General features: G+C 39.4%; 2 protein-coding genes, 2 long non-coding RNA genes, 1 other non-coding gene and 1 pseudogene across 9 annotated transcripts in view; 2 read left to right on the top strand and 4 right to left on the bottom strand.

Moving 5' to 3' along the window:
* Window positions 1–11829: 11829 nt before the first annotated feature.
* Window positions 11830–12253, bottom strand: LOC112199175 (probable aldo-keto reductase 2). Its single transcript, XM_024340227.1, has 2 exons — window positions 12080–12253; window positions 11830–12000 (listed from the first exon to the last, which is right to left on the bottom strand). Exons 1-2 carry the CDS (start codon window positions 12251–12253, stop codon window positions 11830–11832), a joined length of 345 nt encoding a protein of 114 aa, XP_024195995.1.
* A 1385-nt stretch (window positions 12254–13638) lies between these two features.
* Window positions 13639–14204, bottom strand: LOC112199174 (annotated as a pseudogene).
* Window positions 14205–17328: 3124 nt separating this feature from the next.
* On the bottom strand, window positions 17329–17436 carry LOC112201197. The gene has a single exon (XR_002936653.1). It is a non-coding gene; the product is annotated as a small nucleolar RNA R71 (small nucleolar RNA).
* Window positions 17437–26202: 8766 nt separating this feature from the next.
* LOC121052931 lies at window positions 26203–26768 on the top strand. The gene is made up of 2 exons (XR_005810293.1): window positions 26203–26405; window positions 26561–26768. It is a non-coding gene; the product is annotated as an uncharacterized LOC121052931 (long non-coding RNA).
* Window positions 26769–51363: 24595 nt separating this feature from the next.
* On the top strand, window positions 51364–56692 carry LOC112198206. 4 transcript variants are annotated; one of them, XR_005810292.1, is made up of 5 exons: window positions 51364–51924; window positions 52365–52422; window positions 53408–53675; window positions 55015–55350; window positions 56477–56692. It is a non-coding gene; the product is annotated as an uncharacterized LOC112198206 (long non-coding RNA). The 4 variants fall into 4 exon arrangements; XR_005810291.1 differs by having other exon boundaries at window positions 56455–56692; XR_005810289.1 differs by having other exon boundaries at window positions 55015–56692.
* A 918-nt stretch (window positions 56693–57610) lies between these two features.
* LOC112198200 (probable aldo-keto reductase 2) overlaps window positions 57611–60948 on the bottom strand; it is a 5274-nt gene continuing 1936 nt past the window's right edge. For both annotated transcript variants that reach the window (XM_040519051.1, XM_024339286.2), the window contains 3 exons: window positions 59034–59206; window positions 58856–58958; window positions 57611–58134 (listed from right to left, as the gene is read on the bottom strand). In XM_040519051.1, the coding sequence (XP_040374985.1) occupies window positions 57796–58134; window positions 58856–58958; window positions 59034–59206 (615 nt within the window). In that variant the 3' untranslated portion in view covers window positions 57611–57795. The remainder of the gene's footprint in view (window positions 58135–58855; window positions 58959–59033; window positions 59207–60948) is intronic.

Here is a 60948-nt window from a genome sequence, read left to right as displayed (position 1 = left end):
ATATATATAATTGGCAATTGCATAACTCTCAGTATGTGAGAGAGATTCTCTACATCAAACAGAAATAAATTAAAACTTGTTTATGGTCATGAAAGTTGAAAACTTTGGTACTAAACTATGTGAACTCTTGTTTATGTTACTTCCCCATTTCATTGAGAGCTTAGCCTAGGATTGTGGGTATAGTCCCTAATGCAATCTGGTTTGTATAGAAGAATTTTTTTTTCCTTAATCAGTACAGCGTAAGGTTCTGGGTAGGGTAAAGAAAGCGAAACCTCTATGGGGTTGATTGTAACTCGCTGTTTGTGGTGCGGTTATTTGGTTAGAATAAAATAGCAGGACTCTTGAAGATTACAAATGGGCAGTAGTGGAGGTGCTTTGAGAAAGAATCAGATTCTGCTTCACTATTTGGACTTTGGTTTCTATAGATTTGAGGATTTTCTTTTCCTGCTATATGTTATGAACTGCAAGCTACTATCAATTTATGTTTAAATGGGTGGTTCCTAGCTTCTATTAAGAGTGGAAACTAGCTGTGTTGATCTTTAGTAGTTTCTTCCACTGCATAAAATGCAGTTTGATTTTGTGTGTGTGTGTGTGTGTGATTTTTTTTTTTTTTGAATAAATTTGATTTTGTGTTTAGGTTTATGTAGACTAGTAATGGAGTTTCAAATTGCAATTTAGAGTACATTTTTAGTTCCCTGTGGAGTAGTGTAATACTGCAATATATATAATTAGTGAAAGTCTTTATTCAAATGATGTGGAACGTGATATGTGCAAGTTAAGGAACACCCTTACTGATGTTTTTTAAAAGGACCATCCTTGGCTAATTAAAATGTTTGTAATAGTATGGCAAAAACTCGGTTGATGAACCATGTGAACTCTTGTTTATGTTACTTCCCCATTTCATTGAGAGCTTAGCCTAGATTTATGTGGAACTTGGTTTCTGGGTTCATTAGTTCCATGAATTATTGCCTAACTAGCTTTTTGTAATAGAATTTGGGTAGAGGCATTTTGTGTGTGCGCACAATTGTCAAAGACTCAAAGGTGTGTGTGACTGTTTACCCTTTGTTACTTGTTCCAGATTACTCCAAGGGATCATTGTGGTCTTTCATTGTAATACTTGGGCTGGTAAAGTCCATGGTTTGCATGTTGTCAGGTTCGAATATGGTGACAGCTTCAGATATCTTTTAATTGGTCAATTGTTCAATTGATTCTATAAAAACTCTTAATTGATTGTCATATTCAACTTTCATGTTCGTTGCGGTGAAAATTTCTTCTACGTGTTAGGATTTAAATAACAAATGACTTGAATTTTTCATATATTTTATTCTAATGCGTGTGTATGATTGATAATAGTAGCAAAAGCAATAAAGAGAATGGTTAAACTTGAATTTTAAGCCACCAAGATGGTGAGTTATGCTAGGAGCTTGCGTTGTGAGGATGTTGAGTTAAGCCACTGTCATGTTCTTACTTCATTGTCTCCCAGCAATAAAGAAAATATAATGGTTGATGGCTTACTTTCTTACTTGTGTGCAAGCTGATAAATCACTTCTTCAGTTACTGAATGTCTCAATTTTGTTATTTGTTTGTGGTTTATTATTATTCATATTGTACCTGCCATTGGAAGATATAGTTTATAATTTAGTTATGGGCCAGAAACTAGATAATGTATATGAGCAGCAAGGTGAGACTTATTTTCTGGCAAAATAAGGGAACGTGGAAAATGTTTTGCTGCTGAAAATTGTAAATTGAGATTGGACAGTCACCATTTTCAACTCTGCCATTAACTTGAGCAAAGGTTTATTTTTGTAAATTTGCATTTGTTCTACATACTTTCTGTTAATTTTTAACATGTCTAAATCATTGTACTGATTATGTAAAGGATAAAGTTGATTCTGGCTACTAGTTTTTGATCATTGAGATAACTTGATGAACATGTGTGTTTCATTGTACTATGTTCTACATTGTCCAGGACTATATAGACTTTCATGAGACAACTAAGCATGCTATTCAGAGGTTTAAATCTTGTGCTTTTGTTCTGTTCTTGTGAACAATTATGAAATAAGGAAGTTAATCATGCTATTATCTTTTTTGGGTACCTGTGCAGTTGCTCACATTGAAGTAATATGGTTATTGTGGCTTTCTTTATTTCTTGGTTTGAAATCTACCATAATGAAATATATAAAGAATTGGTAAAAACATATGTGTATTTTCTTATTACTTGAGTTCATGTGTAGAACCAAAAGAATTGGTAGATTCAGTGACAGGGAAACAGGGTCTCCGCTGAATTTCTATAGAAACAAAGGGCTATTTCCTACCACACCAGTGTTCTCCTCTGAGAATCAAGTAAGAATTGTTTCTGATCATTGATACTTTGTAAAAGCTGAGGCATAATTACTAATTTTCTTGTCAATTTGAAAGCACATTCAGGCTTAATTACATATTTTATCTTACATGCAGGTTTGGTGGCAGATTAAATATAGCATTGAAGAAAATAACAAGATTTACTTTTCTTGGTTACTGTTTGATACTATAGACGATGAGGTAGGTAAACTGCAAATAGTTTTGGATATTAGTTTATGCCTTCTTTCATTGCTTGGATTATATATAATTGAAACGGTGAATAACTGAATCAATGTATTGTGTAGGTTGGAGCTGCATTTTCCATGGTTTACATATTTGGAGCTCCATTTGTTGGGTGTGGTCAGTGCTACACACACCTCAAAAAGTTGAATGTGAAATCAATTGTGAAGACTCCTTTGGTTAGAATGCTTTTGTTCTTTTAATGTTGGTTTGGATGATTGGGAAATGCTTCTTTTTTACAATTGAAGTTTATAGTATGAGTTCGATTAATCATTGATGTTTGCAATCAGTTTTGTTTCTAATTGATCACTGTTCATTAGGTAAAACTGAGCATTAATAATGCACAAAATTCAGGAAATGGAAATGATCATACGACCAATTTTAATAAATGGCAATCCAATGTTGTCTCAATACACACGATTTGGGTATGTAGTATATAATGCATTTTTATATATCACACAATGGTTTTACAAAAACTATGTCTTCTCATTTACAATCACACAACTGTAAAAACTGAACTACATTGTCCAAAGCTAAGTCACACAACTACCATACTCTACAACTAAAGTGTGAGTAGAAATCAGAAGACAGTGAAATTCGAAAAAATGTTGTTTGACTAAGCTTTCCAACAACAGTTTGGAAACAAGTTCTATTGTATGAAGCATACACCTGCCATGAGCAGCATGGCTGCATGGCAGCTGTGCTTGGAATTTGCCGAGGGAAGGCACAACGCTAATAACAAAAAAATGTTGAGTGCTTGTAAGTCTTACAACAGTGCAGAACTGTTGAGTCAGTTTTTATCACACAACACGCCGATACACAACGGACATTGTCCATATCCCACAACGAAAAATGTCTATCATCTGTTTCATTTTTTGGCTAGTGCAAGCACTTGAACCAAAAACTGAAGATTTCGTCAATCGAGACAAAACTTTCTTCCAAACCTCCCAAGGTCTCCGAAATACTTCTGGGGTAAAAATTTTAAATTATACGACTATCCAACGATCAGATCCTCATGAATCGCAAACCAAGAAAACCGAAACTACGTTAAACCTATCATACATCAAATGATCAGAACATGACCCTATAATATATCAGCATGCTCGAATCGACGAGTAGAAGCCAACAAAAAAAACAGAAGCATAACAAGGGGATCAAACTTAACCTTAATATATCAGCATAAAACATAAACAACATGACCCCATAATATATCAGCATGCTCGAATCGACGTGCCGCAACCTTAACCTTCAAACCTGCACAATCCAACAGCCCAGAATGTAGTGCATAACAAGGGGATCAAACTTAACCTTAATATATCAGCATAAAACAGAAACAACATGACCCCATAATATATTAACATGCTCGAATCGACGTGCTGCCACCTTAACCTTCAAACCTACACAATCCAACAGCCCAGAATGTAGTGCATAACAAGGGGATCAAACTTAACCTTAATATATCAGCATAAAACAGAAACAACATGACCCCATAATATATCAACATGCTCAAATCGACGTGCCGCCACCTTAACCTTCAAACCTGCACAATCCAACAGCCCAGAATGTAGTGCATAACAAGAGGATCAAACTTTATACCTGAAGCTAAGGTCGATTCGGCCTTGATTGGCTGGGATCAAGCTCGAAAGCAGATCAACACATAATCGTTGTTGAACTTCAAATCCAAATTTCGGTCAAACCACGGGGAATCGTGTTGCAAGGCAGGTATAGATATGATAAGAAGGAGGAGAGCTTCAAAACCATGAATGGTATGAGCCCTATCCTTTTCGGTCCTTGCTGCCCTGTGCACGGTGGTTTCTGGGGTGCGTGAGGGGTCGGGGTCAGTAGAGGAGAGAGAGGGAAAGAGAATGGTGGTGGTGGCGGCGTCACCAGAGGTCGTCAGACGACGTTAGAATCTCCGAGTTTGTCAACCGGGTCCGAGCCGGCAGCTGAGAGAGAGAGAGAGAGAGAGAGAGAGAGAGAGAGAGAGAGATAGAAGGATTTTCGGGGTTTCTGAATTTGGAAACCTAGGGTTTTCTGATTTTTTCCTATTTATACTAAATTTTCAAAAAAGAAATAACTTTCGCTGACCATAACTTTTGTCATACAAACTCCGATTTATGCGTGTTGTATGTCCATGAAGTCGTATCGATGCGCTCTCCAAATTTTGTGAAGGAAGTTTTCAGAGGATCCCAACGAATAAAAAGTCAACCTTTTGACCCTCGAAAATAATACGTTTCGAGCAATTATTCGTCCGAAACACTTTCGCTCTACCCCTCGAACTACGTAATCGTACTAGTGAAAAACTTAATAATTTCTGCAAAAATATCATAAATTAATCACTAATTTTTGGGTATTACAACCACGTTGTCCCATCTGGACACCCCATCCGCATAGCAGCCGACGTTGGCAACCCGGTCAACACCCCATCTCCTGTCACCGATTTGACCGCCCCCGTCGAAGCCACCAAACAGACAGCCGCCGAGATAATGTGCCACACCAGCAGAGAAGATCCGTGACCGCTACTTCCGTCGAGGCCATCAGTCCTCAAGACCAAAACCAGGCCTTAATCAGCATTGAAGAAAGAAGCTTCTAGCAGACCACCACAAACCCATCTTCCGACGCCTCTTTTCCAACAGATCGCCACTAGCTTAGGATCGAGGACGATCCTCCCAAAACCAAGGCCAGAGCCCAGCTGCAGCCCTTGAAAACTAGAAGAGAACGACGAGGAAAAAACCCCATCCCTTCAGCTTCCCTTTAACCAGAGCGGGAGAAATCCCCACCTTTTCAGGTCAAAATGCCGGTCCCGCTGTCAAACCCTAGCGAGACCCAACTTCTCAGAGGGAGTGTTAAAATAATATAATAAAAAAATTGGAAAATGCTTGAGATACCAAATATTTATACAAAAATTGAGTACCAAATGATGTGGCATACAACACTTCATCAATATCATTCCATAAATTTCGATGACATGGATTTATTTATTTTCAATTTAAAAACATAATGTTTTTGAGAAAATATTTTATATATTATCAAAACCCTAATGTTTTACAAAAATCAAAGCAATTACAAATATAATTACACTGCTTCTCGTGAACAGCAGCCAATGTTATTAGTTAATTGGCTTCATCTTGCTTAAATGGGGAAAATGATGAAGAATAAAATGGATAGAAAGACCAATATTGATTCTTATCCAATTCTTTATTTAAAGTCTATTATCCATCAGCATTCTCAATTTATGGACAAGCTAGTTGATCTCATCCCTGCTCAGTTCTATTTATCCAATGACGATTGGAATAAGCCGTGGTTTCAAGGCCTCATTAACCTTCAAAAGCTTTAGGTAAGAAAGAAATAAAGAAAGACATTAAGAAAACTCGCAGAGATCGATTCAAAACTCAAACATCAAAGACCCAGTTATAATCTTTCATGTGGGAATTGCTTTTTTTTTCTTTCTTTCTAATATATATTTTGATCTAGGTATCAAGGTTGTAGAGAGCTAGATTGATATAACAACTGCATCTATTCATTTTCTAAATTAATTTGGTATTTTGTTAGATTGTGACTTTTATTTAATATCAGTTTTCTTAATTCTTAAAAAAACATGAAATTTATTTTTGGGAAAAATTCACCAACGGTGTCTGGACACTTTGGTGACTTTCAGAATGATACCTGAACTCTGAATGTTATCAATGTGATACCTAGACTTTACTTTTCGTATTATCGTCGTACCTCTGGCGAACTTCCGTCACGTCTCCGTCAACTGTGAGCACGTGTGACTCACGTGAGCCTAAAAATGAGGGCAAAAAAGACATTCTGCTCTCAGATTGTTTTAGGAAAAAATTCACCAACGGTGTCTGGACACTTAGGGGACTTTCAGAATGATACCTGAACTTACAAAGCTATCAATGTGATACCTGTACTCATTTCTTCATATCAACGTCGTACCTACGACCAATTTCCATCACGGAGCTGTTAAATTTTGCACGTGAGTAACTTAATGAAGACAAAAAAACCGATTTACCCTCAAAAGTTTTTTTTTTTCTTTTATTTCTTTCTTTCTTTCTTTCTTTATTCTTCTTTCTTTCTTTCTTCTTCTTTTTTTTTGGTTTCTTCTTCCCCTGATTTGAATCATCAAGATTCAAATCATCTTGCTCGTCCGATTCCCACCGCCGATTGCCGATCAAACACCGCCGCTGTGTCTCAATCCACCTTCATTCACCGCAGATGTTTATGGTTCGCCCCACTTCAAATCCTACAGCAAATTGAAATTGCACTGAGGCTTCGCCGCTCACTCAGAGTTCATCCCCGCCGCCGCCGCGGACGACTTAGCCACCACCACTCTTGTTCTCTCCTCCGACCCCCTTTTATACACCATTGATCAGAAACTCAGACCCTGCCAGCCCTCCACTCTCAAATCACAGCTTCAATCCCACCCTGCCATCCTCTCCGTCGTACCTGACATGCAACACCACCTCCACACCATCCTCACCTGCAACTTCATCGGTCTAGCAGACAACTTCGGCCTCTAGCCAAACTTCGATCAGAAGCAATTGTAGGCAGCCAAAGATTAACAACTTGGGCCTCCACACCATCCTCACCTGCAGAAAATTCGAGCTGTTCTGATTCACCAGCTCCGCCACTCCGCTGCTACCCACCATTGTGCCTCGCCGATTAGCAGACAAAGAACTCGGAGCCTCCACCATTGAGAAATAGAGGCTCGCGTTCTGTGTGTCCTGTGCGGCGGATATCGGCACCGTCGGAGAAGATGTTTTCTGAACAGAAATTGAGTTCGGGTACCACGGCGGCAGCTCGTCAAGCTTGTCGATTGCGGCCTTGGCTTTCTTGATGACCCAATCGAAGGCCTTGCTGGCCCGGTCGTATCCGAGCCGGTCTTGCACGTCATAGAATTGAATGGCGGTGTGGGCGGCGAGCCAGACGCGATGGTCCCTGGGGCCTTTGGCGGTGTAGACCTTGCTGTGGCGATCCTTCCGGTCGATGGCCCTTAGAATGTCGCCTCGAGCCTCCACAATTTCGCTAGCGGTGGAGGAAGAAGCAGTCCTTATACCTAAACCCAATCGAGAAGCAGCGGAGGACGACGTCATTGCGTGTTGGTGGAGGTTGTTGTGGCTCTCCCCCATTTTTCTTCCTGGATATTCCATGGTGGGTTCTCCGAAAGCAGTGGTGTTGGCAAGGAGAGAAGGAGAAAATAAAGAAACCGAAAAAGAAGAAGAAGAAGAATAAATAAAGAAAGAAAGAAATGAAAAGGAAAGAAAAAACTTTTGAGGGTAAATCAATCCTTTTGTCTTTATTAAGTGACTCACGTGCATCGCAAGTGCAAAATTTAACGGCTCCGTGACGGAAATTGGTCGTAGGTACGATGTTGATATGAAAAAATGAGTCCAGGTATCACATTGATAATATTGAAAGTTCAGGTATCATTCTGAATGTCCTCTAAGTGTCCAGACACCGTTGGTGAATTTTTCTCGAGGGTAAATTGGTCTTTTTGTCTTCATTAAGTGACTCACGTGCATTGCACGTGCAAAATTTAACGGCTCCGTGATGGAAATTGGTAGTAGGTACGACGTTGATATGAAAAAATGAGTCCAGGTATCACATTGATAACTTTGTAAGTTCAGATATCATTCTGAAAGTCCCTTAAGTGTCCAGACATCGTTGGTGAATTTTTCCCTTTATTTTATATCCAACAAGAAATCCATGTCAACAGAAATTCCAAAGAAATTGATGATATGGCATGTGCCAGGTCATTTGGTAAGTAATTTTGGTACAAACTTTTGGGATCCCTAGCACTACTAAAAAAAATATATTAATCAGGATACAATTGTAAACTAATAAAAAAATAATGAAAAATTTCAACATTTTTCGTAAAATATGGAAATGTTCCCTCAAACACAGGAGTGAGAAACACTATAAAATCATTGTACGTTTTCAATTTTTTTTTTGATCAAATACAATAACTAGTCTATTATGAGTCAAACTCTCGACCTCCTACTAATAAAATGGAGACTTATGACACTAGACCAAATGGTACTAGACATTTTTTATTTTATTTTGTATAAATGCAAAAGTCCATTGAGTGTATCAAAATTTCAAAAGGTTTCGTTCAATTTTTTTTAAAATTTTTGTTATTAGAAAAATAATTGCAACCTTTTCTTGACTTTAAGGATCCAGAACTACACGAGCCGATGGTAGTAAAATCCACTTTCTTTTTCCTTTGAATGTATTGTTTTTTCGTTGGCCAATTGATATATATTAGGCACGTCCTGGGACCAAATGCCCTAATCAATTTCATTGCCTCTATTGCCTTCACACTTCTTTTCTTAAGGCTTTTCCTTCATCTATGTTGATCAGAGCCTAATGGTTGCTTGAATTGCAATCATCTAATGGAACAGTTTGATTCTATTCAACTCAAGCACATACATAAAGAAGCCAATATGGTGGCTGATATCTTCGCTACGGAAAGTACTTAGCACTCTAATGGTACTTGTCTTCAACTCCCATTAGAAAAGCTATAAATGATCCTTGTGTTTTGGGGTAATGCTTAATATTAATTTGTGGTTTGAAAATGTTTAATATTACCTTTGTAATTTGCCAAGTTGATCAAAATTGGTCCAAAAGTTAATTTTGACAAAAACTTTTTCATGTGAGCAATAAAAAAATATGGAAGATAATTAAATTAAAAATTTTATGAAAAATAATCTAAAAAAAAAATAAAAAATTGTTCACCATGACAAATTACAAACCATAAGAAATTGAAGAATTGAAGAAGAAATGACTTGATGCAGAGAGATCAAATTGGAAAAGAAAACAAACCCTGACTTCAATGGGGACACGGGTGTCAATCCGATGCTAATAATAGAGATCTGTATTTACATGAGCATTTGCCAAACATAATTAGCTATAATGAGCCATGCTCATGCTACCGGCGGTTGTACCAACTCCCACCAACGGAGTGACCTACTGACTTGGATACACATTTACGCAAGCGTACGTATCATTGTCAAGATAGGGAAACATTATGCCCAAAGTTTATCGTACCCCGGGGATTAGTGGCTAACCCACAATCCTTGGGTAATCGGAAATAAAGACACTTCGCAAACAAAGAAAAGAAAAAGAAAATAAATAAAAATGTTAATCTAAGGCACCAAGCCCTAGAAATGCTCGGTTTTGGTTCTCACCAAAGCCTAATCACAACTAAGAGCCTAGTGATGATTATCTACAATGAGTCGAAATTCAATATTTTGAGGGATGATTTTAGATTAACAAAATGTAAAGCAATTAATAAAAGTGTAACCAAATAAATGGGAATGTCGGGTGTTAGGGAGGTTCCTTCACCCAAATCTCATGTGTCGGAAGCTAATCTAATGTAGATGCATATTTCTTACTTTGGCGGTAGTCGTATCCAAGGCGGTTCAAGGCTCAAGGACCGAAATTCCCTTTCATGGTATTCCTACTCCGGTTCAAGGGCCGTAGGGACTCACTTGGCATGAATTAGAGCCAGTTCAAGGGTCACTAATTCACATCAAGAGGCGTAGAGATCGAGGAATTAGACTACTAAGCGACCCGCCCACGCAATCACGCAACGGGTGTAAATCGCCATGCTTATAACCCCTCGAATACGAAATTGAAGGTTTCTAGCTTAGGAATTAGAGGGGGTCAAGCCTCTAACTCCGTCCTAGACATGCTCAAAATACACACCCTAGAGTTGACTAGGCTCCTAGACATGCATTTTAACCCAACAAAAATAGATATAAACATCCATCATATGAAAATTGCATCATTATATTAAATTAAACATCTTTTACACAAAATTTGGGTTAGGGACACAACCCTAAAACCCAACAAGAAAATTACTCACAACTCATAATTATAGACATCAAAACTACAAAATTCAAATAGAAAAGAGTAGAGAAGTGTAGGAGAAAATAAGAAAAATCATAAATAGCTAAAAAGCTAGCATGACTAGTCTTGAATTACAACTCCCACAAAATACCCAAATATTGAATCTTGTAGAGGTTGAGCCATTTGATAGATTCTTGAAGCTTTGGGTGAGTAAATCCTTGAAATCCCTAAAATAAAACTAAAGAAAAGAGAAAAAATGGAAAAATGGAGGAAGGATGGGGAAGAGAGAGAGCAGCCCAAAAGGGCTGCCTCTGTTTTTGGTGTGGCTACGGCTACTGTTATCTGCTTCACAAAGATGAGATATGAGGATATATATATATGTGGTGGCTATCTGGGTCTTCGTAAAGGACAGAGAGTAGTGTGAGTAAATGGATGGATGGATGATTGCCAGAGGGAGAAGAAACGGAATCGTGGCTGTTCAAAAAGAAGTAGAGGAATTAAATGGCACGTGGTGGTCTGTGAGGTAGAATGGATTAGGCTCAATCATGATTAATCAAACCATTGATTAATTTATGGTTTAATTAATCATCATGCTGTTGATTCTCTTTGCTTCCTTACGTGCCCACCATTGTTAATTAAACATTTTGTTTAATTAACACTTCTTTGCTTCTTTTATTTTATTATTTTTTTCTTTTCTCCTTCTTCTTCTCTCTTCTCAATGCATTTCCGCATATATTATCGGAGGTAATTGGATTCCGCTCCTTTGATAGCGTTGACTACGGTTGACCCCCATTGACTATTTCGTCTCTTTCTCGAAAACTCCAACTAGCTCCAATTTTACATCATTTCCTCACGTTTCCGCAATTCCGCTTATTTCCTACACAATAAATAAAAATGGATTAATTACATATTAATTGACACGGGGATTAACTTATTTATAGTGCTTTAGATATAATTACACGCATATAAATGCGTATAATCACCTACAGATACACAGCCAAGCAGGCTACCGCCTGAGCCTCGGCTCACCCCCAGACTACCTTTGACGCGCCGCCACGCACCGCGCCAAGATAGCATCAGAAGCTCCAGAAGCTGGGAACTGAAGCATATTAGTTCAACATCGAAAACATGGAAGAGGTCAGCCTCTCCCCCACCTATAAAAGGTTCTCTCCTCTCTCCTAATTAATTACGCATTTACTACTTACCTACTGTCATTCTGTCAATATAAATACATTGACTAACTTAGGCATCGGAAAGAGAAGACCACCCAGCACGGTCTCCCTTTGACGCCTTTTGTATTTTGCTTGACAGGCAGCGGAAATATTGATTACATCACAAGTAGCGGTTCACCCATCGTACCAACGTTAACCAAGGTTTAGCCACCGCTAAATCTTAGACATTAACAAGATCAATAGAATCTACACCAAGGCATTTCAAGCTTCCTTCACAAGCAGCTCTCACATATGACAGCAGACCTTGAATCTCCATTTGGTTGTCCTCAAAGCTGATACTGAATTTGGTGGTCAATTCAACCTTGTCTCTCACTACTCCTTCACTCAAAGGCTGAATGATTTATTCTTATCAAGAATCCAAATAAGCTAGCTCATAGTAGCTACATGCAAGAACAATAGTACTTTATTACCTTGCTGAGAAGAAGTTTGTTGGTGAAGAGACCGTAAACATCAGCGGTATAGAGGAAGGTGACGCCGGCGTTGGTGGCGTAGTGGATGAGTTTGATCATGTTTGGTTTGGGCTTCGAGGGGCCATAGAAGACGGACATGCCCATGCAACCCAGTCCTTGAGTGGAGACCTCCATGCCTTGTGACCCTAGGCCCCAACTTTATCCTCCTCACGTTGGCCATGTGTTTATGTTAATTTGTGAAGCAGATAGTCAGATAGTAGCAGAGTGAGTGAGGGAAGAAGAGAAGACAGAGTGAAGGACCGCGGCCATTGTTGGTGCCAAGTGTCATTCTTAGACTCATACTCCAGTTTGGAAGCATAACTTTCTACCTTCCAAGATTTACTATTAACACTAGTTTCTAAGCCGTTTTTTTTAGCACAAGTTTGAAATCTTTGACACAAGTCATAGTCAAAGTGAGTCGTGTGAGTAGAATAGTCAAATCTCGAATTTAATTGATCCTGTCAAATCATCAGTTTTTCAATTAATTATTTTGTAAATTGAAATCATAGCTTTAATGGGCTTCCTTATTTGATGATGATTCATTAATGTGGGATACAAAATTATATCATATATGATCAGAGTTTTAAAGTATATGACACGATAGTTGACAAAAAAAAAAAACTAAGAATCAGACAGATAGTCTAGTAGGAAAAGATAGATAGCAACCAGAAAATAGAGCAGATTATGTGAACTAACAAATTTGGATATGATATGCAGTGAAAAGCATGATAGAATCTAGTAGTCAATTGTGTTTAACAAATAGTAGTTATTTACATGTCAAAGCACACTCGATTCAAGATTAAGAATTTTGGGACTATAGTCATAATCCCAACTAAAGGATGCAATAACAATAATCACCACACTTCTATTGCATATCACTCATATATCGTAATGTAAATGTCTCCATATACATATGAGAATGATGGCGGAAAGAAATAGACATATGAGGAAGATAACACAAGCACATAGACCGATGCAAATGAGAACAAAAACACAAATAAATGGAAGTTCACAAACTATCACTTGATCCAAAATTGACAAATATAAGGGCTTTAGTTGTAATCTCTTAATAGATGCAAATTAATCACCATACTGTGCCATACCAATTTTTCTCCTCATACAAGGCACATAAATCTTATAAAAATTAGGAAGGTAGCTCAAGCACAGACATAGTACCCCAAGATAACACAAACACCTACCCCCCAGGCCTAGGACCCCATTTTTCCCTTTCTCTTTTCTTCCATCCTTCTACTAGGCTAGGGAAAAGAGAAAAGAGAAAGGGAAAAATGGGGTCAATCAAAGATGAATTGGCTTGTTTGTTATTCAGTAAGAAGATTCACAGAGATATAGATCATTTACATTCTTGGTGATCCTCAGTTTCTAAACGGGGTCCATTAGTAAAATTAGGTGATAGTATAATTTCAAATTCTACTTTTACAACTCAAACAAGATGAAAGAACAATGGTGAGGGCAACAGTCCAAAACTGAGTTCAAGCAAAGCTTGACTTGTGGTCAAGCACTCACTTCCACTGGGAAAAACACAAACGACAAGAAATTGAAGAATTGAGAGATCAAATTGAAGAAGAAAACAAACTGTGACTTCAATGGGGACACGGGTGTCAATCCGATGCTGATAATAGAGATCAATAGAATCTACACCAAGTCATTTCAAGCTTCCTTCACAAGAAACTCTCACATATGCTGGCTCGCCACGAATAATCTCTCTCTTGTCGTCCTCAAAGTTGATAGCAAATTTGGTGGCCAGTTCAACCTTGTCTCTTTCTCCTCCAATCAAAGCCTGAACGATTTATCCTAAGTCAACAATTCAAATAAGCTAACTCAAAGTAGCTATATGCAAAGAACAACAGTGCTTGATTACCTTGTCAAGAAGAAGTTTGTTGGTGAAGGGACCATAAACGTCAACGGTATCAAGGAAGATGATGCCAACGTCGACGGCGTGGTGGATGAGATTGATCATGTTGGGTTCAGGCTTTAGGGGGACGGACATGCCCATGCAACCCAGTCCTTGAGCCGAGACCTCCAGGCCTTGTGACCGGAGCTTTATCCTCTTGATGATGTTGGCCATGTGTTTGTGTTAATTTGTGAAGCAGATAATAGCAGAGTGAGTGAAGGAAGAAGAGAAGACAGAGTGAGGGACTACGGCCATCATCAGTGCCAAGTGTCGTTCATAGACTCATGATCCAGTTTGGAAGCACGACTTTCTACCTCCCAATATTTACTATTAACAAATTACATATAAGTTATTGATAAAAAATGACTTAACAGATGCATCCGTTAAAGATTGAATTAAACATATAAGGACTAAATCTTACAAATAAGGACAATATTTCCCTATTGCCACGTGTCATGAGTTAATTTACTCTTTTACCCTTAACTACTTCTTTTGACTTCTAATCCCTTTATGTTACTTCTCAAAGAAAAAAAAATCCCTTTCTGTTATTGATGTCCTCATATTTTCCTATATTTCTATGCCTTTTACTCTTTGTATATATGTTTAGCTCTCCTTATTTATGGTTCATTTACGTTAGTTTAGTGTTTTTGTAGGTGTGTTTCAAAGAAAGAAGAAAAAAAGCTAAGCTAAGCTAACTAACACAGAAACTGTTGTGCAGAACACCTAACTTCGCTGAATTACTAGGAACTTCTTGGATGGAATTAGGAGCTGTATATGCATGAAAAGCCCGTGTGCCTAGTTTTTGAGGAATTTTATGGTTTACGATTCCGACTTTTTGGAAGGAGTTATGGCTATTTAAGTGAAGGCAGTTCAACTTGGATGGGAATCTGCAACAATTTTTACAGGTTCATGTCTAGAAGGCCCAACACATATATTTGGAAATCTTCAGTGTGCCACATCATTATTATTGAAGATCCAAGTCAAAGGAGGTTTAGGAATCCCTACTTGAATAAGGATTTGAGCCATATAAAAAGAAAAAGACGCATAGCAAGAAAGGAGGATTGGGAGTGAAGATTCTAAGTTCGCGTGGAGTTGGAGGCTGCTTTCTTCTACCAGTTTCCTTCCTTTCTCTTTCACAATTTTACTTTATGCTTTTCCTTAAGATCATCGTTTCTGTTATGACTCTAAGTAGCTAAACTCTTTGCTAGGGTCCCGATGGATCCTTAGCTTGACTATTCTATGTTTTTGGTTTGATGATTATTAGTTATGAATTCAATGTTGAATTATTAGTTATGAATTCAATGTTGAATTTTTAATCACCATAAGAATTGTTACTGATTTCAAAATTCTATTGATTAGCTACCATTAGGATTTTGTTTCAAGTTATATGATGAAAGAGTACGTAGATGCCCATGCCAAATCTTGAATGCTTCTTGTGATTAAAAACCATTAATTGGTCTAGTAGATGCCATGCTATATCGGTTTACATGATTCCTTTTGTTCTATTTGTGCTTAAACAGGTTCCTAACCAAATGCCATGTTTTAGGGATACATTGAATTCTATACTTTGCCATAAGATAGTTTCATACTTGGGAGAACCTATGCATATAAGTACTTTGTTTTTAATTTCCTTTCTTTCTTTTGAACATATGGGTTTGGTGGCCATAATTCTAGTTCATCCCACAATAGATAGTTAAAAGACTGTTGTAAGAGATAAAATGATATGTGCCAAAAGGAGGGAAATTTGCTGCTGCCTAGGTTTGGTGGGAGGATTTCAAATCAATTTGAGCCAAAATGAAAACATTGTTGCCGTCTATGTTCCTCATTCAAACAGTAGAATGACAATACCTGTTGTACAAGATTTTTCATCTTGCCCTATGTATACGTAGTATAAATTGTCAAATTGTCATACAACGGAAACAACTAGACTGTCGTACCATGCAACACATTTCCACAACAGAATATGCATAATTCTATTGTGTGATAAAATTGGTGAACTTGTCTTGGGAGTGAATTTTGAGTTTAGTGATGGCGGGATATCTACCTCTAAATTTTGTGTCATTCATACAACAGAACATGCATAATTCTGTTGTCTAATAGAACTCTAAAGAAAAAGTTCTCAATTTGGTGGCATATATTCCCACAACAGATCTTCATTAACACCGTTGTACAATTGAGTTCACGTTGTTACACGACGGTCAACTTTTATTTTCTTGTCTGATGGGTGTTGTGTGATGCACTTTTTGTAGTAGTGTTGGGAGAACCTTGCTTTATCGATTGCATTGCTTAATTTGTGTTGGTAACTAGTTTTATTTTTCTCTTGTTTACAAAAATCATAAAAATATTTGCGTGTCTTTTCTTGTGTCAATTTAGTTAGACGTAGGAGTTGGTAATCAAACCCCAATTGGAACGACCTTACACTTGCACAAGTTATACTACAACCGATTTGTGTACTTGCGGATTAGTTTATTTAAATTTTGACAACAAGTTTTTGGGGCCATCGGTCGGGATCAAAAAATTGACTTTTGGTTCTAACCAAATTGCTAGATTCTATTTCCTTGGCTAACCTAGTTTTTTTTTTTTTAGTTTTTTTTTCTTGTTAGTTTTTAGTGTTGCTGGAACAAGTCAAAAACGTCTCTACTTGTAAATAGTTTAGGATTTGCTTTTTCCCTTTAAACTTAGGAATAGGTCTTTATGTTCTTTTTATTATCAAACTGTGTGCCTATATAACTAAGCTTCTGTTTATTTTGTAGGCACAATTATCTCTTAAGCTCTACACACCAACATTGATGCAAGGACAACACTCTCGCAGCCCAGACCTAGAACCTTTTGATCCATAACCTGAGAGAACTTTTCGGCAAAATCGTCAACACAACAAGAAGCCTGTTGTTCAAACTCTTCAGACAACAATGGCTGATCAACTAGTAAACAACGACCCACCTATGAAGTTGTGTGAGTATACTGCATCAACAACCTTTGATGCTCCTTCATGCATTGTCTTGGCACCTATTGCACAACAATTTGAGATACGTCTTGCAACAATCCAACTTAATTCTTCCTACATTCTATGGGAAGGAGAATGAGAACCTCTATAATCATCTCAAATGATTCTTTGCAATATGTTTGACGTTCAACTACAAAGGAGTCACCAAAGAGCAAATTCGACTTCGCATGTTCGCATTCTCTTTGAAAGAAAAAGCACAAAGTTGGCTTGACTCTCTTGCACAAGGCTCCATTGACTCTTGGGTAGAATTATACAAAACGTTCCTTAGTAAGTTCTTTCCAGCTCACAAGACGAAAGCATTGATCACCCAAATCATAACCTTTGCTCAAGAAGCCGATGAACCTTTTCATGATGCATGGGAGTGCTACAATGATTTGTTTTGCAATGTCCTCATCATGGCTTCGACCCATGGCAGAAAATCAATTACTTCTATAGAGGGCTTACATCTGAATCTAGAGAAACAGTCGATGCGATAGTGGGAGGGAGTCTAATGGAGAAAATAGCAGAAGAAGCATAGAAGCATTTGATAACATATGTGAAAATTCACAACATTGGGACTATAGTGATGTACGAGCACTAGCACAAACAACAAAAAGAGAAGGTATTTATGAATTAAAAGCACGGGGAGGACTAGAAGAAGAAGTTGCAGCTCTCAGAAAGCAATTACAAGGGCTTACCCCACTTTTAAACAGGGTGGAGGAGAGATGTGCTTTATGTTCAAGTGTTGCCCATGATATTGATGAGTATCCCTCAAATCCTATGCTTGAAGACCGAGAAATTATCCATATTCTAATACATATAACTCAGGATGGAGAAATCATCCAAATTTTTCTTGGAGAAACAATCAAGGTGCTAGACCATCACAAAGATCCTATCAACCATATCAAGGAGCACCGATCGAACCACAAAAGTCCTCGCTTGAGGAAATCTTGAAAGCCTTCATGTTAAGCCAACAACAACATGCTCAACACTTGTCTAATACTATCGATACTCTTGCAAGCAAAGTGAATAACCATGGAGCCTCTATCTCTAAGCTTGAAACACAAGTAGGGCAGGTAGCTGCCAAATTGAGTGAATGGGAACAAGGCAAATTTCCAAGTCAAGCAGAGATCAATCCGGTGAACCACAAGCCTGTGAATTCAATTACAACTTTGAGAAGTGGTAAAGTGATTGATAATAACGTGGGAATTCATGAGGAGAATGTGCAACAAGAGAAATTTACAGCTGACACACCACAAGATCGTAAGGCTGTATCAATCCCAGAAGAGTCTGTCATAGCAGAGGATTCCAAAGACGGTTCCAATCTCCAGAAACATCTTATTCATAAACAAGTAGTTTCGTCTACTCCAAAGATATCCTCGACATCCACTCAAGAGTAGTTACATGTGCCTCCTATCCCCTATCCACAACGCTTAATGAAGAAGAAGAATGACAAGCATATGATGGACATTTTGGAGATGTTCAAAAAGGTACATATTAACATTCCACTCCTTGATGCAATAAACCAAATCCCTACATATGCAAAGTTCCTCAAAGATTTGTGCACGAATAAAAGGAAGTTTGAAGAGCATGAAAAGATTATGTTGTCTGAGGAAGTGAGTGCAGTGCTACAAAGAAAGCTTCCTCCAAAATTGTAGGATCCTGGCAGCTTTTCAATCCCTGGCACTATTGTGGATCATTCTTTCAAGAAAGCTCTGTTATATTTTGGTGCAAGTGTATACCTTATGCCATATTCTATGTATGAGCAATTGAACTTGGGTGAATTGCAAGCAACTACGATGAAGTTCCAACTGGCAGATTGATCAGCTAAAATTCCTAGAGGAATCATTGAAGATGTATTGGTAAAGCTTGATTAACTCATTCTTCCAGCAAATTTCTTTGTACTTGATATGGAAGAGGTACCAATACCAAATCATGAAATCCTAATGCTTTTGGACAGACCATTCATGGCCATTGCAGGAACAATGATAGACGTAAAAAGAGGAAGACTTACAATGGAAGTGCAAGATATGATGGTGGAATTAAACATCTTTGATATGGCTAAACATCCTTCTGAGGGTTACCATTGCTTTTCCCTTGAAGTTGTGGATCAAATTGTGCAGCAAGGTTTCATTGAAAATCGTTTCCCAGGCTTTTTGGAGACGTGTCTTACCCAAAGTGGAATGGAGTTTAACGAACCAGGGACTGAAGATGCAGTTGCAATCGTCGAAGTTGTTCCTAAGTATTCTCCACGGTTTCAACCAAGTTTTGAGCCTCTTCTACCATCAAACAGCAAGATAATTCCTTCTATTGTTGAAGCACCTAAATTGGAATTGAAACCACTTGCAAAACATCTTAAAATATGCATATTTGGGTGATTCAGAAACTTTACCCGTGATCGTTGCTTCCAACTTAAGTGGGATTGAAGAAGAGAAATTATTGAGAGTTCTTAAAGATCATAAGACAACTATTGGGTGGTCTATTGCAGATACTAAAGGTATAAGCCCCATAAAGTGCATGCATCGTATTCTTTTGGAGGGGGAATCGAAGCCAAGTCGTGAGGCACAAAGGAGATTGACCTGCATATGAAAGATGTTGTGAGAGTTGAAGTTTTGAAGCTTCTTGACATAGGAATAATTTATCCTATTTCAGATGGCACGTGGGTGAGTCCAGTCTAAGTTGTTCCAAAGAAATCCAGTATTACGATAGTCAAGAATGATTCCAATGAATTGGTGCCTCAAAGAATGACTACGGGATGGAGAGTTTGCATCGATGATCGGCAGCTTAATGCATCTATACACAAGGATCACTTTCCTCTACCATTTAATCGATCAAATGCTTGAAAGACGCCGGTCATAGTCAGTACCGTTTCTTGGATGGATACAATGGTTATAATCAGATTGCCATAGCACCAGAAGATCAAGAGAAAACGACTTTTACATGTCCCTTTGGCACCTACGGATACCGGAGGATGTTGTATTTACATGAGCATTTGCCAAGCATAATTAGCTATAATGAGCCACGCTTATACTACCGCCAGTAGTACCGATAACCATCGAGGGTGTGACCTACGGAAACAGAGCCAAATACACTATCACATGAACCCCGGCTCACCCCGAGATCATCGTTGACATGCCGCAACACGCCGCGCTAAGATCACCTCGCTGAAGCATCAGAAGCTAAAAACTGAAGCATATCAGTCCCATATCGAAAACAAAGAAGAGATCAGTCCCTTCCCCAAGTATAAAAGGTCCACTCCTCTCTCCTCATTGTTGATGCATTTATTACTTACCTACCGTTATTCTGTCAACATAAATACATTGACTAATTTAGGCATCGGAGAAGAGAAGACCACCAACCGCGGTCTCTCTCTAACGCTCTTTGTGTTTCATTTGATAGGTAGCGGAAGCAATGACAACCATATCACAAGTAGCGGCCCCTCGAACCCTTGAACAACCGAGGCTTAGCTACCGCTGAATCTTCGACATTAACATTGGCGCTGTCTGTGGGAACCCTTGAACAAAAGGTCATCCCATCATAACAATCACCATGACTAACGGTAGCAGGGGAGTCGCTGAAGAGCAAGTGGACCAGTCCGTCAACCCCAATCCACCAACCCCGCGACTAACGTTAACCCAGAGGCTAATGTTAACTGCGTCTTATTCAGCATACCAGTCAATCCCAACATGGAACCCCAAGCCACCCCCAGATCCAACAAACTGAAGCTACAACGGAAGCTCATCCAGGCAGCAGTAGCCACCCGCAGGGCTAGGATCTCGCCGCTATGTATGAGATGGCATTGGCGGACCTCCACAAGGCGAATAGGGAGCGTGAGCAAGAGAGCAAGGAAAAGTCTGAGGCCTAGAAACAAGTGGCCACGCTAATGTCAAGGTTCAACGAACTGAAGAAGGCACTGGAAGGGAATGCTAACCTAGCATAGAGTGAGCAATCGCAGAGTACCAGACGTAGTCGACCCAACGCCAGAGGACTAGTGCCCGTACCAGTCATACAGATGCAAGTCCCGCTGAACCCATCTGAGCTATTGGGAATGGGCCATCCACCTCCACCACGATTGATGTTAGAACAAGAAGCAGAATCACAACCACGCAGCAACCAGAGCTAGAACTGAGGGCAACCCGCCTGCCCGTAAGCGGGAGTTCAATTAGCAGAACCTTCAGGCAGGACCCGCTGGCTACGCAACCGCCCAAATCTTGGAAAGGATGCAGCAACTGGAATAGAGATTGATTCGGACCTAGGCAGGAGCCCTAGTGCCAATTCAAAATCCGCTCTTTGCCTCAAGATCAGGACCATTCACTGCCAGGATCCTATAGGCAGTCAGGCCAGCACATGCAAAAACACCAAAGATGCCACAGTATAGCGGCCTCACTAACCCTTTCATCCATATGGACACCTTCAAGAAAGTTACCAACAACAAAGGATTCGATGACGCCACCCTTTGCCACTTGTCCAATGAAACGTTAGATAGTGAGGCAATGAGCTGGTTCTTTGAGTGCCTGCCGGGATCCATTGACTCATTCCACGCACTATCAAACGCTTTCATGTCGCAGTTCATCCTATTGGCCGCCGGACATCACAACACAAGCCAGTTGTTCGGCGTTAAGCAGGGCACAGAGGAAACGTTGAAGACATTTGTCACCAAGTGGAGAGCAACGACATCTCGGTGCTACGATCTTGATAAAACAATGGCACTGGCAACCTTTAAGTAAAGACTCATAAAGGCCGTGTATGACCATGTCATGAGCGAGGCCGTCCTCCACGTGCGGGCAGAATTCATCACATACGGAGAAACCTCACCATCTCCTCCAACGCCAGCGAAATCCACTCAGCCTTCCTCCTGTCAGCAGGAGACCGCTAGTAAAACCTCTGCTATGCTGTTGATTGACAAAAAGAGGGAGTGGCAACAAGGAAACTACTAAAGCAAGCGGCAAAAGGACTAGCATTACCACAAGGGCAACCTCTCGTCCCATGGGGACAACAGTAACAAGCAGACGGAATCCTCCCAACTGTACGTAGTATTCACAGTCCTCACAGCCTTGTAGGAAGAAATATACGATCAATGCAAGGACCAGATACCACCACCACCAAGGAAATACCCAAGGGTGGGCAAACCAAGGAACACCGGCAAGTGGTGCAAGTACCAAGAACACAGCGGTCACAACACCAACAACTGTAACGCTCTTAAGACGGCAATAGAAACTTTGTATCGTGATGGCAAGTTGGAATAGTTCAAAGTGTGGCAGCCACTGCCGGTGGTCGCAGCCACTGCCGGTGGTCGCTAATATCAAACCCATGCGCCGTATCAACACCATTGACGGCGGCGCTCCTATCACCAACATGTCTCATAGGGCAAGAAAACGTTATGCGCGCCCCAACCACCCCAAAGAAGTTTGCAACATCCGCTATAAGAGATCCTTTAAACTACCAAAATCTGGGTGGAAACCCATTACCTTCTCTGAGGAAGAAGAGCGCGGAGTACATCTCCCCCACGACGATCCATTCTTGATCGACGCCATGCTCGATAAATGGTCCGTGGGAAGGGTCCTCGTTGACAGCGGATCCGCTGTCAATGTCATCTTCAATGGCTGCTACAATCAACTCCTACGGAACAGAAAATTACTTCAAGATCACGAACCCTTGCTCAGCTTCTCCGGCGATGTCACACAACCACTGGGTTCAGATTACATGCGCCTGGCCATCGGCGTTAGTCCATGCACATCGGAGGTACATATAGAATTTATTATGGTCGATTGCTTCAGTTCTTACAATGCCGTCTTTGGTAGACCAGCGCTCAACAAGCTAAAGTGCATCATTGTCGGATATATGATTCTCATAAAGTTCCCTACACCCAACGTCATAGGCTGTGTGAAGGGAAGCCAACAATTAGCACGAGAGTGCTACTCAATAACTGTAGCACGATCAACATGCCACCATGAGATCCTAACAGTGGGAAATCAGGTACCGTTGACGGATGCAATTGAAGACCCTAGGGACGGCAAGGAGAAGTATGTAAAAAAGGAACCTGTCAACAGAAAAACATCCCTACAGGTCGTCAGTATCTCGGATGAGCACCCTGAGCGGACGGTCCTGATCGGCGCTCAGCTCTCCCTCTAGATAGCGGCGAAACTCACACAGTTTCTACGAGACAACGCCGCCGTCTTTGTATGGTCCTACACTGACATGCCGGGCATCTCCCCTGAAATCATCACGCACAAGTTGAGCATCAATTCGTCTTTCTATCTGATCAAACAGAAGCGAAGGGCCTTTGACGAAGAAAGATATTGTGTAATAGGGGAAGAAGTCGTCAAGCTACTGGGCATCGAGTTCATCCGCCAAGTCAATTATCCCCAATGGATTTCCAATGTGGTCATGGTGAAGAAGCCTAGCGGCAAGTGGCGGATATGCGTAGACTTCAAGGGTCTCAACAAGGCATGCCCCAAGGATAGTTTCCCGTTACCCCGCATTGACCAACTGGTCGACGCAACAGCGGGATATAATTTGCTCTGTATGATGGACATCTTATCCGGATACAATCAAATCAAGATGCACCCCGGCGACCAAGAATGTACTACCTTCACAACCGACAAAGGCCTATATTGCTACAATGTCATGCCTTTCAGATTAAAGAACGCTGGGGCAACATACCAGCGGTTAATGAACGCCATGTTCGTGGAACACCATGGTAAAATAATAGAGGTCTACGTGGACGACATGCTAGTCAAGAGCATCAAGGCCAGCAGACACGTGGCAAACCTCCACATCATATTCGCCATTGTCCTTGCCTATGGTATGCGCCTCAACCTCGAGAAATGCTTTTTCGGCATCATCGCTAGCAAATTTTTAGGCTACATTGTCAGTGAACAAGGCATAAAGGCTAAACCTAACAAGGTGCAAGCCATTCTTAACATGAAGTCCTCGGTGTGGAAAGTGCACGTTCAAAGCCTCCAAGGTAAGCTCACCGCCTTCTCTCGTTTCATCTCCAAGCTTACTGACAGATGTCTCCCATTCTTTAAAGCCATGAAGAGGACCCACAAGAAAGAAATTGACTGGACACCAGACTGTGAGGTGGCATTCCAGAGTCTGAAGGAGTATTTAGCGGCAGTCCCACTTTTCTCCATACCTATACAGGGTGAGATACTTTACATATATCTAGCGGTATCCCCATCAGTGGTAAGCTGTGCCATTGTACTGCGAGAGGGACAGGACAAGCTCCCAGTATTCTACGCTGGCAGAGGCATGAATGGGGCGGAGACAAGATATACCCCTTTGGAGCAGCTCGCTCTCGCACTAACTGTCGCCCCTAGACGTCTATACCAATACTTCCAAGTCTATACAATCCATGTTTTGAGAATCAACCATTGAGGCAGGTTATGCAGAACCCTGAGCACTCGGGACGCCTCAGCGAGTTCGACATTGACTATAAGCCTCAAACTACTATGAAAGGCCTAGTGGTGGCCAACTTCATTATTGAGCTCACGGAGCGACATGATGAGCCCATCCCAAGGCCAAAACAAGGTGACACGGCCATGACAACCGCTGAGGAACCAGCACCCAAGCAATAGTCAGACTGGAACCTCCATGTGGTGCCGGCGTTATCTTCACAGGGCCAGGGGAACTGAACGTGGAATACGCATTGAAATTCAACTTCACAGCCTCAAACAACATGGTGGAGTATGAAGTGCTCATTGCAGGCTTGCTCCTAACCATCAACTCAAGTGCTGACAGCATCAACATATTCAACGACTCCCAGTTAGTCGTTAACCAAGTCAACGATAGCTTCCAAGCCAAAGACAAACAGTTAGTGGCATACTTGGGATACGTCAAAACGCTCCTCAGGAAATTCAAATTCCACACCATCATACAGATCCCCAGAGAAAAGAACGCCAAAGTAGTCTCTCTGGCAAGGTTAGCAACCGCTCAACCACACCAAAGTCTAGCGAACACAAGGGTCGAATGCCTTGATAAACCAAGCATCACCAAAACACTAGCAGAAATTTTCAACATTGAAGTGAACCCCAGCTGGATGGGTGAAATAAATCGAATACAAGAGAAATGGAACGCTGCAAAACGACAAGGTCGAAGCACGGCAACTTAAGCGAAGGGCAATCCGTTATAACATCCAGAATGGCAAGCTTTACTGCCTAGGGTTCACCCATCCCAACCTCCGGTGTCTAAGCCTAGAGCAAGGAAAAGTTATTTTGGCAATGATACACGTCGAAGAATGTGGAAACCACTTAGGCACCAGATCTTTAGCCAATCGTACCATGCGACAAGGGTACTTTTGCCCCATGCTCGGCGACGACGCCAGAGGTTTCCAAGTCCTACCACAAGTGTCAGCAATACGCTGACCTCCCTCATGCCCTGGCAGAGCCACTCTCGATAATCATCGGCCCATGGATTCACTCCACTTGGGGCCTCGACCTAGTTGGCAAATTACCAACCACTAGGGGAAAATTCAAGTACATCATAGTCGCCATCAACTACAATAGTAAGTGGATAGAAGCAGAACCGCTGACGGCAATCACTACCGCTAAGGTAACCACTTCCTTTGGAAGAACATCTATTGCAGGTACGGCATCCCCCAGACCATCATCACAGACAACGGAGCACAGTTCAATAACAAGGAGATCATATCTTTTACCGCCAATCTGGGCACCAAGATGAGCTTTGCATCTGTGGCTCACCCCAAACCAACGGACAGGTTGAAGCGGCAAATGAGATAATCAAGAAACTGCTAAAAAACAAACTCTATGACGCCAAAGGGTTTGTGGGCGGAGAAACTCCCGGAAGTTCTGTGGGCCATCAGGACAACTCCAACATCTGCTAACGGTGAAACACCGTTTTGCATGATGTTTGGGACTGAGGCTAGGGGTGGGCATAAACCGAACCGGGAGTCGAAAATCAGACGAACCGGGCCGGAAAAACAGTCCGGTGATCGAACTGGATGAAAAAAGCATTGAAAAACTCATCAGCCGAACCGGACCGAATCTTTCCGGTTCGGGACCTGTTTAGCCCTTCAAACCGGCCGAAGTATATATTTCTTTAATTTGGTGTCGCTTTCTTATTGGATGATTTTTGTTTATGTTGCACCTTACCACACACAATCACAATCCCCTTATATAAATTCTCATAACCCTAAATCCCTAACGATAGCAGCCTCATTCTCTCACTATGATCTCTCTCTCACCATCTCTCATTCTCTCTCTCAAGTCTTACCATCTTCCACAAAAACTTAGGCCGCAACTAAATTAGGCCATGTCCTTTTAGAATAGATGAGGCCTTCATCAGATCCATCCACCACGTCGTCCACTGCGGCTAATCGACGGACTATCCCCCAAAGCAAGGTCGCCGTTCTCGGTGTTCTCCATCATCAGGTGATCTTCTTCATTGCAGGTCATATTCTATTCGATTTGAGTTAGGTGTTAGATTAGTTGTTCAATTTTATTCTCTTTTTAGGTTGAGATCAGATTGGGTTTATATAAGATATGATTATGATTATGGTTTATGATTTTTGAATTATGTATTGCAGGATATGGAATCATAGATCTGGAAGGGATGGATGAGATGAAGCCGGAATTTTTTCTTTTTTGATGTGATATGGGAATTGAAAGCTATGTTTAAAGCTTTGATATTTTTTTGTTATTAATTTTTTTTCTTATGAACTTTGGCACATTGATTATAGCAAACCCAGATCAGTATGTTTGCTGAGATTAGTACTAAGCTTCAGAGTTTGATTTTGGATTGTTTGCTGAAATTAGTATGTTTGTTTTTGTGTTGTTTTCTCTTGTTAACAGTATGTACGATTAGATCTATCATCTATGCATGCAAAGCAAAGATTATATGTTTATGTTTAAGTTCATCCCCATAAAAAAAAAAAATTTTTAAAAAAAAAAAAGTTTACATGAAGAAGCTTTGATCTGGAACTTGAAGCCCAAAAAATGGGTTATATTGTTCATCAGACATAATAAATGGATCAATTGGTTAAGAATATGAATGAAGAAAAAAAAATATGGATTAAAAAGATGAGAGTAAAGCCCATAAAAACTTTTAGTTGTCAAAGAAAAAGCCCATTAAAATTGAAAAAAAAAGCCCATCTAAAACCGACCCCGAACCGGGCCGAACTGAAAATTTGGTAACCCGAAGTTTTCGGCCGAGCCAATCTTTTTCGGTTCTCGGTCCAGATTTTGGCCCAACCGATAAGTCTGGGTCGGACTCGGTTTGGGCCCAGAACCGAACAGAGCCGACCCGCGCCCACCCCTAACTGAGGCCGTCCTACCAACCTCCACAAAGATCTCCTCAAGGAAAACTGCCACAAGGCCCACTTGCACAATCTGCAAAACAAACAGTGGGTATCGCTTTTCTACAACGCCAAAGTCAAAGCCCAGAACCTCCAACTTGGGGACTGGGTAATGAAGGAAGTCATTCCACCGCCAACGGAACTCCGTCCCACTTGGGGAAGGACCATATAAAATAGTAAAAGTCGTCAACCCCGACAATGGACAAGGATGCGTCACAATGACCCACTCTTGGAATACTGAACACCTCCAATATTACTATAAGTAGCTATACCGCTGCCCAAGAGCATCTTGACTTAGCTAAATTTTTGTACAATATTTAGCTAAGGCACCAAACATTGACATGCACAAAATTAGTGCTCAATTTAAAACCCTATCAATGTAGTAAGAATAAGTAGGGATCGTTCTCAACCGGGGATTAGGGTCTAATTAATTCCTAAAAAATAAAACGTTAGTAAAACAAAAATATATATTATAAACAATATTTACGAAAAGTACATGTAAGGGGATTTAGGATTTATTTTCTAATTTAACAACTAAGTATGGATGTAACGAAATTAGATAGGATTAACTACTACTAACACGTTGGCACAGTTTCAAACATCAAATCACGAATCAAAATATGTCAAAGCATAGAATCAATCAAGAACAAAGATGAACCCATACAAAGTTCTTTTTACTTCCCTTAATTAAATTAACTAGATGAACAAACCATAGTTATTAAAGCCTAGAATGCTAGCACCTTAATATGGATTCAATTACATGTTTATCAACCTAAGTATGCATCCAAAAATCAATTAATACATAAAAGATGGGATTGAAGCTCAAAATTAACAATCATGCAAGAACATATAGAAATCGCAACTTTTCAATTTGAAAACCTAAAACATGCTTCATAGTATTCGAAAATCACATAACTAAAACCAACACTTAAGCATCCATAGAAATCACAAATCATAAAACCAAGAAAGAAAACCAAATCGCAATTTATTCAAAAACCTGAAATAGTTTACAATCCAAAACCGAAAACAAAAATAGAGTTTCATGGTTACACTTTTTGATGTTTAAGGATGCAAGAAGCTTCAAAAGGTGGTGGAATGGATGATAGTTACGGTAAGGATGCTTGAATGGAGAGGTGGATACTTCACGGCCTTGAACTTTGAATTCCTTGAGATTGCCGAAACATGGAAGAGAAGGGGAAGTGTTTGTGGCTTTTGATAATGAATTTTGTGGTGTGTAAAAGAGCTTTACAAACCTCCATTATATAGTGAACGGCAAGAGCTAGGGTTCCCTTGAATTTCTCCTCTTGTGACATCATTCAACCAATATGAAAATTTCTTGAGAAGTGGAGAACAAGTCACCTTTGTAATTGCCGAATTCTTATATGTATGTAGACCATATTTCGGCCTCCTTGGAATTAGGAATCATATTTCAATATTTATTCCTTTATTTTCTTCTCCAAAATTCCATAGAAATCCAAGAATAATCCAAAAATATATTTGCCGAAATTCCTTGATATTCTTCTATATATGTCACGGAAAAAAGCAACAACAATGACCCATGGACTCCTCAAAACATCAAGAAGGTTCTAGAGACTCATGTGCAAGTCACATGCTTCAATCTTGGGCCAGACTGCTCCAAATTAATCCAATTCAAAAGCCCACTACATGATTGCCGAAATTCTTCTATAATCTAGAACATTCTTGAACTATCTTGAGTCATCGTCAAGACACAGCATCTCCTAGCCTCATAAGGTATTCTAGCAGCATCAGGACTCCTAGTGTCATTAGGCTGCCTCGTCTAATTGGCACTCTGTCATTTCTTCATTTTCGATCATCATTTTTCCGAGCTCATTCCTAGTTGCAGTAAGATTCCTACTTCAACTGGGAGTCCTTTTCCTGGTAGAACTGGGAAAACTTTATTTCTCCACTTCTTCTCATTTCTGCACATATAACTCCTTGCCTTTCATTTCCAAACTCAAAACTATCTAAAAACATAAAACAAGTTAGAACTGACATTATTAAGGAAATAACTAAGCAAAATGTGAGAGAAATGTAGTCGAAATTAGTCTCAAGGCATACCTACTGTGTGGCTTGTGATCGCTGCCAACGGACTGGAAATATCTCTTCGAGGAATCAAATGCCCCTCCAAAATATTCTTGAAGTCGAAATCTTTGATGTTTGGGGGATAGACTTCATGGGACCATTCCCATCTTTCTATGGTTATATCTACATCTTGATGGCTGTGGATTATGTCTCTAAGTGGGTTGAAGCCATGCCTTACAAGACCAACGATCACAAAGTGGTGCTTAGTTTTCTCAAGGAGATGATTTTTACTTGTTTCGGCACACCTCGGGCAATTATTGGTGATAGAGGATCTCACTTTTGCAACAAGCCTTTTGAAGCCCTTATGGAGAAGTATAATGTTACTCACAAGGTTGCAACTCCTTATCACCCTCAAACAAGTGGTCAAGTTGAGATTTCAAATAGAGAAATCAAGAGCATCCTCGAGAAAACCGTGCAAACATCAAGAAAAGATTGAGCAATGAAATTAAGCGATGCATTATGGGCTTATAGCCTATAAAACTCCTATCGGGATGTCTTCATATTGCATTATTTTTGGAAAAGCTTGTCACCTTCTTGTTGAGCTTAAACACAAGGCTTATTGGGCAATCAAGAAGCTCAATTTTGACAAAAAAAAACAGCCGGCGACGCGAGGAACTTCAACTTAATGAATTGGATGAATTGAGGAATCATGCTTACGAGAATGCCAATATTTACAAGAAAAGAACAAAGCTTTATCATGATAGGCGAATTCTACGGAAGGAACTTTTCCCAAATCCAAAGGTGTTGCTGTACAACTCATGGTTGAGACTCTTTCCCTGGCAAACTTCGTTCACGGTGGTACGGACCTTTCCTTGTTACTCAAGTTTTTCCTCATGGAGCGGTAGAAATTCAAAACATGCAAATCGGGAATCTCTTCAAGGTTAATGAGCAGCGTTTAAAGCATTATTTGGAGCCGAATTACAATGCACAAAAGGGGGGTTTGAACTTTACTGACCCTTCCTCTTCAACTTAGTTCTCAGGCTCCAAGGCTATGTCCGGCTGAAGACATAAAATTTAGCGCTTGTTAGGAGACAACCCAATCGCTTTCCCTATTTATTTTTTTTCAATTTTTCTTTCTCTTTAATGTTTTTGTGACCGTGCAGGTGCAAACATTAAGAAAGGATAGGAAATATACATTTCTCTACTCAGAAATAGAGTACAGGCCACGCAGTCAGCCAACTTTGGCTAGCTGTAGATTTCAGCTCAAATGGAATTATAATATGTACTATGCATGGTCTGTGAGGCTAGTTTTCTGTGGTTTTTATAGAACTAGATTTGGAGGTCATATGCATTTCCAGTTCCATTTTGAGTATCGAACAGTCAGTCCAGAAAAGCAAAATTTGTGCAGTTGGGTCACATAAAAGGCCAAATAGGGAGTACTTCTGAGGGTCCAATGAGGGAAAATTTTATATGCACAGAAAGCTTAAGATGTCTACTTCAAAATTTTTCTAGAGCAAGTTTTCCATTGGAGCACCAGAACCTTTCAAAATTGAGGTTTGAATGGGTAATGGTCCTTTTCTAAGCTTTTCTGTAAATTCTCTTTTTTCTAACTTTGCACGGCTGCCAATTTCGATCTACTTGGAGTTAGGAGGCGTGCCATATATGCACGGACATCTTGTAACACCAGCTTTGAGCTCCCAGTAGTAGCTTATCCATCGAGCAATCCCTGCAGAAGTTATAAGGGCTAGCAATTGGCCTCATGACACATAATTGCGGAGTTCAAAAGTGTACGTACTTTTCCATTCTTCTCTCCTTCTCACCCTATCATCACTTCTTTTAGAGTCTATATAGCAAGGAGTTTACATTTTGGAAGTCAAGGCCTTGTGCCTTGAAGTTGGTGTTGAATTTCGATCTTCTCCAAAGGTCGTGAGCATTGAGAGGTCGTCAAGGGGGAGCTTTTCTATCATCTTTCTTATCTTCCTACTTACCTTCTTTTGGATTTTCTTTCTCTACGCTCTAATATGCATTGTGATTTGTATTGCCATACATTAAGGACAATGTTTGATTTTAGTGTGGGGGAGGGAAACACAAATTTGTCAATTTGTTTGAGTCATATTACAAAAACCCAATATATATATATATATATATATATACAGCCCTTCTTGGCTGCGGATATCCGCACCAAAGCAAAAGGTGCGGATTTTCAGTGTTTTTCCCCACTTTCCGACCATATTTTCACATCTTAACCATTCAGTTTTTAGATCCTAATGTATAGATCACTTTTGCAAATTTTCAGTTAATTTGATGATCATTAAGGCATCCAAAAATGCAATTTACCATTATAAACACGAACGGTTCCAGTTCGACAGATTCTGTTCGTTCGTGTAAATTGCAGTTTTGGATGCCTTAACGATTATCAAATTGGCTGAAATTTTGTAAAGATGATCTATACATTAGGATCTAAAAACTGAATAGTTAAGACATGAAAATATGATCGGAAAGTGGGTAAAAATGGGAAATCCGTACGTTTTGCTTAGGTGTGGATATCCGCACCTGAGCAAGGTTGTATATATATCTATATTTTCGTTGCCTTTGTTGAGTCAAATTGTTTTCAAATTGTACGTCGTTTGTTTGTCTTGAGTCGTAGGAGCCCTTAACTAGTCTGTGACGAAACTATATCTTCTGAAAAATATGGCTAGAAAAGGATCACAAGATTGGGATGATTTCAAAGGAATTTCTTTGGTTAATTTTGACGTATGAAAAGCATATATGTGTGTAGTAGATGTGAAAAAGTTAATTTGGTACAGATTTTTGAGCATGTTAAAGCGTTTTGAGATTCAAAAACCTTTGTGTGAGATTTTGTGCCTATATGATGCAGAACAGATGGCAGTCCAATTTGAAGAGCAATTGGATCGTGCTAAAGGTGGAAAACGAAAAGTGACTAGTAGACGTGAAATGGGCTTCCGGAATCCGATTGGGACGCACCTTACCTTTCCGGAAAGGGAATCGCGCCAGAAATCAAACTCGTCGCTTTGCCACAACCTGTGACCTTTTTTCGGGCTTTCGGGGTCGTTTAGGGCCTCAAAACGGCATTTTTCTATTTTTCGAAGTTTTGGTTTTTTTAGTTATTTTTGGGTTGTTTTCGTTTTTACCCATGGGCTTTAGGGTTCCATTGTTAGTCGCCCTAGGGTTTATTTTCTTATAAATAAGCCGCCTTATGGCTGCAGAATGATCTTATCATCTTTTATCAATAAAATTGAGATTATTCTCTTTTATCTCTGGTGGACTCCATAATCCTTTGCTTAGGTTTATTGCTGGTAAACCTAGTTATCAATCCGACTGCGTCAGGTGGTATCAGAGCAGGTCTTCCCTGTCTCTCCTATTTACCTTGGTAGCAAAGGGTGAAGTTACAAAATCAGATATCGAAGCTCTCACGGCAGCGTTTACCGCTGCCATCAACACCATGAACAATCGGATGGAGCAGCAGATTGGAGAAATTCGTGGGATGTTGGGAGAGAGAAACAACCACAACAACAACGATCAGAATAGAGGCAGGGAAGGAGGCCAGCGAGTTAGGGCTCCACGTAGAAAGGTTGTTGTTCATACTTCAGAATCTGAGTCTGAAGAAGAGATCGTGCAAGATGAACCTCAAGGACAAGCTAACCAAGATTACAAAGTCAAGACCGAAATTCCTTTCTTTTCGGGCAACTTGGGTGTAGAAGATTATCTAGATTGGCAGCTTCAGGTGGACAGGTTCTTTGAGATTATGGAAGTTCCTGAACACAAGTAGGTTAAGCATGTTGCATGGCGATTGAAGAGTACTGCTGCAGTTTGGTGGGATAAATTGCAGAACACTCGAAAGAAGCAGAGGAAGCAGGGTGTTAAAACATGGCGAAGAATGAAGCAGTTGATGATGGAGAGGTTCTTGCCGGACGATTATGAGCAGATTTTGTATAGGTTGTATATTGAATGTGTCCAGGGAACTAGGACAGTGGCTGATTACACCGCTGAGTTCTTACGCTACTCAGAGCGTAATGAATTAGGAGAAACTGAGGGGCAGAAGGTGGCTCGATATGTCAGTGGGCTGAAGCCTTCCATTCAGGAGAAAATCGGGTTGCAAACTGTTCATACTATGGCAGAAGCTTCAAACCTAGCCTTGAAGGAAGAGTTGTTAGAGAAGCCTTCACGAGCTTCTTCTTTCCAGAGATATAACTACCAAAGGAGCACAGATTTAGTAAACGTCTCAACTGACAAGGGTAAACCCACACTGCAGAGAACAGAACTGCAGAAAACAGAAGGTGCTTTTAGAGCTTCCAATCCTCCTTTTAAAGGGGCTGGCAGTTCCAATGGTGCTCAAAACAGGGCCCCGAACCAGAGGTTTAATAATCCCTATGCTAGGCCTACAACAGAAGTTTGTTATCGATGCAACAAGCCTGGTCATAGATCTAATGTATGCCCTGGGAGGAGAACTGCTTATAGATGATTATGATGAGGAAGAAGAAGAAGTGGGAAGAGATGGCGATTATGATGGGGCTGAGTTTGCAGAGGAGGAATCTCCTGAGAAGGTTAATATTGTATTGCAGCGGGTTCTACTATGTCCTAAAGAAGAGGGGCAGCGGCGCAATATTTTCAGGTCACTTTGTTCTATTAATAACAAAGTGTGCAATTTAATTGTGGATAATGGAAGCTGCGAAAATTTTGTAGCCAAGAAACTGGTGGAGTATTTGCAGTTACCTACGCAGCCTCATGAGACACCTTATTCCCTCGGGTGGGTCAAGAAAGGTCCACAAGTTCGAGTTGTGGAGTCCTGCAAAGTACCGGTATCCATTGGTAAGCATTATAAAGATGAAGTTTTGTGCGACATTATTGATATGGATGCTTGTCATATTTTGTTTGGACGACCTTGGAAATATGATGTGGATGTGACTTATAAAGGCAGGGACAATGTGATGTTGTTTATGTGGAATAACCATAAAATTGCTATGGCTCTTGTGTGTCAATTTGAGAAATCTGGTGTGAAGAAAGGGGAGAGTTTCCTGACCTTGTCTAGCAGTGAACTTGAGATGGAGAGGGCCTTTAAAGAATCTGAGGTTTTCTGTCCAGTGGTGATAAAGGGGTTGTTGTCTGCAGAAAAGGAAGAAGTGGTGATCCCTAAGGAAGTGCAGGATATGTTGGGGGAATTTGAAGAGCTGATCTCGGACGAGTTGCCCAACGAGCTGCCACCTATGAGAGACATTCAACATCAGATTGATTTGGTGCCTGGAGCTAGTTTGCCCAATCTGCCACATTACCGAATGAGTCCCAAGGAGAACGAGATTTTGAGAGAGCAGATTGAAGACTTGTTGAAAAAGGGGTTCATTCGAGAGAGTATGAGTCCTTGTGTAGTTCCAGTCCTCCTTGTTCCTAAGAAGGGCAATCAATGGCGGATGTGTGTTGATAGCAGGGCCGTTAATAAGATAACTGTGAAGTACAAGTTCCCTATTCCTCGTTTGGAAGACATGCTTGATGAACTAAAGGGTTCTAAAGTGTTTACCAAGATAGACCTTCGAAGTGGATATCACCAGATTCGAATCAAGCCAGGAGATGAATGGAAGACAGCTTTTAAGAGCAAGGATGGCTTGTATGAGTGGATGGTTATGCCATTCGGATTGTCTAATGCACCCAGCACTTTTATGAGGCTTATGAACCAGGTTCTTCGCCCTTTCATAGGTTCCTTTGTAGTAGTGTATTTTGATGATATACTGATATATAGCAGGACCAAAGAAGAACATCTGGTGCACTTGAAGCGGGTTTTGGGAGCTTTACAGGAGAATAAACTGTACATCAACCTAAAAAAATGTACATTCTGCACCAGCAAGCTATTATTTCTGGGATTTGTGGTTGGAGAAGAAGGCATTCAGGTTGATGAAGAGAAGGTACGAGCTATAAGAGAATGGCCAGCTCCAAAAACAGCTTCTGAGGTACGGAGCTTTCATGGTTTAGCTACCTTCTACAGGAGGTTTGTAAAGAACTTCAGTACCATTACTGCCCCTATTACTGAATGTTTGAAGAAAGGCAAATTCCAGTGGGGAGAGGAACAAGAGAAGAGTTTTGCCTTGATCAAGGAGAAGCTTTGTACTGCACCAGTTCTCGCTCTTCCTAATTTTGATAAGGTTTTTGAGGTTGAATGTGATGCTAGTGGCGTGGGAGTAGGTGCTGTGCTGTCACAAGAGAAGAAACCAGTAGCATTCTTTAGTGAAAAGCTGAGTGAAGCTCGCCAGAAGTGGAGTACTTATGATCAAGAATTTTATGCAGTGTTCCGAGCATTGAGACAATGGGAGCACTACCTGATTCAGAGAGAATTTGTACTGTTCACGGATCATCAAGCCTTGAAGTACCTTAATAGTCAGAAAACTGTGAATAAGATGCATGCAAGGTGGGTGAGATTTCTGCAGAAATTTCCTTTTGTGATTCAACATAAATCTGGTACTCTTAATAGGGTGGCAGATGCTTTGAGTAGGAGGGCTTCCTTGCTGGTCGCCTTAGCTCAGGAGATTGTGGGGTTTGAGCTCTTGAAGGAGTTGTATGAGGCAGATACCGATTTTAAGGAGATCTGGACCAAGTGCAGCAGCAATAATGCAGTTGCAGATTTTTATGTGAATGAAGGATATTTATTCAAAGGCAATCGTCTATGTATCCCTAGTTCTTCATTGCGAGAAAAACTGATTCGAGATCTGCATGAAGGGGGTTTGAGTGGACACTTGGGCCGAGACAAAACTATTGCTAGCCTTGAGGAGAGGTATTTCTGGCCACAGTTGAAAAATGATGCAGGAACTATCGTGAGGAAGTGCTACACCGGCCAGGTTTCTAAGGGTCAGTCCCAAAACACAGGACTTTATCTTCCTTTACCTATTCCTAATGATATTTGGCAGGATCTTGCTATGGATTTTGTGCTGGGATTACCCCGTACCCAAAGAGGTGCGGATTCTGTGTTTGTGGTAGTTGACAGGTTCTCTAAGATGGCGCACTTTATAGCTTGTAAGAAAACTGCTGATGCGTCCAATATAGCCAAACTATTTTTCAGGGAGGTGGTTCGTTTGCATGGAGTGCCCAAGTCCATCACCTCTGATAGAGACACGAAATTCCTTAGTCACTTTTGGCTTACGTTGTGGAGAATGTTTGGCACAACCTTGAACCGTAGCAGCACAGCTCATCCTCAAACTGATGGACAGACAGAGGTTACTAATAGAACTTTGGGTAACATGGTTCGGAGTGTTTGTGGAGATAGGCCCAAACAATGGGATTATGCTTTGCCACAGGTGGAGTTTGCTTATAACACTCCGGTGCATAGTGCAACAGGGAAGTCCCCATTCTCCTTAGTTTATACTGCTGTTCCTCGACATGTGGTGGATTTGGTAAAGCTTCCTAAAGTTCCTGGTGTTAGTGTTGCTGCTGAAAGCATGGCCAAGGATGTGCAGTTTGTTAGAGAATCAGTTAAGGCCAAGTTGGAACAAACTAATGCAAAGTATAAAGCTGCAGCTGACAAGCATCGGCGAGTTAAAGTGTTCCAGGAAGGTGATGACGTGATGGTGTTCCTGAGGAAGGAGAGATTTCCTGTTGGTACCTATAACAAGTTGAAGCCCAGAAAATATGGTCCTTTTAAGGTGGTGAAGAAGAACAATGATAATGCTTATGTTGTTGCACTTCCAGGTTCAATGGGCATTTCTAATACTTTCAATTTTGCTGATCTGCATGAGTTTCGTGACGATGAGGCTCTTTATCCTGAAGAGAACTCGGGGTCGAGTTCTTCGGAGGTGGAGGAGACTGATGTAGAACAGATGGCAGTCCAATTTGAAGAGCAATTGGATCGTGCTAAAGGTGGAAAACGAAAAGTGACTAGTAGACGTGAAATGGGCTTCCGGAGTCCGATTGGGACGCACCTTACCTTTCCGGAAAGGGAATCGCGCCAGAAATCAAACTCGTCGCTTTGCCACGACCTGTGACCTTTTTCGGGCTTTCGGGGTCGTTTAGGGCTTCAAAACGGCATTTTTCTATTTTTCGAAGTTTTGGTTTTTCTAGTTATTTTCTGGTTGTTTTCGTTTTTACCCATGGGCTTTAGGGTTCCATTGTTAGTCGCCCTAGGGTTTATTTTCTTATAAATAAGCCGCCTTATGGCTGCAGAATGAATCTTATCATCTTTTATCAATAAAATTGAGATTATTCTCTTTTATCTCTGGTGGACTCCAGAATCCTTTGCTGAGGTTTATTGCTGGTAAACCTAGTTATCAATCCGACTGCGTCACTATATTTGTGCTTTTCTTTCTGAGAGTTTCAAAGGAAATCAATCTTTCATTGGCTATTTGTTTGACAACCTCATTATCCTTCTCGTTGATTAATGATTGCTCGCCATAGAATGTAATGGACTAGAGAAATTACTAGAACTTGCTCATGTGGTTTTTCAAAGCTTGTAGTCATTTTATGCACCTGATTGGGGAAAGGATAAAGGCACCTAGGAACTTTCACCATAGCCTAAAATATCTTGTGTCCCCATTTTTGTGTACACATGATGTGCACCCCTTAGTTTAGCCCTTTGAGCCAACGTTTTAGCCTTTCGTTCATCACCCTCATAATCCTTAAACCTTAAACCTTAGTATAGTCGAATCCCCACCCTTGTTCTGAGATTTAGTAGAGCTTGTACATGAGACTTATACAAGATCAAGGAAGCATCGTTATGAAGATGAAGAAGAATAAGTGTGGGGGAAACCGAGCCAAAAGAGGTACCTCAACAGTGAAAAAAAAAAAAGAAACAAAAAAAAAAGTCACGGCTAAGGAAGAAAAAAAAAACAGAGAAAAATTGTTGAGTTTGGTTCCTTGTTTGTTCCCAAAAGGAGTGGTTCTAACATTGAAGATGCGTTGGTGGTTTCAAAGGTTCAAGAAGATAGTCTCCTAATATCAACATAAGCTCTACTAGGTTTGAGGACACTTTTTATTGAAATCTCCTATCCTTTTCGTTTCTATAAACCCTTAAACCTAGCCCTATTGCAGCCTTAAATAAGACCTCTTTGATACTCAAGATGGGCAGCTTTTGATAAGTGGAGATTAATCACATGAGTTAAGAATATGGTTTAGGTCCATTTATGCAAGTATTCGTTATCTTTCACGAGGTTTTATAAAAATTATTTCACAAAGTGCTCTTGTTTCTTAAATATGTGAGCTATTTGATTGCCTCAAAATATGATCTCTCACATATATATGGATGAATAAGCTTTTAAGCATTAGCCTTGATTCTGAGTGAAGAAAGAGAGTGTATCTTGGTGAGGATGAATCTTGAAATTGTTTGAAACATGTTGAGCTCCACCCACCACCATTGTTACATCCGTGTCTTACATATTTATATGTGGAATATATGTTGAAATTAACTCTCGAAATTTCTAAGTATTGAGTCTTAGTTAAGTACTAATCTTGGTGTCATGAAAGTAGGAGATTGCTGAGACAACATGTTAAGGGCATTAGAGTATGTACTTAGTGTTTTCGTTGATCTTGTTTTTGAGTCTTTTTGGTTTTAATTTTGCTAAGGGACTAGCAATATCTAAGTGTGGGGGTATTTGATGTGCTCATATTTTCCTATATTTCTATGCCTCTTACTCTTGGTATATATGTTTAGCTCTCCTTATTTATGATTCATTTACGTTAGTTTAGTGTTTTTGTAGGTGTGTTTCAAAGAAAGAAGAAAAGATGCTAAGCTGAGCTAACTAACATAGAAACTGTTGTGCAGAACACCTAACTTTTCTGAATTACTCGGAACTTCTCTGATGGAATTAGGAGCCGTACCCTATATTCACGGAAAGCTCCATGTGCCTAGTTTCTGAGGAATTTTACAGTTTGCGATTCTGACTTTTCTGGAAGGAGTTATGGCTATTTAAGTGAAGGCAGCTCAGCTTGGACGAGAATCTGCAACATCTTTTACAAGTTCATGTCTAGAAGGCCCAGCACATATATTTGAAAATCTTCAGTGTGCCACATCATTATTATTGAAGATCCAAGTCAAAGGAGGTTTAGGAATCACTACTTGAATGAGGATTTGAGCCATAAAAAAAGAAAAAGACGCAAAGCAAGAAAGGAGGATTGGGAGTGAAGATTCTAAGTTCGTGTGGAGTTGGAGGCTGCTTTCTTCAACCAGTTTCCTTCCTTTCTCTTTCACAAGTTTACTTTATGCTTTTCCTTAAGATCATCGTTTCTGTTATGACTCTAATAGCTAAACTCATTGCTAGGGTCACGATGGATCCTTAGCTTAACTATTCTATGTTTTTGGTTTGATGATTATTAGTTATGAATTCAATGTTAAGTTTTTAATCACCATAAGAATTGTTACTGATTTCAAAATTCTATTGATTAGCTACCATTAGGATTTTGTTTCAAGTTATATGATACAAGAGTAGGTAGATGCCCATGCCAAATCTTGAATGCTTCTTGTGATTAAAAACCATAAATTGGTCTAGTAGATGCCATGCTATATATATCGGTTTACGTAATTCCTTTTGTTCTATTTGTGCTTGAACAGGTTCCTAAGTAAATGCCATGTTTTAGGGATACATTGAATTCTATACTCTGCCATAAGATAGTTTCATACTTGGGAGAACCTATGCATGTAAGTACTCTACCATAAGGCTTATATGACGGAATCTTCAACATTGATTTGTTAATTAATGATCGGAAAAACTAGAAACATTAATAATAGGATTGCAACGGTGAAGTTGCTGGAAACCCTAGTGTTTGTCATCGTTGTTCTTAAAACTCTTTCAGAAATCACATCGATTGCATTGCTTAATTTGTGTTGGTAACTAGTTTTATTTTTCTCTTGTTTACAAATATCACAAAAACATTTGCATGTCTTTTCTTGTTAATTGTTAGTGTAATTTAGTCAATTTAGTTAGACGTAGGAGTTGGTTATCAATCCCCAGTTAGAACGACCTCGTACTTGCACAAGCTATACTACAACCGATTCATGCACTTGCGAAGTTTATTTAAAATTTTACAATAGTTACACGTTGCTAAGAAAGAGAATCTCAAAGCTCTTCGTCAAACTTCTTCTTCTTCTTTATCGCTGAACGTGTTCTTGGTTCAATAGTAGCTTCATTTGCAGTAGCAGTAGCAGGAGCAGTGGTAATAGCAGGAGTAGGAGCAGTAGCAGTATCAATTAGATCTGTCAATGCATGAATGAAATTGAGAATATAGAAAATCGCATTATTCCCACAGCAAGATTACCAAACTAGTAGCAATTAGTAATAGTAATCAACATGCCAAAACAAAATGGTTTTGTATAACAACAACCTCATTGAGGACTTTCATCAAACACCTGATGTGCATGAGGTCCTAACCCACGAAAACTACCATAGCCAAGAGATTGCTAAAGAGCAAGAAAAGACATAGATTAATCCTATACATCCAATTTGTATACATCATGAAAGCACAACAATTTGACAAGCAAACCAACTAAAGAGATTGATCCCACACATCCAAATCTAACAACCGAAACCATAAAGGGTTCGGCCCTGCCTATTGAGAGCATAGAGCACCTCATGCTAATCAAATTGTTGATAACCACCTCATGCTAACATGTTCCTCTTGCAATTTCTAGAAACCGAAATGAACATAAATGAAGGTAGCGAAAGAAGAGTAAGGGCTTACCTTATCAACCTCCATTGAAGCCAAATTCGAGCTGAGCACGCAAGCGCTAGAGAGAGAGAGACTCTGAGAGGGTTTGGACGGCAAGGCCTAGCTGCTACTGCTTCGTTTGCAGATTTAGATTTAGGGTTTCGTGGTTTCTATTTGGGGCTTTCGTTTTGGGGTGTTAGGTATTGGGTCAGTGGCAATGCGTGTAAATTTTGATGAAAACTAAGCATTTTGGTCATTTTCTATGAAAATTCGGAGTCAACCCTGCATCATTTGGTTTTTGAGCCTGGGCTCGTGTCCTTATTTATATAAATCTAATTAAAGGTGGATTTTTTGTATTTATATCTTTGGTCTTGTGCTACTGTATATTTTCACTACGCCAATAATGGCATTAGACAACATGCTTCAGACAACTACGAAATTTTTAACTCTCATCTGATTCTTTAGGACGACATCAAGAGTAATTCTATTGTGTATGATAGAATCAGACAATACTTCTTGTAGGGTAAGTGTGATGTTGTCCCAATTTTGTGAAGGCATGACAGAATTACACATTGCTGTTGTCCAACTAACTAGTTTCAGACAACAGTTATTACTCTAATGTTGTGCCACTTTAGTTCAAACAATGGATGAAGATTGGTGTTGTCTGATTAAAACTACTCAAACAACAGGTAATACATTAATATTGTGTGATTTATATTCACACAATTCTGTTAATTTGATGTTGTTTGATTAATTTTAGTTCAGACAACTGTAGTTATGTGTCTGTTGTATGATTTTATTTCAGACAATTACATTTAATTTTATGTTGTCTGATTAATTTAAGTTTAGACAACTGTTGTTCTCTGTCTATTGTATGACTTTGTTTCAGACAATTACCTATAATTTTATGTTGTCTAAGTTTTATGAATTAAAATGTATCTGTATGTTCCCCCTGCAGGTTGTACTTCCCACACTTAGTGAAAGCTCAATTTTTCAAACTCCCTTCATCGACCAACATGACTCACACTCGATCAGCGCCCACTCAAAATTTTGTCCAAAATTTAAATTTCTCCCACCAATTGGTTTAATTGTTTGATGTAATGCCTGAAAGAGTTTCTGCATTATCAAAACTCGTGTTATTAGCTGGAATTAGCTTGAATATTGTAGACTCTATAAACATTTCCCCCACACTGCTCTAATCCATATATTAATTTTGGGGAAAAAAATGCAAACAGTACCCGACCTTTAGCCCATTAGTAACTTTAGTACCTGAAAAAAAATATATATCAATTTGGTACCTGAAGTTCGGACCACGACCCAACATTAGTACCTAGAACACTGTTGGCCGTTACGGCGTTTGTCAATTGATAAATAATAAAGGGTAAATAGGTAATTTGAGTTACTAATATTATTTGTGTTTTTTTTCCCTCCACTTTCTGGTTCAAAAATAATCTGGGCACCCAGAAATTTGCTATGGGCACCCATCTCACCCTTCTTCACGCTTCTTCGCCGGCTTCCTCATTGCAGCCACTTTCCTTCTATGAGGGGTGGGTTGGAGTTTGTTACATATATGAGACCAGACCCCATTTAACTATGATATAAACCACAAAGAGCTCCACCAACAATTCCATGACAACCCAACTAAAAAACACACACAGAGTCACCACCAGCAATTCCTAGTTGCATTTGCAGGAACATAAGATGCATTTGCAAAGAACCTTATCAATTGTATGTACACTTACCAGGTTCAAGTAATGGAGATGACAAGAATTATCAAAGGAGGGCAAGATAGCAACATTCAAAACTTGTTTCGGTGAAGCAAACCAAGCAAGCCCATGCTCAAATCATCGTCTCCGGCCTCACCGCCAACACCCAACTCATGGCTCACCTCCTCTGCTCCCTTGCTCTTTCCTCATCAACCCCATTTCACTATTATCTCTCTCTTTACCACTCCATCACACCCCCACTGTTCTCTCTCTCTCTCTCTCTCTCTCTCTCTCTCTCTCTCTGTAATAACTCCGACGTACCTCAAATTTTGATTAGGGCTTCAAGCTCGAGCAAATTGGGCTGCTGGAGAAGATTTCCCGAGAAGCAACACAGAGCTGTTTGATTTCGGACTCAAAGAGCTGGACTCGACGTCTAAAGCCGAAAGGGGACGAAGAAGAAGAAAGAAAGATTGAGACTTTAATACCCACCAAAGAAAGAAAGAAAGCTGGACCCAGCAAAGAATGGTTCTTCTCCTTGTACTTACTTCCATACCCATTTCAATTCTCTGACTCAACATGAAGAAACTCCTATTCCTTTGCGGCCAAGACGAGGCTATTGCCATTGAAGCCCAATCATACCTCCTATGTTCACTTCCCGATCTGCTTGCTTAGTCTCTGTTACACCCTTTGAGAATTTACTCAAGGTCTCTTTGATTTGGACAAAACCTTCAAGGGAGAAACTGGGAGAGTTGGGAGGAAGAAGAAGACCAAGAGAGAGTGAGGAAGACTGGAAGAAGAAGACCAAGAGTGAAGGGACCATAATACCCTTCAAAGTTTGCCAGGTGGCTAACGCCGTAACGGCCAACAGTGTTCTAGGTACTAATGTTGGGTCGTGGTCCGAACTTCAGGTACCAAATTGATATATATTTTTTTCAGGTACTAAAGTTACTAATGGGCCAAAGGTCAGGTACTGTTTGCATTTTTTTCCCTTTTATTTTTGTTCCACCATATGGATGGTAAGGGTTCCATATCCATTCCAATGAGGGCGACTAGATTTTAATGCTAGAGATACTTTTGCAATTATATAGCCGCTGCTTTTGTTGCCATAATTGAAGTAAAAATTAGAGAGCTGATTCTTATTTAGTTTACTGTGTCATATAACCCAACTAATTATGTTTGAAAGACACAACTGATTCCAATTATGTTTCAGATTATACCATATATGCTACAATACATGTTTATAATCTTAGAAGTATACATTGTATATACTATATATTTAATATAGAGATTGGGATTACTAATTGAAGCTACTTATTAAGGTTCTTCTTTCCTTTCTTCCCTCCTTTTTGTTTTAAACTTAACTGGAAAAACAGACTAGTGTTCTATCACATTTGAGTTATATAGTGCAAGCTAAAACAAGCATGAAACAAAGATACTAGATATATTTTTGATGTGGTACATAATGAGTTTGCTCTATTTGTGTTTTGACTGTTTTCAGATTTGGTCAACAACCTTGGTACCATTGCAAGGTCTAGCATCAAGGACTTCATGAAAGCCTTGCCTGCTAGAGTTGATGTTAGCTTGATGGTGGTCAGTTTGGTGTTGGGTTCGACTTTTGCATATCTTGTTGCTAAGAAGGAAGAGGATGTTTATGAGGAGAAGGAAGTGGACAAGTAAAATATGTTTTTGGCCTTTATGTTTAGGCAGGGTTTGTATGTTGACGTTGGGATGATGATAGAATGAATTGGTTTTGGATGTTTAATTAAGGGGGGTGAAATTTGCACATCCTAATTTACATTCTACACATCCTTTCTAATATTTTAATATTTTCGGATGTCCTCTCATATTTACCCTTCTCCTCCACAAGTTAATCCTCTTCTCTATCACCTAGAACGATCTCACAGACTATAGAACACCACTGACTTCTCACATCTAAAAAAATTGAACAGTTGTTTATATTGATTTAATTGATGTAAATCTTTTATCAAGATTTCTTTTTCCTTTTGGATTGAACCACAATCAAGCAAACCCAAAAATCTCAAAGACAAAAAAGAACAAAAGAAACCCAGAAATCAATTCTGTAAATGAAAACATGAATTTTCAGAAACAGAGAATAGGAGAAGATTTTGGGAGATCAGTACCAAAGTAATGTCAACCCAGAAAAAAGAAAAAGAAGAAAGAAACAAACACTCTTCTACGTCAAGATTCATCTGTGAGATGCGACTGTGGAAGCATTCCCTTAAGCCCACCACGACCACATCGTCTTCATCGACGCCGCCACGGGCTGTCACCTCACCGCTGCCCAACTTTGGCGCGCCGTCAATTCTGTCTCTTTGTCTCTTTCTGACATGGGCATCTGAAAGGAAACATCATCATCCTCCTCTTCCCCAACTCAATCTTCTTGACCGTCGTCTGCCTGGCCGTAATGTCCCTCGGTGCCATCACAAGTTCATAACCACCACCAACCCCTCAATACCAGGTTAGAGATCAGAAACTAGAGAAGAATTGATTACGAATGAGCTCCTGAGAATTGAAATGAGCGTGAAGGAGCGTGAGGATTTAAAAGAATTCACTTGCATACCAAAAAAATCAACAAAGTAGTGAGCTTCAACAAAGTTTCTCTGATATTTTAATTGGGTAAAGTATAAAGCAGTGAATTCTGAGTTGAATTTATATGCTATAATCGTCGAATACATATATACACTCCTAGAATTGCTAATACCCATTTGATTTTCTAGACTGTGAAGACATGTTTCGCATTCCAGACCTGCAATTTCGAAATCCCAACTCAAATCTTCACCGGAATTTTGAAATCTGAATTATGAGGAGTAGAGGGAAGGTACGGAATTGTGGCTTGGCAGATTCTATAAAAAATTTTGAAGCTTCATGTCTCCAACACATACAATCTGAGCATGATTTTGGGTATCTCAAATCGTTCTTCATTGTATCTATGGGCAATGAATTTGGGTATTCTTTTGATTGACTGATATGATTTTGGAGAATAGGTGGGTGATTATTGGTATTCACAGCTCAGTGCCTCAGTTCAACAATCAAAATCTTCTACGAAATTTTCTTATATGTTTTGCCATAACTTTCCTTGAGAAATTATGAAGTTCAGCTACTTAGAAAGAAACTCTTGGTTAGGGGGAGAGGGGGAGAGGGAGGGGGAGAGAGAGAGAGAGAGAGAGGGGGGAAACGGGTTTTGAGAGGATGAGATGCAGTTTTTTGAAGTTGGTTGGAGGAGAAGGGTAATATGGGAAACATATATGAGAGGACATCATAAAATATTAAAATATTAGAAAGGGTGTGCAGAATGTAAATTGGGGTGTGTAAATTTCACCCCCGCCCCTTAATTAATGGATGTGTTTTTGGCTGTGTTGATCTATTGGTTTTGGTTAGATGCCATATGCAGAATGCATGTATTGTGACTCTTTACATAGTTCATACCATTTCATTCCCAATACAACCTGTTGTCTAACAATTGTCTAACAATGGAATACCATAAAATGGAATTCAAAAACTATTGTATGAACAATCTAAGTACAATACTTTTCAAACGATTTCAATTGCCTAACTAGAGAAAACATAACAAGAGAACCATTGTTCCACCATAATTAAAAACATCAGTTATTTAGAGAAACCTATATTAAATATAAGCTGACAATGCTTTCTTCATTTTTCTATTTTCTTGTGTAAATCCACTCAATAGTTAACAACTATTTCTTGACGTTGAAGATTCATAAAGACAAAACTTTTTCTAAAAGCGATGTTCTCTGACTTGTTCTCACAAGTCTCCAGTCTTCATCTTTTGTTGACTTAATTTGCTTTGCACAACTGCAATGGTTTTCTACTATTGTCTCTTTTGGTGTTCGGACAACAGGAATTTCGACATCTGCTCTTGTACTATCTTTCTTCAGACGACAATTTTGTGCTGTTGTCTGACCACCCCCATCAGACGGCACATGCTTTAACAACAACACCCAACCTCATCAGATGATAGTCCAAAACTGTAGTCTGATGCCATTATTGACGTAGTGTTTAAAGATTTACTATTAGATCGACCGTTGTTTGTAGAAAGTGAAATTTTCATTACCTATTTTACAATCCACATTCCCTCTTTCCATTTTTAGTAACTTAAATTTTGTATCCACTAGACGTCTTTCAAAGAATTACAACAAAAAATGGGAAGAAGCGTGGATTATATAATGGAGAGAGTGTGGATTTCACTTCCCTTGTCTTTAAGTTTTTTTTTTTTTTTTTAAAAAGGGTTTGGAACCTAGCCTAGTTGGGAGGCTCAGCCCCACGCCCGGTTCCATTTATTGAATTAAAATTTTGCACCGGGGGGGGGGGGGGGGGGGACATATAACCTGAATCCCGAGCTACATAAAAAATATTACAAAGATCCTCATAGAGAACGTCCTGAATAATAACAGGTGTCTCCTCTAACGAAAACTCATCTAAATTACCACATCTAGCAAGGTGGGCTAATCTATTGGCCACACCATTTGCTTCGCGACTTATATGTTGAAATGAAACAAAGTAAAAGCATTGACATACCTTCTACAATCATCTAAGATCCTTCCAATGATTGAAAAATCTTCATCAGTTGCATGTAATGCACTCACCAAGTTCATGCAGTCACTTTCAACTTCAATTTCCTTCCAATCCTGTTGAATTGCAATCAACAATCCCGCCCTTAGAGCTTCAGCTTCCATATGAATGGCTGACTGTGCAGAGTGAAAAGGTAGTGAAAAACTAGCTATGCACGCTCCCTCAAAGTCTCTGACCACAACCCCCACACCTCCTCCACCAGTTTCAACACAAAAACTTCCATCTATTTTAATTTTCAACCTTCCTCTTGGTGGACAAGTCCACTTGGTGAGCGGTCTCTTGGCCTTGCCTCCTTGATGTTTATGTAATTGCTTATATTCATCAAGAAAAGACGTAGCCCATGCATGCATGTTATTGTTGTTGAAAACTGACCCTTTCCAAACCATATTGTTTCGCTCCATCCAAATCACCCACAGGGCCATCAAGAGATATTCCAACTTCTCACCATTAAGTGCATCAATCATATCCCAAAACCAAATATCAAGAACCATAGAAGAGTGCTTACCGGGTTGTAACTCCAGCGAACTATGCCTCTAGAAAGCTCTCAAAGCATCACAGTTTTTGAACAAGTGTAAGCTATCTTCTATCCCATTAGCACAGTACACACATTTCACGTCTGAGAGCTGGGCCCCCTTAATTAGGGCAGCTCGAGTGGGTAATGTTCCCTTGACCAGACACCATGCATGCATACGTACCTAAGCTTTTTTATCCATAGGTGTCAAGTGTCTAAGACAAGCAAGAGTTAAAATGAGTCATGTAACTGGATTTTTCTTTTTTCTTTTTAAAGGAATTGAGTATCAATCTATTAATTGTAAAAGTGGGTAACAATATATAATGACCACTCATGAAGAGCACAAACAAATTATATCATTGTTTAGGTAACCCTAAAACTACCCTAGGTAGAAAGCTCCGAAATCAGCTGCTTAACACTACTAAGGTTGGCACCAAGTAATTCAAAATCCAACCCCAATTTATTCTTAAACCTTGGACAACCATACGCAGAGGGGGCTTCCCCAGGAATATCAGCTGCACCTACAAACTTAACTTGATCCACAACCTACCCTTTATCAATAGTTTCTTCCTTTCCTTTTTGGGAAACTAGGACTCTTTCAGAAGTTTCATCATTCTATACCTTGTTCTTGCTACCAATTGTCGACCAAATTTCCATTTCTTTGCAGGAGAAACTGCTATGGCCCAATCTTTGAAGCTAAAGCTAAGGAAGGTTCAAAATCCAGTTGAATAGGTTAGAAGGGAACTAGCTATTTCGAATTCTTGGCATAGGTGATCAAAGGTGCCGGAGTCAGGCTAACACTTGTGATGGAGTAGGATCGCACACAATCATGTCATTGACGATTATCACTATCAGCAGTAACAAGAGTCCAAACACACTCAGAGCTGCTAGCGCAAAGGCAGAAACACTGAGAGAGAAAGCAAACCACCAAAAAAGGGGCTAGGGATCGACATCATCTGCTGCTGCAACTATCAACTACTTCCCTGCATCCTAGAATTAGGGTTAGAGTTGGGACGCATACCAGAAGAAGCAAAACACAATCCGCGCTTCTGCTACTGGAAGAGAGGACTAACGCAGCCAGAAGATGGGTTCTCCAAAAGGCCACAAACCCGGTAAAAACCTACAAACTTCTAGTATTTACAATGGAGCACCACCGAAACTCGCGGAAAGAATTCAATCTTAAAAGGGGGATATGCCTGTCTCACTGACGCCTCAATTTCATGACGCAACCAAATACTTACAGTTTACAGGTACCCGGCCAGATCTCGGGCTTGTTAAGCTATAGCATAAGCCCTAAAGTGGAGGCAACCATTAAAGCCGCCTCTATAACCAATGATGGCGGAAGACCAAAAACTTCCACCAACACTGAAATAGAAGTGATCGAGGCTGACTTCATGTTGAAGAGGCCATTGTAAGGGGCCAAAGCAAGCAAGGACTTTCTGTAAAACTAGGGACCCCCATTAACAATGCGATCCCTCTCCTTCCGAGAAGCGATTCTTCAAATCCCAAATGGATGAAATCGTTCCCATCAGAGCCTTTGCATCAATTTTCTTCTTTGCCAAAATCACACTTTCATTTAATTTTTTCTATCAGTTTTTTTTTTGAATAAAAGAGATAATATCATTAAGAGGACGCACCTAATCGTCCAGCAAGACTGGCTGCCCAGTCTGACAGCACGCCCTCGCGGCGGGGTTATCAGACAGGCTAGAAAGGGCCATGTATCGGGTGGTCATTGGCCTGGTCTAAGAGAAGGTTGCAGGATGGTGGTGTTACTTTCCAAAGGGGTTGGAAGAGTTAACGGCAATGGGCAGCGGCGAGTTTATGGCTGGAAGTCGGGGCCGGTGTCGCCTTGCCCTAGGGAGGAGCGTGGATGTCATGGTGGGTGTTTTGAGGAGGTGTTGCAGGATTAGAGATCGCTTAAAGGTGGCATCGCTGCAAATCACTAGACTTAGATCAGATCGGACCCAATTCGATTTGAGTGGTTTGGGTTTGATTTGGGGAAAGACGACGAGGCTAGCTGGTGGGAGGTTGGTGATGGTGCCATTGCTGCTGGTGGGGAGACGGTTTGGGAAGCGTGAGTTGGATGGTGCAGTTGTGATCTCTACACCCAGATACTCAGATTTGTGTCTGATGGGCTTTGGGTCTGGACCTTGATCTTTTTGTTGGTTTGGACTTTGATCCTTGACCCAGTTTATTTTTATGTTTTGTTTTATTATTATTATTTACTTTTAGTAAAATGTGCTCTATGCCGATAATAAGTCCCTACCACCCTTGGATACGGTGACGTGGACTTTTTCCCGGTATGCACACTTATTGTGCCTTATCTGGCCTAGCAAGGCGACGAGCTATATTTGCTTGATCAAATGGAGGCAGCCTCCTAGTGGCATGATGAAATTGACTGTCGCTGGATTTATTTCCGTCGGCAACATAGTGGGAAAGCTGTGTTAATTGTAATGAGGCTTCTTTGTAATAGAGTTATCTTTTCGGTATGTCACTGCTATGTCAAAGCAAATAAAGTAGCTATTCGTGCACTCTTTGTTATTTAATGGATATTAGAATACATAGATTTTGTGGAGAATCATATTATTTCAGGATGTTCTCCATTCAGGATCTACATCACCCCTGTATTATGCAATTTCATTAATTAAGTCTTGAAGGCAGCCACACAAGCCCTTTTTTTTAAAAAAAAGAAGATAATATCTAATTAAGGCCAGAAACGCCATATAAATTATGTCTCAGAGAGACAAGCAAACAAAAGACTTGATAAATAAATCAAGTAACGAGGGATGACTTCATGAGAGTCTCAACCTCCATGTTAGAACATGTATGTAATCATCTTCTAAGGATTTGGATCTATATACGACTTCATGAGAGTCTCAACCTCCATGGTAGAACATGTAATCATCTTCTGAGGATTTGGATCTACTATACATCTCTAATAATTTAAGCACTTTTAACTAGAAAGAATTTCAGAATTTTTTGTTCTCCTTAGATAATTTGTCAACCCTGGATACTTGGACAATTTTTATTTTATTTTTAAAACCCACCCTTGATGGGGCTCGAACCACTGTGCCAAAAAGTTAATCAGACGACAGAAGCCTAATTTTCTGTTGTCTGAGTTTTTTAGACGACATAAAAATCTAACTCTGTTGTCTGAATACGCACTGAAACACACTTTTTTCATTTTGAATAAAAGGGAGGCATTCAGACAACATATTAACGTTGTTAGCTCAAGATATAAATATACCTATAATTTTCATTCATCTAAGCCTAAAAGGTAGTCATATTCAGACAACAGTGATTTGAGAAATCTATTGTCTGAATATAAATGGTTGAAATTTTGAAATTCTCCCTCCATGTTATGTTGACCATTTCCCTCTCAAAATGGTTAAACCCTAGCTGAGTCAAAACAAGGGTAACATTCAGATAACAGATGTAAGAAAATTGTGTTGTCTGAATATATTAAAGTCAATTTTTTTAATTTTTATCTTTTCTTTTCCCTTTGAAAGCCTACAGTCCTTGAGCCCGAGACTTCATTCATTCGGTCTAAAACTCTCAACTCTCTCAAGACTCGAGCAGTTCACCCCTTCTCTATCACTCTTCCGCTCTCTACCTGTTTCTTTCCCTCATCAGATCTATGAATCCAAAAGCCCCAATTACATTTTGTTTCTCTTTACTCTCTAGGTCACCCGTTCGTCCAACCCCAAAATCGTAGAAAACTAGAGCAGTTCCAGCCATTGGTAAATCCCCCAACAAAATTTCCACCGGCTGCAACAACAATACCCAGGTTCCTATATAAACTTCAAAGCCGCCGACAAAAAATTCGCAAACTTCCTCAGCACCTTGGGAAAAACCAAAAACCTGACTCCGTTTCAAATTTTGTATGGTATCCAAAAACGCGACTCCTCCCGTCGGCCTGTACTTGGATCCGAACGAAATGGCATTACCCGGACTCGGGCCTTTCGCCTCAGTCACTACGGCGGCGACCACCACGGTGTCGACGACGTCATCGGCGGAGGATCTGAGCAAAAAGATTCGGAAGCCCCACACTATTACCAAGTCCAGAGAGAGCTGGACTGAGCCCGAGCACGGTAAGTTCCTCGAAGCTCTTCAGCTGTAAGTTTTCAGTTCTATTACTTAGGGTTTGAATTTCAGTTCTGAATTGGAGTTTTCTGGTTTATTTTGCTCAATTGTGTTGAGTTGCGATATTTCGAATGAAGTAGGGTTTGAATTTCAGTTCTGAATTGGAATTTTCTGGTTTTTTTTTTGCTCAAATTGCGTTCAATTGCAATATTTCAAACGGAGAAAGACAGCATTTGCACCACATATGGAAATGAAGAGAATTTTAGTGTTTGATAATGTGATTATGAATGAAATTGCTGATAGTGTAATGGAATGAAGGTTTTACTGGCGAATTGAGTTGAAAAGGGGATAATTGTGTTATTATATGCAATGAGGTTGATGTAGTTTGAGTACATTTTTTGTGTTGTTGAATGTCCTAATTTGCTTGTTTCCGATCTGGTATATTTAGCTTTGGCTGTGATTGGAATAAGATTGAAGCTTTTATCGAGTCGAAGACAGTTATACAGGTTAGCAAATGGGTGCTATTGCTTATTGTTTGTTGATGAAGATTGGATTTGGGTTTTTTTTCGTTATGAGCTTATGAGCAATGTCTTGGTTGGAAATGCATTATTGTTTCATGCATTGGACCGATTCGAACAAGACTATGAACCTAAGCAGTTTGAGAAGAATATTTCATCTTCCACTGACAAAGGCGATGAAATGCTATTCTTATTGTATAGAAAATGTTTGTACAAGTTGAATGGTAGTAGAACTAACTCAATGATATACGGTATATGATTGTTTCAAGTACTGAGGGCCACTTCTAAAGGCATTTTGTACATAGTTAATAAAATGGCTAAAATACTGCACTGGCATAATATGTTGAGCAAAGAGCTTAGCCACAGTGTTTCAGATGATTTTACTGTAACTGGAAGATTTCCTGTGTTTCCTAATCATGTTTGTAATTAAAATCAGGTTGACAAAACTCTCCCAGAAACCTTGATATTTAGGTTTTGATGACAGTTAATAAGAGCATGTTTGTGTTGTTGGTCTGTGAATGAAACAATGCAATCATGCAATTGCTTTTCTGATATGTTTTTGATCAATTTCTTTTGCTTCTGTAGAAATTAGGGAAGGGTAGGAGACTTGGAAAGGTACCAAGAATATGCTAATTTAACTTTTGATTCTTCTTCATAGAATCTAGAATCTTATTACATTGTACATATTTTCAAACTCATTTATTTTAATGAGGGAGTTTACTTTCTGGTAATTTGTTTTAGTGATCAGAAAGTAATAGGTATTAGCTTTGTATGAATATAACTAGTTTCCAAGACATTTAGTAATAATGGCAGTGCTAAACCATATGGACTGAAAATAATGTTTTGTTATACCATGATCTTGAGTTGTGTAACATTGGGACAGAAAAATTTAAGAGAGGAAATATGTGAGCTTTCTACATGTTAATTAGACATCAATGCATGACTTATTTTTCTTCTTTCTTCGTTCTTGCAGAAGCTGCTTAATCTTGCGAAGTTATTCTAGACACTGTTGAATCTTCATTACCAGGCGGTTTACCTCAAAATGGAAGAGAGAGTGAAGGAGGGAAGTAAAAACATAGGGGAACATGATCTTCTTGGATGGATTTTGAAGCATTCAAATCTTTCAAAGGAGCAAATTCTTGACTTGATATTGAAGCTGCTCTTCTGAAACTTCATCAGTATCTATGGCTTTAGTCATATATTTCTTGCCTGGCTGTCCTAATGCAATTAAACACTTAGCGGTAAGAATATATTTCATTACTCAGAATATCTAATATATAGATAGATATAATAACTTCATTGATATGTTAGCCACCTGCATTTATTTTTTGGTGCACTGGTTGTGTGGGAATCCTGAGATGCTCTAATACTTCGCCTATATACGATATTGAGGGAGTAAAATGCAGAAATAGAACCGAAAACAAAAGAGAATCAGGAATAAATTCATATGAAATACAGTGGGCTAAGTAGTAGAAAATATTATGCTTTGGTGGAGAGTTTGTGTAGCATCAATGGGTCAGAACAATTGTACAACTTTTTGTGACCTTACAAGTCATACTTCATTAGTTAGAAAAATTGTCTGCTTGCTTGGTTTGAGTTTGAAGTTGAGAATGCATCAGGTTTCATTCAAATTTATCCCCATAGAAACTTTGTATTCTGGCCTGATTCTTAAATTAAATTAGTTACATTTCATAGGACTATTTGTATGCCAAATCTTATCTTTTGCTTGATTGCATCTGTTAGTAAAAACTGCTAAAGAAATTTAATTTTGTACTTTGGGTTGATATGTACCTGTACCCACCCAGAGATGTTTAACACAGAAGAATCAGGCTGCTATGTGTGGACAACTATTTAGTTGGACTCTATATATGATTATGTAGGTCTGTTATACTGTAACTTAATGAGTATATGATTATGTAGGTCTGTTATACTGTAACTTAATGAGCATAGCCATCGTTTTCTGTTTATTCCCAAGTTTTTGCATTATCTATGTGGATGTATCTCATATTTCTTTCCATTCAGTTACCCATCTTGAGATTCTGTGTGAGATATTCTTTTACTGATAATTTTTGGGGATATCATTTTATAGCTCAATAAGTGATGTGTTTTTGTCATTACATCTCATGCTTTATATATGGACATAGTATTGAATATTTCAAGTATAGTTTTTATTGATGCAGTTTGTGGCAAGATGAACTACGGACATAGTTGAAACATATCGAATTTGCAATCCACATTTTTAAGTATTCAGAAAAACTAAATTCAAAGAGATATTTGACCAGCCCATCAATTGGAGTACTCAATGAAGGCAACAATAATGTTGTTAACTCGGATTACTTTAAACTTTGTCAAACTTACTTATATAATGTATCCAATGTTTGTAATTGCTATTATATTAAGCTCGATATAAAATTCCGGCATTTAAAAGACCCGCAGGATCACGCGGGCTTCCTATTGCCTAGGTAAACGAAAACCATATCCTGTATGAGGGCTAGTTCTGCAGTCCTCAAATAAGCATATTTTAAATAATTATTTTTACATCATCACTAACAATTGGTTTCTTTGTCCTCTACCATACAGTAATATTGATGGCATTATTAGATCCGGTGAAGAAGACTCGGTCAGTGCTCAGCTTCATGAAGTATGCTATTCAGTTGGTTAAGTGTCGTGAAAATATGGTACTTTGTTCTACTTTCTTTGCGTTAGCCTTTTTCTCTATGCCTCCTCACAGAGTTTAGTTTCATGCTGCAGTTAAAGTAGAAATTTTGACAGTTATGGCTTGTTGCAGTCTTGGGCTTAGCTTGAATACTAGTAATTTTAGTATGAAGAATCCCCTTGTAAACTCATTACCAACTAGGGCTTTGGAGGCTTCCCTATGTTTGATTCTAAAAGCATCAGCATTGTTCAAAAGGAAAGGTATGGTGCTTGGACCCCAAATAGACTAAATAGTTTATTTGAATGGAAATTAATCTGTCTTTGTTTTCATGATTAGAAATCTTATTTGTTTTTCCTTTGAGCTAATAGAAGCGTTTTGTTTTATTTTGTTTTTGGGTTCTTTCATTTCATGCAAAGTTTCTGGTACCCTGAATTCTAATTATATTGATTGGAGATGCCTTATTTAATTTCAGATTATTCTGCTTTGTGTGTGAATTAATCACTAGCTTGATGCTTCTTTCTTCATATGTATTGAGTAGTTTCTGGTCCAAAATCAAGTATTTACAGTTCCACATATTAGAATATAAAACATAAATTACACAGAGCTTGGTATGGTATGAAATTTTGGGCACATCAGGTTATCAAAGTATGGTTATGATGTTAGTTTGCTTCTATGTATATGCAACTGCTCTCTTTGTCATAAGTTGACAAGTTTTGATCAGAGGCTGTGCATAATGAAACTGTATTGTCATGTCTTTTAAGCCCAAGGCCTTGATTATGGCTGAAATTCAAGGTTCACAAACCACATTGAGAGCTGATAGACAATATTGGGTCTTAGTGCTCAAAACATTTGATTCCTCGGATCTATCTTGTACTTATATATAGTTATCCTGCTGGAACATTCTTGAGATATGAAAACATTTAACTGGGGTCTTTATAGTTTTTGCATTTCTTTTATCTTCTAAGTGTATCTGCAATCCTTGATAGATGCTAACTTCATTGGCTTCAATAATTGCACAAGCATCATCTACTATAGCTGTGGAGGTATTTAACAGATTTAATTTATACTTTGTCATTCTTGAGTATTAATTTTTTGAAACCCCATTTTTTCTGTGCCTTTTATGTTGAAAATAGGATGATAAGCCGGATGAAAGCCTCCATCACAACATGTAATTATACTTTAAATTTGTTCTTCATTTGCTTATGTAAATATCTGGTTAGATTTCTCTGTCATGGAACAATAATTGCTGCAATGTTTGGTTTTCATTCAAAAATGCATCAAGCATGCCCATGTTTTGTTCTTTTGATGATATCATTAGGCCGATAATTGTTTGGGTTTTGCTTTATACTATGCAAACTCTGAAGGCAAGTGATTCGCATCTTGAAGGAGCAAGGAGCATGTAATATATTCTAGAGCCAAGCCACTGGAGGAGAACAAAAAACAAATGTCCAAGCTATAGATTACATTGTAAATTATTTTGCTAGTCAGCTTCAATAGTTAGGTCATGGAACAATTAATGACTATTGTAGATGTATTTTGGTGGCTGTAATGACATTGGAGTTTTCAGAATGAATGAGAACATCAAAGAAGGGCAAAAGCAAACTTATATGTGTCATTTGAAATACAAGGCAACAACAAATTGAAAAACAATATGTTGTTGGAACAGCTGAGAAACAATATAATAGAATTGCAAATAACTATCATCTGATATTGATTAAGACAACGGATAATTGTCGCTCAAATGTACATAGAACCACAAGTAACTATCATCCTATATTGGTTAAAACAACAAATAGTTGTCGCTCAAAGGTACATGGAACCACAAATAACTATCCTCCTATATCGGTTAAGGCAACAAAAAACTGTAATCTTAACTGAACAACGACTTCAAGTATCTGTTATTTTTAATAGACATAGACAACAGAATAGTTGTATTATTTATTGTTTGATACTCATTTAGACAACATAAAAAAGATTTATAAATGTAGCTACAACAACAAGTAACTGATGTTTCTTATCTTTTCAGACTACAGTTACATGTAATTGAAACATACTTAATACCACAATTATCTGTAGTTGATAACCATTACAGACAACAAATAAGTTCTCAACACTTAATATTCAATTCATTCATACCACAGAAATATCATGAATACTGTCTTTGAAATGGTCATTAAACAATAGAAGATAAAGATTGTTGATGTCTGTTTATATATAAGGTAACACATTTCTGTCGTCTGAAATCTTCATAACACACACCTATACATGTGAGGAATCAATCAGACAACAGAAGATCAAAAACATGTCTGTCGTCTGAGTGCAATCAGACGACAGAGTTTATCTGTTGTTTGATTGTACAAGAGACGGCAGCGCCTCAGACGACAGAAAATCATGCAATCAGACGACAGAGATGATCTGTCGTCTGATTAACTTTTTGGCATAGTGAACACATGAGCTCCATCCAGTTTTAAATAGAAAATCATTGTCTTACCATCTCACCAAACACACGAACCTGGATACTCGGACAAGTTATAAAATTCAACTTTTAATACAGAACTTTTTATTGTTTCAAGGACAGACATTGAACATATTACTCTAGTGAGTCCATCATCTACCGAGTCTTTGAACAAAAATACAAATTCACCAAATTCTCAAGGCACAAAGAGGCATTATTGTGACATAACTCGGAGAATCTAGGCACCTACTTATGTGGCTTTCCATGAAGACAGTGGTGGAGTTTCAGAGTTCATCCAAGTAATGATGCCAGTCTGATACCTGTCGCCCTTAACAGCATCTGCGGAAGCAAAAGATTCAAGCTCAGCCATTTCTTCTGGTGTCAGTTTCACAGACAGAGCCTTAATGTTCTGGTTAAAATTCTCAATCTTGGTGGTTCCGGGTATAGGGCACACATCATTTCCTTGGTGATGAACCCAGGCCAGTGCTAGTTGAGATGGGGTGCAACCCTTCCTTGCTGCAAGATCACTTACTCGCTCAAATATTGTTTTATTATGCTCTAGGTTTTCAGCTTGGAACCTGGGCATATTCTGCAACCAACGCAGTACATATTTGAGCATCAAGAAATATATATAGCGCTAGCTTTATCAAACCAAATGATATCCAAAGGCACTAATAAGCAGATTGAACATAACTCGTACATAATACGAAAAATAATTTGGGCATCTTCCACATCAACTGCCGTATTTTCTTAGCACTGAAAGATATTTGACAATTGAAATAAGCTTCTTATGATTACGATCATGGCATGGCACTCCTTTTGTTGAGTATGCATGACAGTGCACTTTGACTTGGTCAAATAATCAATTAGCGGGGGTGACCGCAAAACTATAGTTACGTTGTGCAGTGAGAGCTGCTGGGCTACCTGACTTATCAATAATATCTTTACTTTCTCAAAATGTCGGAGTTGAAATCGAAAGGGCAAAAAATGATTTGACCTATATGAAATTTGCAATACCTCCTCTCAGAAACCGCAGCTCAAAACATATTATGAATACATATGAAATTTAATCATGCAGTGATCCTCTAGAGAGTGATTGATACATTAAGGCTTGGATACTGGAATTTACAAAAGACTACTGAATAAGTCAACCAGGAGTCCAGGACGCACCAACACACATTATTAAAGGCCAACAATAAACTTAAGATTTAAGAACTTTCAAGGAGATAGAAGGACGAGACATGGGATCAGCTACATAAGTTTATTATCTAATGCACATGCACAACACAATTAATATTTGTGTAACCAACCTTTCGAAAATCATCATTGGGAAGATTTTCGATGAATTTTGCCCCCGATGAAAAGAATCCTCTTCCTAGAGGACTATATGCAACAATGCCAATGCCAAGTTCCCTGAGAAATTTGGGACAGTAATATCAATGAAATGCTAACTCTATAATAATCTAGGGTAGCTCCGTCAAGCCTTACCGACAAGTAGGAATTATTTCTTCTTCTACATCTCTTGACCACAAGGACCACTCCAGCTGCACAGCAGTTATTGGATGAACAGCATGGGCTCTTCTTATTGCTGAAGCTGATGCCTCAGACAATCCAATATACTTTATTTTACCCTCTTCAACTAGCTTCTTGAGCTCCCCCACCTTGTAAAAGACAAAATAATAGAATTTAAGAAAAGAGAGCTTGCTCAAAATAACTGACTTACGCATCACAGTAAAAAAAGATCATTAGTTAGTAGGGAAAGATGCATAAGCTACAAGATAATACAGAACATTATGTGATTAACAATACTGAAGAGGATGATAGAACTTTGTGCTTAGCAAATGGTAGTTCACAAAATCTTTTCCATTAATTTTGACTCAAGATTATAAATTTCTGGACTGTCCTTCAGTATCATCCCAAGTAAAGGATGCAATCACTCTAATCAACATGTACTTCTATTCATAGATGTCGTGTCATAATGTAAATTTCCCTTATACATGGGCATAACATAGGAGAAATCTGGAATACGCAGGTTGTAAGATACGCAGCCAACGACGTTAAGATGGAGGGGCTTTTATGGCAATTCCATGACAGGGTAAAAAAATGTTTTACCACTCTCCTCGTTGGCGATTAGCCACCACAATCCAGTTTAGATTCATCTACTCCCTCCTCCTGGTTGGCCTATTCATCTCCTCGTTAACAAACCTTTTCTCCATAACCACACTATCGTTCGTCCTTGTCCTCTTTGGGCTATCAACAACCACAAAGCAATTTCTGCAACCGCATGAAAACTGATTAAAGGTGTCCGCAAAGATTTAAATCTATTTGGCATCGATTTGTTGTTTTAAGTAGTAATCACAGGATTTAGTATTCCGTGGAGGCTGTCGGACCTAAATACAGGTTAATAGGCGCCGTAAACGGCGGCAACGAGCAACAGGCACGATCGAGGCAAGAGTTCGTGATGCGACCCGAGCAAAAGCGGAAGTTTTATGCAGTTCAGACGAGTAAGTAATTTACATCAAAGGACATTGTTTTTGTATCAAAAACTGCAACGGCTAAGCCTTCGACCGCAACCTTCACTCTTGAATCTTAATATCGTTTCTGCAAAGGCTAGAGTGAAAGCAAAGTTGCAATGATGGCCCTCTCAGCCGCTTTGGAGTTCCTTCAATCAGTCATCTCTCCATCTGTTCACCCAGCTCATCCCGTCCCCGTATCGGGTCCGCAGACTCCTCCTTCTTGGTCTCCTCCTCCACCCTTCTCAATCAAAATTAACGCAGATGCCTCTTGGCATGCCCCGTCTCTTTCTGCCGGAATCGCTGTGATTGTGAGAGATCATACGGGCTGTGTTGTGGATGGTTTTGCAGGTTCTTCTCTAGCTTTATCGCCCCTCGCTGCAGAGCTAATAGCCCTCTGCGAAGGCTTGACTCTTGCTACAAGGCTCCCTCCAGGCCCGGTGATCTTTGCTTCAGATTCACAGACCCTCGTCCAAGCGTTAAGATCAGGAACTCCTCCTTCAGATTGGAAAGTGAAAAACCTCTTTGCAAAAGCCCGGTACCTATCCCTAACCTGGCAAATCAGCTAGCTTTGGACCAGCAGGACGGCTAATCAAGCAGCAGATCACGTTGCTTCCTTAGCTATCAGAGGAATGTGTCCATCGGACTGGGTGCTTCACCCTCCTTCCTCTCTTCTTAGTGTTTTATTGTATGACGGTTTACCCTGCCCTCCTAGGCCCACTTAGTTTGGTTTCTGCAGGGGTCCTCTGTTTTCTGCTTTCTGGTGCTTTTCTGGTCTTATTGTAATCTCTTTGCCACAAAAAAAAAAAAAAAAGGCTAGAATGAAACAACGGAGCCTCCTGGTGTTGGTTTTGTGATACATGGTGAATAGTCTACAAACTCCCTCGTTT

The sequence above is a fragment of the Rosa chinensis genome, chromosome 4 (assembly GCF_002994745.2).
Source record: "Rosa chinensis cultivar Old Blush chromosome 4, RchiOBHm-V2, whole genome shotgun sequence".
In the NCBI taxonomy this organism is placed as follows: domain Eukaryota; kingdom Viridiplantae; phylum Streptophyta; class Magnoliopsida; order Rosales; family Rosaceae; genus Rosa; species Rosa chinensis.
This window is presented reverse-complemented; position numbering and strand designations above follow the sequence as displayed.

Excerpts from the sequence above, each read along its gene's own strand:
- LOC112199175 (XM_024340227.1), bottom strand. The coding sequence starts at position 12,253 with ATGGAGGTCTCCACTCAAGGACTGGGTTGCATGGGCATGTCCGTCTTC. Across the intron at positions 12,001-12,079 it reads ACAAACTTCTTCTCAGCAAG|CCTTTGAGTGAAGGAGTAGT; the intron begins GTAATAAAGTAC and ends TAAATCATTCAG.